This window comes from Hordeum vulgare, chromosome 4H (genome assembly GCF_904849725.1).
Source record: "Hordeum vulgare subsp. vulgare chromosome 4H, MorexV3_pseudomolecules_assembly, whole genome shotgun sequence".
In the NCBI taxonomy this organism is placed as follows: Eukaryota; Viridiplantae; Streptophyta; class Magnoliopsida; order Poales; family Poaceae; genus Hordeum; species Hordeum vulgare.
In genome coordinates, this window is record NC_058521.1 from 142,423,854 (window position 1) to 142,495,942 (window position 72,089).

The following is a 72,089-nucleotide window of genomic DNA, read 5'->3' on the forward strand; positions in this document are numbered from 1 at the left end:
TGCGATCATGCTTTTCATTAAAGGAGCCCTCGTGAATCACTTCATAAATTTCTTCATCACAATTTTCAGATTCACGCATCTCAAGCAAAACTTCATAAAGATAGTCAAGTGCACTCAACTCACTAGCAATTGGTTCAACATAATTGGATCTCTTAAAGAGATTAGCAAGTGGATGAGGATCCATATCAATAGATTTTTAGCAAGCGAAGATGCAAGCATATTGAAGGGACATGGCACACAAGCAAAGGAAAGGCAAACGAAAAAGGCAAATATTTTTGTAATTTTTGTTTTTCAGAAGTGGGGGAGAGGAAAACGAGAGGCAAAAAAAGTAAATGCAAGAGACGAGTTTGCGACAGTTACTTGGATAAGCTTCACTTAGAATAGTCCCCGGCGCCAGAAATTGACACGTTGAAGGGACACTATTCTTGAATTGATATTCCCCGGCAACGGCGCCAGAAATTGGCACGTTGACGGGAGACTATTCTTGACTTGATCCTCCCTGGCAACGGCGCCAGAAATTCTTCTTGCTACCTCTTGAGCTTGCGTTGGTTTTTCCCTTGAAGAGGAAAGGGTGATGCAGCACAGTAGCAGTAAGTATTTCCCTTAGTTTGAGAACCAAGGTATCAATCCAGTAGAAGTATCAAGGCAAGTCTCCAAAGTACCCGTGCAAAAACAGCAAACTTGCACCCAACGCTACAAAGGGGTTGTCAATCCCTTCACGATTGATTGCAAGGTGAGATCTGAAGGCAGAAAGTGCAACAAAGTAAAAGTGTAAGGCTGAAAATATGATGTGAAGTAGACCCGGGGGCCATAGTGTTCACTAGAGGATTCTCTTATGATAGCAAATATTACGGTGGGTGAACGAATTACTGTCGAGCAATTGATAGAACCGCGCAAAGTCATGACGATATCTAAGGCAATGATCATACATATAGGCATAACGTCCGAGACAAGTAGACCGATACTTTCTGCATCTACTACTATTATTCTACACATCGACCGCTATCCAGCATGCACCTAGTGTATTGAGTTCATAACGAACATAGTAACGCCTTAAGCAAGATGACATGATGTAGAGGGATAAATTCATGCAATAGATATAAACCCCATCTTTTTACCCTTGATGGCAACAACACGATACGTGCCTCGCTACCCCTTCTGTCACTGGGTGAGGCCACCGCACGGTATGAACCCAAAACCAAGCACTTCTCCCATTGCAAGAATAATAGATCAAGTTGGCCAAACGAAACCCACAACTCATTACAAGGATATGAAATCATGCATATAAGATATCAGAAGAACTCAAATAAGATTCATAGATAATCTGATCATAAATTCACAATTCATCGGATCTCGACAAACACACCGCAAAAGAGGATTACATCGGATAGATCTCCATGAAGATCATGGAGAACTTTGTATTGAAGATCCAAGAGAGAGAAGAAGCCATCTAGCTACTAGCTATGGACCCGAAGGTCTATGATGAACTACTCACGCATCATCGAAGAGGCAATGGTGTTGATGAAGAAGCCCTCCGTGTCCGAATCCCCCTTCGGCAGGGCACCAGAACGTGCCCCGGATGGGATCTTGCGGAGATAGAAGCTTGCGGCGGTCGAAAAGTATTTTCGTGGCTCCCCTCGGTGTTTTTGGATTTTTCGGGGATTTATAGGCGGAAGAACTAGGGCAGGGGAGCCACAGGGGGGCCACAAGCCTGCTAGGCCCGCCCTAGGGGGGCCACAAGCCTACTAGGCCCGCCCCCTAGGCCGGGCCTGGGTGGCTTGTGACCTCCTCCGAGGTCCCCTGCCTTGGTTCTCAAGTCTCGTGCGTGTCTTCTCTTATGGAAAAAATCATTCCGCATGTTTTATTCCGTTTGGACTCTGTTTAATATTTTCCTCTGAAAAAGGTCAAAAACACGAAAAAATAGGAATTGGCACTTGGCGCTGAGTTAATAGGTTAGTCCCAAAAAAGATATAAAATAGCATATTCATGCATACAAAACATCCAAAGATGACAATATAATAGCATGGAGCCATAAAAAATCATAGATACGTTGGAGACATATCAGGAACCAACATGGATATCCAGACCCCGCTGTTGGTTATTGACCGGAGAGGTGTCTCGGTCATGTTTGCATGTCTCCCGAACCCGTAGGGTCTACACACTTAACGTTCGATGACGCTAGGGTTATAGGGAAATAGTGTACATGGTTACCAAAGGTAGTTTGGAGTCCCGGATGAGATCTCAGACATCACAAGGAGCTCTGGAATGGTCCGGAGGTAAAGATTCATATATAGGAAGTGATGATTTGGACGCCAGAAGTGTTTCGCGCGTCACCGGTAATGTACCGGGACCACCAGAAGGGTTCGGGGGTCCACCGGGAAGGGCATACACCCACAAAAGGGTATTTGGGCCAAGAGGTGGATGGGAACCAGCCCAAAGTGGGTTGGTGCGCCACCACCACCTAGCCCAAGGCTCAAGGGGACAAGGTGGGCCAAAACCCTAGGGCGTGGGGGCTTGCCTTGGGTGGCAAGCCACCTCTAGGGCTACCGCACCCTTGCCCTGGCCGCCGCCCCTTGCCTCCCATCTAAGGGGACAGACGAACCACCTAGGGGAAATCCTAGGGTGGTCGACCCCTCTCCCTCCCTCCTATATATACCCAAGGGTTTTGGGAGGGTTAGACACAACTTCTCCTCCCTAGACGGCGCAGCCCTACCCTTCCTCCTCCTCGCCCTCCACATAGCTTTGCGAAGCCCTATGAGAGTTGCCACGTAGCTCCACCGTCACCATGCCGTCGTGCTGCCGGAGCTCTCCCTCAACCTCTCCTCCCTCCTTGATGGATCAAGGCGTTGGAGACGTCACCGGGCTGCACGTGTGTTGTACGCGGAGGCACCGACGTTCGGTGCATAGATCGGAATCCACCGCGATCTGAATCGCTGCGAGTACGACTCCATCAACCGCGTTCTAGCAATGCTTCCGCTTAGCGATCTTCAAAGGTATGAAGATGCTCTACCCCTTTGCTCGTTGCTGGTTTCTCCATAGATAGATCCTTGCATGGCGTAGGATTTTTTTTGGAATTACTACGATCCCCAACACCATTCACAAAAGATCACCAATGGATATCTAGAAAATCGCCAAAGTTCACATAATGGACATAAACGATGGACAAGTTTAAACTACATTACTAAAAACTTGAAATTAAAGTGGAGACAACGAATCTTCATCACTTCCTTGCGGTCCCTTTGCCCTTCTAGTCGACGATGGAACTGTAGGCATCGATGACTTGTGGTGGATCATCTGAGTCATCGGATGAGGCGAAGTGGTCGCCGTCGTCGTCGGACGAGGAGTCAAAGAGGACGATGAGCCCTTTGAATGATTGAACGACCATGCCTTCTGTCGCTTGAACTTCGCCACTCGAGCCGCCTCCCTCGCCGCCTTTGCCACTTTGCGCACCTTAATGGCAAGCTGAAGAGCCTTGGTGTACTTCCGACGAAGCCACGAGCGTCCGTCTCCGCCGGTCGCTCATCCTCGTCGGGCTTCGCCGGCAACCCGCGACGACGGTGCATGGATTGCTTCGTTGTCCTCCCCTTGCCCGTTGCTTCTCGCGGAGGGAGGCACACGCCTCCAATTCCGACGTGCTTGTCCAGGCCGGCAGGGCGGGCACATGCACCCATCGCCTACCCCTTGCGGGGCAGCGATCGGCGAGGGTAGAGGACAACGTAGGGGCGGTGTGGATTGCTTAGCCCTCGCTGAGTTGCGCACGGGTGGGGAGGGCCAGCTCCAGCGTTCGCCCTGCACCGGCGAGGGAGAGACAAGGCGGCAAATCCGAAACTGTCCTGTGTCCACCTTGGACCTCTTGAGGGCAATGCGAAGAACCAACTCCTCGTCGACATTGAGGTCGGAGTCGGAGCGGCTACCGGCGCTCGGCATGTTCGCCGGAGTCGTTGGAGTGGATCGGAATCGGAGTATGAAAAGAAGGAAAGACGGAACGAGCACAAAGTGAATTGAGCTAGATTTATGGACCGAGGGGTTTTGTGGAGACGGAGTAGGGTCGGGTGGGTTGGACTGACGTGACGGCCACATCCAATATCCATCCTATATTTAAGCTGAATATGAGGGATGCGAGACATTCGAGACGTTTGAGGCCGATTTAAGACGTTGGAATGATTTTTTTATTGATCAGTGATCGGGTCATCCGTCCGGACATTTGAGACGGGTCCGGCTGTATATGCGTTGACCAGTCTCACTGACCTGTGATAAATCTCACCTTTTTCTTTTCACTTTGCTCAGAAAACGTGCACCGTTGGATGGCATCGCCCCTTTACCGTCCTGGCCCAGATCGACCACAGACCCGAGGAGCTCCGAGTATCCGCCCATCCCGGCCACTCTCGTCCGAACCCGACTGTCTACGCCGCCGCCGCCGGAGCTCCTGTCCGCCGCCCGCTAACTCAGCGCAAACTCCAGTATCATTATAAACCCGAGGTAGCAGGCACCAACCACCACCTCGCATCCCGTGCCCCCCCTCCCCCTCGTGGAAACCCCTCGTCCCCGTGCTAGGGTTGCAGCCGTAGCCCTCCGGCGTTTGTTTCCCAGGACACAGGGAAGATGTCGTCGACGCAGAAGAAGAAGAGCAACTATAAGGAGAAGATGGCGCGGCGAAAGTGAGTCCCGCATACCTGTCAATCTGCACCTTTTTGTTTTCGATTTCTTCTAATAGCATGGTTAGTGATGTACTGATGTTTATTTCATGTGGCTTGCGAATTTGAATGACGTTTATCACCTAGTGGACATAACTGGGGCGATGGTTCTGGTACTAATTTGAGGGAAAATTACATAAACATAGTAATCCTGCTCATCAGATTATCGCTGTAAGCATGTTTCATGAGCTGCTGCTGCTGCTGCAGCAGCAGAACCACGATTAAATGGCGATAGTGCTGAACAAATGGAGTCCTGCAAATCCCTGGGACTCAATAGTCTCCCACAACTCTGGGGGGCTGTGGTTAGTGTTCATTACTTAGACCATGGTGGCCATGCTGTCATACTCGCATAATTCAAACATTTTCTTTGTCTTTCCATGTACCAGTTTTTGGAATCTGAAATCATGAAGAAACAGGAAATTTCATGATAAATTAGATACGTGCTCAACTACCTCAAACATATCTTTCTTGCTCACCTAATTCTCATTGATTTCCTCATGAAGAGAGGAGAACAAAAAAGAAGAACCAGAGACACCAAGGTACCGAGATCGTGCGAAGGAGCGTCGTGAAGATCAAAACCCTGACTATGAACCTACAGAGCTTGGTTCGTTTCATGCTGTGGCACCTCCTGGAGCAGATTTGAGGTAATAGACCCCATCATTAACATGTCTCCTGCAAACATCCTGTGCTCAATTTATCATATTGTTCTTCTATATTTAAGTTCTGCAATTGTTTGCATTACAGGCTAGAAGATGCCCAAAAGATTTCAATTGAGAAAAGCAAATACCTTGGAGGTTGGTAACTTGGTATTTATTTATCTTGATAACAAGCATCTTCTGCTGTCTTTTTATGTGTGTTTCCTCTTGCACTCAATAAATGCATGCACATGAGTGCAAGGATATGCATGAGGTGTCTGAGTTGTGATAATTTTGCTTCAGACTTCTAATGTAAATGAGAAGCGATAAAAAATTCCTTATGTCTGTAAACCTGTCACAGCCAGTACAGGCAGCTTTGGCTTGTAGCCTCGCCGCCGGCTAGCCATGGTAGGATGCAGCTGTGTCTAGAATAGCATGCACATAGGAGAGGGGCGCTAGGGGTAGGACAGAATCATGAGATAGATGACTGATTGATAATTCTATTGCTTGCCCTTTTGTTTGACCACGATCCTCTCCTTATAAACTAGTTACAACCATGAGACAGACTTAGACTAAACTCCAGTGCTTTCCTAATTAAACTCTTTTCCTAACGTAATGCAGACCCCAAACATAAAAGCCAAACTACTACCTAATTAATGCCTGCAGAAGCTTGCTGCTATCCTGGACGGACATGCCTCTTAAGTGCAATCCAACCATGACATAACCTGCCATGGTTTTGCAAGTTCTATTTCTGAATGAAGTATGAAGAGCGAAATCTGCATGCGGTGAACAAAAAAAAGAAAAGAAATCTGCATGATGATTGATTGATCTGGTCAATCAGTTATGTGCAGTCATCAAAATTGTGTTATGTGCAGTCATCAAAATTGTGGAACCAGCCTTTATCTGTTTCATTTTAACGTGCAGTCGTCAAGAGGCTAGTTTTGCTTCCCTGAATAGAATTATTTTGACATGTGATTCTCTAAGCATACATGTATTTTCTAGTGAGAAAAAGATCTGATTTGTGAACTTAATCCTCTTTATTCTTTAATTGAAAAGAAAGGTGATTAATTTAGGACATACTTTCGTAGGTAACATGATATGTTGTTTAGGAAATGGTAGTTTAGATATCTGATGCTCAATTTTGTATTTCTTTGGTACTACATTATGATTAATGTGCCATTCCCACTTTATGCTCTTAATAGGTGATCTGGAGCATACTCATTTGGTCAAAGGGTTGGATTTTGCTCTACTAAACAAAGTACGTAGTGAAATTGACAAGAAGCCTGATGCAGAGGATGGGAAGGATGCCAAGGCGAGGTACTTGCAACCACAGTATAATTTTAGCACTACAACACTACTTTAACACTGAATAGGGATTTTATGAAAATTGCTATATTTTAATGCACATTAAGGATCCTGTAAATATGCCAACAAGAGTGCTGTCACTTGCATAACTTTCATTTGAATGAAAAGTGAACTAATAATAACTAAGTTGAATTCAGTACGGAAGAACAAACTGGACAACCTCCTGTAGCTCTTTGTTGGATTTTGACATGATCTTCAGAGAGAAGAGAGGCCAAATACCCTCCTGTTGGGATCTTGGACAAGAGTTTCTTATGATGAATGCAGTTTCCAGTATCTGTTAGAAATGTACATTTTGTCTTGACTTATGAGAGACCAATGCAGTTTCCTATTTCTTGTGTGTGTGTGTGTGTGTGTGAGAGAGAGAGAGAGAGAGGGAGAGGGAGGGGGAGGGGGAGAGGGGGAGGGGGAGGGGGAGAGGGAGAGGGAGAGGGAGGGAGGGAGAGGGGGAGAGGGAGAGGGAGAGGGAGAGGGAGAGAGAGGGAGGGAGGGAGGGAGAGAGAGACCAAACTAAACTTGTCCTATCTCTGCCTCTCTGTTAATGGATAATCTGCTAGCAGAGCTTAAGCTAAACCTAAGAGGGGACCAAGGTAGTGAAACAAACACTCATTTTGGTATGCTAAACATGTACACATTACCAAGGACCTTTCCACGGATAGGATGGGCCAGTACCCTCCTGGCCTATATGAAGCTCCACCAGTGTCTGCTGCGGCTCTTCATAATATTTTACCAACCTAGTTCCTGAACCAGTCACCAGCATCACCTTGTGCCAGAATAAAACAAAATATAGTGTATCCCTGGAATTTTTGAACTGAAAAAGTAGGGCTGAACCCTCTGAAGTATGATGTTATGCCCTTCCTCTATATCTCTTTAGTACGTTGGGAGCATTTTTACATTATTTTTCATTTCCTTTTTCAGGGAAACAAAAGAAGACCGAGCAGTCTCATTCCGCACTGCAATTGCAAAGGTATAATTCATTTTGTTTATCTGTGTAACTTGCACACAATCTATGTAACATAAAATGGATACTGATTGACATTTTCATTGATTGCAGTCTGTCTACCAGTGGACTGTAAAGCAACAACAAAGCATGATAAAGGCGAATGACATGTTTCTTCCTGGCCGGATGGCATTTATTTACAATATGGTATTGTCTTTAAAATTTCTCGTGATGGTGTTTTCGTGTGCTTAATTACGTAATGATGATGATTATACACATCTCACTTGTAGGAATAGTGACCATACCGTGTACACTGTAATCTCTTTCCTGTTTTCCTTTAGAGGAATGATCGCACTTCCTACAGTAGGCTTGATGAGAATTTCTTGTTTATTGAAGTGTTCAGTACTTTAATATAGTTCAGTATACGCAATGTGCGGTTAATCATTTTTCTTGTTCCAACCAGGAGGATGGACTTAACAGTGATATTCCAACGACTCTTCACAGGAGTAAAGCTGATTGCCCTGTCCCAGAGGTACTGGAACAGTAACCATGTCACTGTTTTTGTAACTGTTTTTTTGGCTCAGACAGTCATCTTGTTTCTACAGGAAATGGTCACTGTCAGCGTGGATGGCTCTGTACTTGACAGGATTGCCAAAATCATGTCATACCTTAGACTTGGATCATCAGGGAAGGTCTTGAAGAAGAAGAAAAAGGAGAGGGATACAAAAGGTATGTGCTTCAAAACGGAAGTGATTCTTCTATCATAGTAGAGGATGTTAGAGTGAGACCGAAGAACAGGATTACAGGAATGCTTTCTTTATTAATGCGTGAGAAAACACGCTAGAGTAAAAAAAAATAGATTAAGGAGAAATGTTGGATGAGTGTTTATATTCTCACGGACGTAAAGAAGTCTGGCCTTTGTTTGGCTTTATTAATTTAAAGCGGGGCGCCCATTGTGCCTTTTATCTAAAGAAAACATCGAAAGGTAAGATTAATACTCCCTCCGTCCCAAAATAAGTGTCGCTGATTTAGTACAAGTACAACAAACTTGTACTAAATCAGCGACACTTATTTTTGGGACAGAGGAAGTACTTAAGATGATTTAGTTTTAATTCAATTGTTCTTACAAACTTCTGTGAAGATTTAACTTCTGGTCCTTGTATTATGTATATTAATCTTGGTTTTGTTCAATGCAGATTGATTTCAGTAGTTAAATTAGTATTGGTTATACTTATATGCTATATACCCCTTACTATCTTAGTATTTCCGTCATCACAAACTAATCAATTGGCTTAAATCATTTGTGATATACGATGTTACTATAATTTCTGTACTATTATTTTGTTTTTTATATTACAGGGAAGAATAATTTGGCAGGCGGTGTTTACAACGAGACAGTAAGACCTGCCCAAAGTGATGGTTCTGTTCAGAAATACCACTCAGAAAAAGATATGCTACCACCTCCACCCCCACCCCCACGAAAGAGTAACTTCAGTGAAAAGGAGAAACATTCTGTCCCTGTTGCTAGAGCAGATGACGATGACATATTCATTGGAGATGGAGTTGACTATGCTGTTCCTAACAAGGAAATGAGCCAGAGCCCCATCTCTGAGGATATGGATGAATCCCCACGTATCCATCAGAACCAGTCCAATTTGAATGAACCTGTGTATGGTCCTATTCAACCATCTGAACCTGCTCAAGCTTGGCAACAGCCAATGGTAATTTTATTTTTATGTTCAGCAACATCAGTTGAAGTGAGTATACGTAGTGTTTGAATGATGCAGGTTGATTGTTTAGCGGAAGAGTGAATATTTATTATTATCAGTCTACATTTCGAGTGCTAGAAAACTAGCTGTTATAGTTTAGGAAACAAAAAGTCTGTTTTACTTTTTACTCAGATGCACTGAAGGTTTATCTCTTGTGATGTTAGGATGGTTATGATGCTATTCAAGCCCAAATGGCAGCTGCTGGATACCAAGGCGAGTGGTCAGGCTATCAGTATGCTGAACAGCAGCTGGCTTATCCAGAACAGTACATGCAACAGGGTACTCTGGGATACGATGTATTGGTTGACCCAAATATATCCCAGGATCCAAAGTTGATGACTCAAGCAGACAAGGATAAGGGTCTAGGTTCTGTCTTCAAGCGTGATGATGACAGGCTTAAGCAGCTGAGGGAAAAAGATGCGCGGGAGAAAGACCCAAATTTTATTTCAGATAGTTACTCTGAGTGTTATCCTGGTTATCAGGGTTATAATCAAGAGATAGCAGGGAGTGACGATGAAGATGATTTGTCAAAGATGGATATGGGTGGACGGGTAAGTGAAATTGTTACCCTTGCTTATTTGAATTCCTATCCTTGGTGCCATGGTTGTATGCTCACCATGACAATCCCTGAGCAGGCGAAGGGCCGTCTTCACCGGTGGGACTTTGAGACGGAAGAAGAGTGGGCGAAATACAATGATCAGAAGGAAGCCATGCCAAAGGCGGCATTCCAGTTTGGGGTGAAGATGCAGGATGGCAGGAAGACCAGGAAGCAGAACAAGGATCAGAAGCTCAGCAACGACCTCAACAAGATCAACAAGATCCTGGCGAGGAAAAAGGGTGATAAAGACGGAGAAGGGCATTACGATGACGATCTACCCAGCGGGAAGAAACAGCGAGCTTGATCTAACTGGTCATCCATTGTTTTCCCGTCTGTCTTGTTAGAACCGAGAAACAGCCATGCTTTTGTGAGCTGAAACGATTAGATCTGTCGCTCAGTGCTGTTTTATGTATGCACCTGTATTTTCATTTTTTATGGAAATCAGTCTTGCATGGCATTCGTTGTAGAATATGTAAAGCAGATGGTCCCATCTAGTCAGGTCAGGCAAAAGTACAAGATATGCCATGAGAAGCCATGTAAAAATGTGGGAAACGATTATAATCTGCTGCTCTTGTCTTTGAAAAGGACGTTTCGTTTCAATGGGATGCTTTTGGTTGCTCGCATTAGGTCCGCGTGGGCAGTTTTTGACATGTTTGGTTGTCTAGTCTGTATTCAAGTCTTGGCCCGTACGAATCTTAAAACAGTGCTTAGCTAGGCCTGTTAGGAACGTTCGAATCGGTAGTTTTTAGCGAGTCAGGCTTGAGCGATGTAGGGGAGGGGAACGTTGCGTTGTGCAGCTGCAGGCGGGGGAGATGGCGAGTCTCTGAAAAGTCTCTGAAAAAGTGGCAGGATGAATTTGAGTCACCGCCCGCCGTTTCAATTGCCCTATTATAACCGGCGTGACAAAACTCATGCCACCGTTTCCCCCTTTTCAAGCTTTTCCTCCTGCGCAGATCCACTTTGACGGCGATGTAAGCGACACAACTACTACGGCGACCGGTTGACTGCAGCGGTGGATCGACTACTCTTCTTCGACGTGCGAGGCACCTCCTTCGGGGCTCCTCCGATGGCGTTTGTAAGTTCAATCACCCCTCCCCTCTACTAGTTCTAGCTAGACCTGTCGATGCGGTAGGGTTAGATCTTCTGTTCTGTTTGACTGTGATGTTGTAGTAGCTCATTGTGATGGATTTGAAGCATGCTAGGGGTTGTTAACGGGTCAGCAAGCATTGATAGCTAATGGTCATGGATGGACTGGTAGTATGTTTAGATTTATGGTATGATGGTGTGCAAGTGTTGAACAAGATCATCCATGTGTCCATGATTAGTGTTGTGTTTTATTGTGTTGACTTGTGGTATGCTTTGATGGATTTGGTAGTGTTGTCTTGAACAAGACCATCCATGTGTGCATGTGTTACTGCTAGTTTGATATGCCCATGTTTACTGCTAGTTACTACTGCCCATGTGTAGTGTGTTCTGGTGTTGATGATGCTTATGTTTGTAGGAGATGGGCACACAAGAGTTTAGTCAGGCCATCATGCTATCCGAGAGCTAGTTCCCGGTGTCCTACGCCGAGAAATCCCAGTCTACCATCGACGAGATGCCTCCCGATTCAGACGTTTTCAAGGTGCCGACTATAGTTCCTCCATTTGTGCTGGCTCAGCCCAATGTTGTTGCTCATGCCGCTGCTCAAAAGGCAGTCGCAAAGGAGAGGAAGAATGGCAGGGGAACATTATGAAATGGCAGTCGTTCCTCTCCACTTTCGTGCTTAACAAGATGTGTGAGATCATAGATAATGGAGTGAGGACTCACAAGGGCTTCAAGGAGGTGCACTTGAATGTTGTTCGAGTTTTGTGGACAAGAGGTCACCTCGACCCAGGTCTACAACCACCCAAGGAAGTGGAGAGCGAGGTGGATCACCGCATCCAAGCTCAGAGACCCGAGCGATGCTTCATGGGATGAGGATACCTGCTCGGTCCTTTTGGATTCAGAGCACTACCAAGGCCACATTGTGGTTAGCTCACAACCCATGCCATTCTAACTAACCAACTCTGTAAGCCTATGAACCATTGCCATACTAACTAACCACTCTGCCCTGTTTCTTTCTTAGGCTCACCCAAGGACACATGGTTTCTCAACACACCTATCCAGAACTACCATCAGATGCAACATATCTTCTTCTTCGGCCTGGCAACCGGCAAGCATGCCATGGGCTATGGTTAGTCACTGGGTTTGTCGATGCCCGAGTATTCAGACACCCAGGAGTCAGACACCATCAATGTTGATGCTCCTGAGAAGATGATGAGCATGTTCCTGTGGTTGATAGGAAGAGGAAGCTGGCGGGCTTCATGGAGGAGGAGCTGAGCGTCTTCAACAACATGACTCCGGTAGTGAAGGAGGTGGCCACCACCATCAGGGAGAGCAAGACGGTCGGCGTCGACCCTGAGCTCTACGACGCTGTCATGGAGCAAGATGACTTCAGCTGAGAGGCTCTCATGGTGGATCTTAGCCACCTTCTCGACAGCAAAGCCCAGCGTGTTGGGTTTGTTCCCATGGGAGACGCCCACATTATGCTCTGGCTGAGGACCCGGCTGGGCAAGCACTACTACTAGTGCTGCTTCTACTGGTGGCGACGCCGTACATGATCGTCGACGATAATGGTGACAAGGACGAAGATGCCGATGATGACGTATATTTGTGTAGTTAGGGTTGAAAACAATCCCATGGTCTGTATATTTCAGTGAGGTGGTATATACTAACCCCGCACGGTGATCACGAGTTTGCGATGGTAGGATTACACCCTCTTTTGGATGTGGTGTAGGATGACACCAAAGTAGTGGCAGGTTGAACTTGCTATGCAGTATGATCATGCATGCTTACTAATGCTCTTCTCCTTCATTGCTTGTGTGCTTCATTGCTTGTTCCTGGAGTGCTCCATTGCTTGATGTTTGTCTGTTTCATTGCTTGGTGCTTCAAGTTATTGCTCATTTGCATTGCTAGGGAAAGTGGTATGCGGTGTTCATCGGGAGGGCTCCAAGGGTTTATAGTTCATGGGAAGGTTGCAACCAACAAGTTTCAGGGTACAACGGCAACATCCATAGAGGGTTTAGGACTAGGCAGGTGGCAGAAAATGCTAACTCTAAGTTTGTCCAAGAGCAGGCACGCAACAAGGTTTAGGTTAGCAAGGTGGATCATTAGTTTGGACTGAAGAGCTTCACCATCTTCATCCAGTTCATCGCCATTGCAGTGCTGTGACGTTGGTGTGCTCGGTGTGATCATGTGTAAGGTGTATTAGTAGTGGGTAACCTCAGCAAGTAAGATACAAGGTGAGCACAACTCTATACTCGTATGCAACCAAACGACGTGCACTCATATGACCATATACAGTGCGAGCAACCGAACGCAGTGCGTAGAGGCATCACTATGATGCAGGAAGAGTATATGCATGCAACCAATAAATATACATATATTAGTTTTTTTGTGTGTATATGCTCAACTAGACGCTAGCGAAACAAGTATGTAAAATGCCTAAAAGCAGTGCGAGCAACAAAACGCATGCCTCATTTCTCCTTCCTCCCAGCCGACCCGATTCGGTACTTCTCATTAACTACTCTCTGTGTTCCTAAATATAGGTCTTTTTAGAGATTTTACTAGGGGACTATATACGGAGCGAAACGAGTGAACCTACACTCTAAAATATGTCTATATACATCCGTATTTAATACTCTAGTGGAACCTGTATAAAGACTTATATTTAGGAACGCAGGGAGTATTTGGCTATGCTCCGATGCTTCAGATCATAAACTACGAGTATGGTCTCTGCTCCTTTTAATGATCTGTATTTTAGTTTAAACATGACAAAACTACAAACACAATGCTTTTTTTGTGGGTAGCCAGGTCGGTGGGTGCCCTTTTCTATGAACATGTTGTAACGGCTTATGCTCAGGTTTTTGTTAGTTAACCGAGCAATTCTCTTCGACCTTTTTAATGAGTCGGGCCTAAGGGTCCGTGTTTAAAAACCCCAGATACAATGCTTCAGATCATAGATCCAACAAATTACAAGGTAATTCTTGCAATTACAAATTGCAGCAAAACTTCCCATAATGGTCTCCTTTGTGGTAACCCATCTTTGCTACGCAAAAATACCACCAATGCTTTAGTAAAGCAACTAGTCAAATTGAAGCAGCAACACTATGATTTATGCACCAAACTTAACAACCTTCATAAATTTCAGAAAAGGATGAGGAGTGGTTGTAGGGTAGCGTAGCATAAATTCAAAATCTTTCCTACGCATATTCATATCTTCCTATGGAGAGACCAGCAACGAGAGAGGGGTGAGTGCATCTTCATACCTTTGAAGATCGCTAAGCGGAAGCGTTGCTAGAACACGGTTGATGGAGTCGTACTCGCGGCGATTCAGATCGCGGTGTGATTCCGATCTAGTGCCGAACCACGACACCTCCGCGTTCAACACACGTGCAGCCTGGTGACGTCTCCCGCACCTTGATCCAGCAAGGAGGAGGGAGAGGTTGGGGAAGATCTCCGGCAGCACGACGGCATGGTGTCGATGGAGAGACGAGGTCTCCCGGCAGGGCTTCGCCAAGCACCGTGGGAGAGGAGGAAGGAGGGGGGCAGGGCTCCGCCGAGGGAGAGGGAAAACCGTGTGCAAAACAGCCCCAAAACCCCCACTATATATAGGAGGAGGGGAGGGGGTGCCACCCCTAGGGTTCCCACCATAGGTGGTGCGGCAGCCCACCCAGATGGGAGGTGCGGCGGCCAGGGCAGGAGGAGGGGGTGGCGCACCCCTAGGTGGGCCTTAGGCCCACCAGCGCCTAGGGTTTCTCCCCCTCTCCACCTCCTGCGCCTTGGGCCTCCTTGTGGGAGGCGCACCAGCCCACTTTGGGCTGGTTGCCCTCCCTCTTTTGGCCTCTCCTGGTGGACCCCCGGGACCATTTCCGGTGGTCCCGGTGGTCCCGGTACATTACCTGTGACACCCGAAACATTTCCGGTGTCCAAAACCATCCATCCTATATATCAATCTTTACCTCCGGACCATTCCGGAGCTCCTCGTGACGTCCGGAATCTCATCCGGGACTCGGAACAACTTTCGGTAACCTCGTATAACAATTCCCTATAACCCTAGCGTCATCGAACCTTAAGTGTGTAGACCCTACGGGTTCGGGAGACAGGCAGACATGACCGACACACCTCTCCGGCCAATAACCATCAGCGGGGTCTGGATACCCATGGTGGTTCCCACTTGCTCCACGATGATCTCATCGGATGAACCACGATGTCAAGGATTCAATCAATCCCGTATACAATTCCCTTTGTCTGTCGGTATAGAACTTCCCTGAGATTCGATCGTCGGTATACCTATACCTTGTTCAATCTCGTTACCGGTAAGTCTCTTTACTCGTTCCGTAGCACGTCATCATGTGACTAACTCCTTAGTCACATTGAGCTCATGATGATGTTCTACCGAGTGGGCCCAGAGATACCTCTCCGTCACGCGGAGTGACAAATCCAAATCTCGATTCGTACCAACCTAACAGACACTTTCAGAGGTACCCGTAGTGCATCTTTATAGTCACCCAGTTACGTTGTGACGTTTGATACACCCAAAGCACTCCTACGGTATCCGGGAGTTGCACAATCTCACGGTCGAAGGAAAAGACACTTGACATTAGAAAATCTTTAGCATACGAACAATACGATCTAGTGCTATGTTTAGGATTGGGTCTTGTCCATCACATCATTCTCCCAATGATGTGATCCCGTTATCAATGACATCTAATGCCCAAGACCAGGAAACCATGATCATCTATTGACTAACGAGCTAGCCAACTAGAGGCTTGCTAGGGACACATTGTGATCTATTTATTCACACATGTATTACTGTTTCCTGTTAATACAATTATAGCATGAACAATAGACGATTATCATGAACAGGGAAATATGATAATAACCATTTTATTATTGCCTCTAGGGCATATTTCCTACAGTGGTGAGTGTTGAATGGTACTTGGGCCGGTGATGACCACCTCAAAGTACAGGTCATCAAACCACAAGATTTTCAGTAGAACATAAAAACTCCAACGTCATAATAGATCGCACCAACAAAGGCAACAAAAAAATCAGCACAAACTCATTAGATTCCTACCGTGCAAGCTTTTGCGTTAGTGCTCTTCTTTCTTGTTGCATCGTGGTGGCGTTGGACTGAGGTTTGCTCTCCGGGTGTCGCCATGTCGTCATTCAGGTGAGCACGAGTGACCACATACATGGTGGTGTTCGAGCATGCTTGGCGGTGGCGGTAATCAGTGCCCCCTCCCCCCGGTCCACCAGGACCGACTAGGGACACAGGCGCGGGCGCTTTCTACTGTGGAGGTGCTGATCCAAACTCGGTGGCTGATGTCGGGCTAGGAGTGAAAGGTATTACCTTTCACTCTCACTACTGTGGTTGGGTGCTTGTGACGTGGATGGTCGGCGGTGCCTAGGGGCATGGATGTCGGGGCGGCGGTGCAATGACTAAGATGCAATCCTTTCCTATTTAGGGGGCGATGCCCCAAAATGGAAAGAAGTGCATCTATGCGTTTCGCAAGCAAGATAAACATAGCACATACATAATTTAAGAATGAAAAATAGGGAATCGTTTATGTAGTGCCCCAAGTGTAAAGCTTTCCCTTTTTGTAACCTTCCATGTGGGACCACCTTGACTTTGTCATGAGAGCTATCTATGCATGTATGATTTCATGTGTCACCTTGTGTTCTTCTTTTGCATGCATGCATCCATGTCATACCATCCTTGACATACCTTATGATGCTATGTCTTGATATGATTGCATGTGATCTTGCTAGGTGTGAGTTATGTGATCTTGTGATTTCATGCTTGTGTGGCTTGAGTGGAGTGGTGCATGTGATAGTAAGTACTTAGGTTTCAAACCATCTCCACCCCTCCTCTCTATTTCTCCTATGTCAAGATTCCCCTCTCCCTTCCCTCTTTTAAAAATGCCCATGGTTTAGCAGGTTTTGTGTGGGATATGGAGTGGTGTGTTGGATATTTTTAAAACATGTTTTGAGGGGCATATAATTACAAAACAGACCAACTAAATTCTGTTTTGTAAAATATTTACGTGCTCCTAAACCCTTGTTTCTATTTTTACTAATTAGGGTTAGATTTTACATGTCCAATGCAAGTGCCATTTTTATTTTAGCACTTGTAGTTTATCTTGGACTTTTCTTTTTCTCTCTGTTATTTCTGTTAACATGAAATAGCTTAGGTTGTTTTTTTCTTCCTTATGTGGCGCCTAAGGTGGGCTTTCTCCCCCTGGCGGCCCATTCCTCTCTTTCTCTCGCTGCAACACCTCTTCCTGGCCCGTAACTCCTCGCTCTGGCAGCCCAGCTAGCGGCGCGTCTTCTTCTTCCCCGACGTCACGCTCGTACGATCAACGCTCCACCACTGATCTCCCTTCCCCTTGATCTGGTGGATCCAAGCGTGCCTCCCGAGGTTATTTAAGCGACCGGCCCTCCTCCCCGCAACCCTAGGGCGCCGTTTTTCCCTCCCCTCGCCCCTCGCGCCGTCAAGGCAGTACCCCACATGCCGCCATGAGGGGAGCTCGATGATCTCGTAGCGGCAATAGGAGACGACTTCTCGCCCCGTCAGCAGTGCCAGGAGGACACGGTGGCCGAGGAGGCCGCGTTTCCGCAGCCACCCGTCGACATCCTCGACGCCCTCGACGTCCGCTTCTTCCCCGGCCGGCTACCTCCTCTGCATCGGCTCGCTCCCCCTCCTTCCTCTCCGTTCGTTCCCGTAGGTGAGCCGAGGTGAGCTGCTGTACCTTTTCTTCGCCCCCCCTCTCGGCGTAGCATGCATAGGAGAGGAGTGACCGACGCCCTGCCGGAGTAGACGGTAGACCACGGCGTCCTTGCAGCAGCAGCTCCGGTGCAGTGACATGGCGCCAAGCGGGCACCTTTTCCCGTGCTTAGAGCGAAAACGGAACCCCTGGGTTCCCCGCGTCCCCCGCCGAGGCTTCTTCCTGCCGTAGATGGTCGTGAGAGGCGCTTCCAGCTCCCTCTGGTTCGGTCGCCGGCGGGACGCCTCGTAGCAGCAGAGAGGCCTTCTTCTGTTTTCACAACGAGGATGTGCCAGTCGTCGAGCCGTAGCATAGTGGTAGTGGAACGTGTGCCTGATGAGGAGGGCGTGGGTTTGAGTCCCCCCCTCGGCACTGTCTTTTGTTTGCTTGTTTTTCGGTTCAGAGGGCTTCAGGGAAGCCTTACCCTGCTTATTCCATCTCCTTTGTCAACAACAGTAGCAGCAACGCAGTGGATGTGTGTGGTGTGTTGCACCAGGGGCTCTGGGGTTCGAATCCCACAGAGACCCAATTTTTTCCCTTTTCTTTCTTTCTGATTTGTTATGTTTTCCCTTGCTTTGTTTGCTACTTTATGCCTAGATCAATGGGGAACAAATGCCCTTATATATTTTTACTTCCCTGTTGTTTGATGGAGGAGTGAGAGAGAGCATGTATGTAGGGTTCATGTGTGTTAGGGTAGGTGTGTAGATTTATGTGTGTGTGAGTGTGTGCTTGAGGGTGAGTGTGTGTGCAAGTGTGTGTGTGACCCTACACACATGCTTGTGCAATTGCACAAGCCCTTGAGTTTAAGCTTTGTGTGGAAGTAGGTTTGTGCATGTGTGTGTAAGGTGTTGCACACACATGTGGTGGTGCTAGTGTAGGTGTGCATGTGTGTGCAAGTGGCATATGCATGTGTTAGCATCCTTTTGTTATGCTAGCATGTGTAAGTGGTGTGGTTTCTACTAGATGACATGCATATGGGTATATTTGAGTGTGTGGTGAAAACAGCCCCATTGCAACTTGTGCTCCTCCTCATGTTTATATGAAAGAGGGCATGAGGCGTGTATAAGAGCTATGAGGCTTAGTGAGTAGCATTTGTGTTGTTGATGTGCATGACACAAACATGGGGTTCAAACCCCCATGTCACTTTGTTATTGTGCACATGAACCCAACCTTGTAGTCGTTGTCTTAGTAGGATACCTTATGGAGTTGACATATTCAGTTTTGTTGCAAGTTTGATCTTTGATTCCATGGAATAGGTGGAGCCCAAGGGCATGAGTTTTTGTGTGATAGTAGTAGGGGTTTTGCTCTACACTATAGTGGTGTCAATTATCACTTGGTGTAATGTGTGTGCAAACTATGCCTAGACAAAGTGGGCATGTGGCTGAAAAATTCCAGATTAGTGAACTCTGAAATTTCACTAAGTCTGGGATTCTGGAAACATTTGCGTCTCCTATAGATGAGGATGTGCTGGTCATTCTGTTGAGAACTAGCCTTAGTTCAGTGCTAGGATTTTGAACCTGGTAAGTTTGTGAAGCTCCCTGTAAAATTTCAAATCATTTGGAGTCCAGTAGGTTGTGTTTTGATTGCTGTCAAAAAGCTTCAGAACAGAGACAGAAACTCAGGTGCAGGAATTTTCACTAAGTCCCTGAGATCTGATGGTTTTGGGAAAGTTTGTGGCCTTGTATCTTCTAGAGTTTAATTACTTTTGCTGTGATTATTGCTGGTGCTTGTAGTGTTCTTGGTTGGCTACAGCCAAATATATTATTTGTCATGTTTGAAGACCTGTAGCTATGTTGCATGCAGCTCCCAAAGAGCTAAGATGCAGATTATGGCAGCTTATGTAGTTTTGTCATTTTGGTCAATGTGTGTGCTTAGTTGATGTTGTGGTGTTCTTCCTTGCTCCAATCCATTCATGTTGGGTTGTTATAGGTCTTGGCAACCTGGGAATACCAGATTTGTGCCAATTGTGAGTGTGGTGTTGATACTTCCACGTAGAGCTTCATATCTTGTTCCGTTGATTCCCGTTGATCCGTAGCTCCGTTTGCAATGTTCTTTATATGGTTTTGCACCGTTTTCACGAGACGCATCTGTTCATGTCATTCTCATGCATGTCAAAATAGCTTAGAGTACAGTTCTGTCCAGAAACTTGCAGTAGTTTATTTTGCTTGTGCTAGTGATAGAAATAGTGGTGCATGCTCAATTTTCATCTCATGCATCATGTGATTGTTGCATCTTGTGGTGCTGCTGTTCATTGGCTGTTATTCTTATGTTCGGTAGCACCAGGATCGGAGAACGAATACGTGGAGTCAGGAGAGTACGTGCAGGACGAACCAGAACCATTCCAAGCTGAGGATATCACAGGCAAGATGATATGACCTTGATTCCATCTCTAGACTTGTTATGTTAGTTTCGATTCCATGTCATATTGCTCGCTGCCTACCACTGAAATTAAATTGCCTCTACTTATGCCATGAGCCCAAACGCCACTCTCCTTCCTAGCAAACTTGTGTGGCTAAGTAGGCTTGCTCAGCTACTAATGTTAGCATTGATAGTTGGAGGTGGTTTTGACTCATGTGACAAACATGAGCTTGATATCATTATCTTTAATTCTGTTATTTAATTAATGCACCTATATACTTGGTAAATTATGGGAGGCCTAGCCTTTTGCTGGGTGCTTTGTTCCGTTATTGCCGCCTTAGTTACCGGTTACCGGTGTTTGATTCCATAATGGTCGCTCCTAACACGTTCGAGGTTGTTATGGGGACCCCCTTGATAAATCGCGTAGTGCTAAGGCTTGTCCGGCAGGACCCAACATTGGTGTTAATTTGCTAATCACTTAATAATAAACTGCATAGGGAATAGCTACCCTGAGGATTCTAATCAACAACCCGGGCCAGTGCTCCTCATGAGTGTTGGTCCAAACTAGAGTCGTGTGCGGGGCCAACCCGGGGCAACTCGGGAGATGTCTATCAGGCCACTGTACGCTGTGCTCATCCGGCGTGTCCTGAGACTGAGATACACGGCTCTTATCAGGGTCGTCGACACGTCGGGAGGTCCTACTAGCCTTGCCTTACCTAAGCGGTATATCTTGCGTATAGGAATCCCAGTGAAGCTTTGGGTTCCCCCAGAGTTGAGGTTTTCCGCTAAGGAATCCGACGAGATCACGAGATTCGTGATAGAGGATGCCTTTGCGGCCTGTGTTCGTTTGTGATGGACTAGTTGGAGCACCCCTGCAGGGTTTAATCTTTCGGAAAGCCGTGCCCGCGGTTATGTGGCAACTTGGAATATTTTGTTAACATACGGTATTAGAGAACTTAAACATAAACTAATAAAACTGCCATCTGTGTGCGTAACCGTGACTGTCCCTTCGAAGATCTCTCTTCGGTCGGGAACACGGTGGGGTTATGAATGCCGTAGGTAGGTGTTCAGGATCACTTAGTGATCAAGTAATCCCGACCGCTAGCGTAGACCACCTTCCCTTCTACTTTGCGTAAGTTAGCCACTTACTCAAGCATAGGATGCTGCAGCCTGATACACTTCTCCCTTACCCTCCCAATAACATGACTAGTTCTGGCACCAAGGTCTTAGATTGCTGAGTCCCCGTGGCTCACGGATTCCTACGAAACTCCCAGCAGGTACAGGTACCCCAGAGACAGATGATCCCGATGGCACCCAGCTGGCGTGGTAGTACGACGAGGAGACAGACCGCCTCTACGTGAACTATCCAGAGGACTGAGGCGTGGTCGTGATCATGGGCCTGCAACAGGGTAGCATAGCATTTTCCATGTTTTGTAGTCCGTAACGGAACTACCTTGTTTGTATCTGTGTTGTACTCTGAGTTATTAATAAGAATACAGTTGAATCCCGAATTGTCTACTTGTATTATTATTTGTGCTATGTTGCTTGCTTGCGAAACGCTTAGATGCGCTTCTTTCCTATTCGGGGCCTCGACCCCCAGATCGGAAAGGACCGCATCTTGGTCGTTACAAGTTGGTATCAGAGCTTTACGACCATAGGAGCCTTTGTGTGATCGTACTTGGCCGAGTCGAGTCTAAAAAATGTTTTGAGTCATAGTTATATCGGAGAGTAGGATTCTTTTTTCTCCTCTTCTATGCTCTGGTGAGGTTCCCGTCTTAGGATATCTTTAACTCTACTCCTTTTCTCGCTCAATTTTTTTTAGGATCACGCGGGTATTTGTGAAATCTATATGATTTCGATGTGATGGAATCATGTCCTGGTGCCTCCTATCTGCTCTAAGTATCAGGGGAGTTGAGCTCCAGGGATTATCGCGCACATCGCCATCATTCAGATTTCTGAGTATCTAAGAATGGAGGGTGTTCGTTATTGCTTCAATACGGGTAGTGGTGAGATAACCCCGATGTCCCCAGTACTGGTGTAGATTGTTCGGGGGTATTACCACACTTTGTATCGTAGTGATCACGAGGATCCGTTGTAGATGAAGGTCAGAGATGTTGGTTGTGTGTTGAAGGATGTGATACTGGTGATGGGTTAGTTTAGGAGTTGTGTGAAATACTCCTTGTATCCGTGTACCTGATTGCATGACCAGTTATTTCGGGAATTCATAGGTGGGATATCTAGTAGTATCTTATAGGACTATCTTCTTACAGACGCTTGATTGAGGATTGAGAATTCTCGGTCATATGTTTGTCCCGAGAAATTCTAGCTCACACTTGTTTGCAGTGGTCCTTATCGGAGTTTTGTCGTCTGTTACTTTGAGGATGCACTCTTGCTTTGTTGTTCGAGTGTAATGCTAAATTCTATTCAGATATTCTGTCTTTTGATTCAGCAATATCTTCAATTATTCTGTGGACTAATATGCTGTCCGTCTTCAGGATGGCTCCACCGACTCGTCAGACCCGAGCGCGTGAGGATATGCCGCCTCCACCTCCTCCTCCTCCGCCGCCGCCGCCTCCTCCTGCAGAGGCCTGGCAGGCGATGATGGTAGCTACTAATGCAAACACGCAGATGCTGTTGCAGTTGATCCAGGAGAGAGCCAATCATCAGCAGGGCAATTTCCAGCAGGGTGGCAATCACTTCGCCAGTCTGAGTCAGTTCCTGTCAAACCAGCCTAAGACGTTCACTTCTTGCGACCAGCCGTTTGATGCGGAAGATTGGATCCGTGATATGAACAAGAATTTCGAGTGTAGCAATGTGCGTCCGGAGGACTATGTCAAGTTTGCAACGTTCCAGTTGAAGGGGCAGGCTTCTATTTGGTGGCAGCAGCTTAAGGACTCCAGAGGTGGCAGGGTGATGTCTTGGGACGAGTTTTGTCGTGACTTCAGGTCCCACTACATTCCTTCCAGTTTTGTTGAGGAGATGCGTGAGAAGTTCAGGCGTTTGAAGCAGGGCAGCAATTCTGTGTACAAGTACAATGTCGAGTTCCACGAGGTGGCCCATTACGCGTTGCAGGATGTCCCGGATCAGAAGAGCAAGATCTATCAGTTCAGGGGTGGCTTAAAGGAGGATTTGCAGTTAGCACTTGCTTTGCACGATCCTGAGGAGTTTGACAAGTTCTACAACTTAGCTCTCCGAGCAGAGGCAGCCTTGCTTAGGGTGGAGAACTCCAAGAAGCACTTCAGAGATTCCAGCTCTTCCTCGACTCAGGTGGTTCAGAAGCAACAGAGGTTTTGGGTTTCTCCTCCTCCTCCTCGGCACTCACAGCAGCCGAAGCACTCAGGTGGACGTGGTTCTTCCCACCCACCCAACCCTGGCTTCCAGCAGAGATACCAGCATCAGAAGCAAGGGCCTCCTCAGATTCAGTTCCGGCAGCCAGCAGATGTCACTTGTCACAAATGTGGGCAGAAGGTTCACTATGCCAACAAATGCACTTCTCAGCTCCGTCTGCCACCTCCTCCTCCAGGTAAACCTCCAAGAAACGCTCTTGTCAAGTTCAACCCCAGATCAGCTCGAGTCAACATGGTGAATGCAGCCGAAGCAGACAACTCCTCTAATGTGATCATGGGTAACCTCCTCGTCAATGATTTTCCTGCTAAAGTCTTGTTCGATTCTGGTGCATCACACTGCTTCATGTCCCGTCCTTTCTTTGATAAGCATGAGTTTGTCTGTCAAGATTTGGTTAAGCCTATGTCCATAGTGTCTCCGGGGAAATTGATGAATTACAATTGTCTGGTTCCGGATGTTTCTATCAAGATGGACAGTTATTCTTTTCTGGCCTCTCCGTATGTCTTGGGCAAGTCCGACATTGATTTGATCCTTGGTATGGACTAGTTGGCCATGAACAAGGCATCAATTGATTGTGAAGCTAAAGAAGTGAAACTTACCCACTCTTCAGAGGATGTGATTATATTCGCGGCGCGCGATGACACAATCCGCTTGTTCTCCTTGAATGAAAAGGGTGAGATCAATCCCATTGAGCAAGTTCTAGTAGTCTGCGAATATCAAGACGTGTTTCCTGAAGAGTTCCCAGGCATGCCTCCGCACCATGAAGTTGAGTTCGTCATTGAGCTTGAGCTAGGCACAGAGCCAGTGTGCAAACGGCCGTACAAGCTTTCCGAAAGATTAAACCCTGCAGGGGTGCTCCAACTAGTCCATCACAAAAGTTCACGGGCCGCAAAGTAATCCTCTATCACGAATCTCGTGATCTCGTCGGATTCCTTAGAGGAAAACCTCAACTCTGGGGAGAACCAAAGCTTCACCGGGATTCCTATACGCAATATATATCGCTAAGGTAAGACAAGACTAGCAGGACCTCCCAACGTGTCGACGACCCCGATAAGAGCCGTGTATCTCAGTCTCAGGACACGCCGGATAAGCAAAGCGTACGGTGGCGAGAGAAATCTCCCGAGTTGCCCCGGGATGGCCCAGCACGGTGCTCTAGTTTGGACCAACACTCATGAGGAGCACTGGCCCGGGTTGTTGATTAAATCCTCGGGGTAGCTATTCCCTATGCAAATTATTATTAGGTGATTAGCAAATTAAAACCAATGTTGGGTCGTGCCGGACAAGTCTTAACACTACACGGTTTATCAAGGGGGTCCCCATAACAACCCCGAACGTGTTAGGAGCGAACGGTTATGGAATCAAACACCGGTAGCCGGAAACTAAGGCGACAATAACGGAACAAATCACCCGGCAAAAGTCTAGGCCTTCCATCATTTACCAACTATATAGGTGCATTAAATTAAATAGCAGCTAAAACATAATGATATCAAATACTCATGTTATCACATGAGACAGCTCGCACCTGCAACTACCAAAGCTATCATTAAAAGCTGAGCATGCAACTTAGCCAAACAAAATTAGCTAGGTGGGGAAGGTGTTTGGGTTTCATGGCAATATCAGGAGGCAATTATATCAAGTGGTAGGCAGCGAGCATATATCGAAGGAAACGTGAATCTAAGCATAACAAAGCTAGATACGGTATTAAGGTCACGGTCAACTTGCCTGTAATGTCTTCAGCTTGGAACTGCTCTTGTTCGTCTTGCATGTACTCTCCCGAATCTACGTACTCGCTCTCCGATCCCGGTGCTACCCAAGATAAAAATAACAGCCAATGAACAACAACACAACATGATGCAACAAACACATGATGCATGAGATGAGAATGAAGCATGCATCTCTAATCTAGTCACTTGCATATGCATGAGAAGAGAAGATAAACTTCTGTACAGAACTTCAAACTAAGCTATCTTGACATGCATGAAGATGACACGAAAAGGTGCATCACGAGAAAATGATGCAAAAACATATAAAGAACGTTGAGAACGGAGCTACGGATCAACCGGAAACTACGAAACAAGATATGGAGTCCTACGGATCAATTCCACCACATGCACACTCCAATGGCACACTTCCGGTATTCCCAGGTTACCACATGATCAAACAAACAATTATAGGTGGGTGGTGCAAATAAACTCACACCACCATCAATACTATCACAAGCTTCAAAACAAGAAAACTATGCAATCTGTCCTAAAGAGCATCATAGTAGTTTGTGAGCAACATGCAAAGCACCTACAGCCACCCAAATGTGCCAAACAAGATATGTGGCAAAAGCTATTCAAAATCTCTACAAGCATGAGTAAGAAGATAATACAAAGGAGTTACACACAGAAAGATCTACAAAGTGCTAACCTGGACAAAAATAACAGATTTCAGGGACTTAGTGAAAATCTTAGATTCTCACCAGCTGTTTACGCTCTGAAGCATTTTGACAGCCTCCAAAACAATATCTACAAGAAGCACAAGCACACATACACACACACATGGATACATACACCTACATAAGCACACACCACATACAAAACTTGCCTACCACCCACACATGCACACAAGCAAAATAAAGATGAAAATCTACGGATCTGAGGCATGAACACCTCAACTTGCTGCTCAAGCAAGGTATGAAGTATCTAATATGAAAACAGCAACAAACAACAAAAATAAAATAAAAGGGGGCAGAGGGATTCGAACCCAAGCCCTCCTGTGCACAGCCACACACTACTACCACTACGCTATCACCTGTGGGCTCGACAAAGAGGGGAGAGCTACTAAGGAATGTCTTCCCTGTTCTGCTACTATACCAGAAAACAGAAAACAAAAAGGTGTGCTGTAGGGGCTCAAACCCACGACCTGCACGAAGACAAAACCCATTGCTACCACTCTGCTAGACGTGCAGAAGTTAACAGAGAGGGGGGCTTTGCTCTTTTGAGCAACCCCCTCTGGATCTGCTACAGCTCGACGGTGGCCAGAACAGGGGAGGGTCACCGCCGGCGCTACAATCTAAATTGATCTACGGCTAGTCGCTGGGAGGAAGATGGAATCCCCACGGATCCATTTCACCAGTAAACTCGTCGAGAGATGCCCTACAACTACTCCTCCATGAGCACAGTGGCGCCGACGACAGAGAGAAACTACGGCGGCGCTGGTACGGCCCTACGCGATACCTGCCGACAGGGGAATGGGGAGGAGTCCTACTGCTCACCCACTGGTCGAGGAGGCCGTGTCTGACGGAGAGGAAGAAGGGGTCATCGAGGAAGAAGCCGCTGTGGAGGGAGTCGTCGAAGCAGAAGGGGTCGTCTTCGAAGTAGTGGAAGTAGAGGCGATCGTCGTCGTCTAGCTGCGGGAACGGGCTCCCCTGGGGTCCCGCGTGCTCTTGGATCGCTTGGAGAGGAAGAAGGGGTACGCTGTCGATGGCGACGAGCTCATCAGGGATCGTCCATGGCAGAGGAGGAGCTCGCCTACCTTCTGTCAATCCACGGAGAGGGAGGAGGAAGTGGAAAGGAGGTGGCGGCGGCTTGGAGGAAACCTAGCCAGGGCACACACGCCAAGGAATATATAGGGGGCGAGGGATTCGCCTCGACGTTCGTGAGCCACGGCGTCGGCCTCTTTGTCTCGCTCTCTCTCTGAAAGACTGACGGAAAGGAGCGGGAGGAGGAAGACGGCGTCAACAAGGGAACGGGGAATGGGCTACCCGCGAGAGAAGGCTACTGGGCCAGCGAGGAGGAGTAAGCCCACTCGGTGGCGCGAGGTAAGAAAGAAAAACCACTGGGTTTTTCTATTTAAAAACAAAGCCAGCAAACAAATAAACTCCTAGATAATCTATGGCTCCAAAAATAAAAAGTAAAAATGCCCCTGGTCATAAGGAGACTATGACCTATTTAAATAAAATGAATATAGGAATTTTGGAGCTAAGAAATATTTACAAAACAGAATCATATAATCTGTTTTGTGAATACTTACCCCCCTTAACCATAGTTTTAAAACACCTAAGACCATGCACCACATGCACCAGAAATTACTCTAAATGATAAACATTTTTCAAACAGGGATTGAGCAAGCAAAACTTGAACTAAGAAAATAAGGAGGGCGAGGTTTAGTTGAAACCTAGCTTTTGAATAAAAGGCAAAGTTTGGAAGCCACTCATGTACATCACTTCACACCACTTGCACTCATCACTCCACACACATAAGATCAACATGACAACAACAACATGGATGGCATGAATGATATGGATGCATGATGCAAAGGAATACAAAGCATGAGCACATGAAATAACACATGAAATATATCTCACAAAGCAAAGACATCATGGACCCACACCTGAAGGTTCCAAATATGGCTATGTTACACTTGGGGCATTACAAACTCTCCCACACTACAAAAAGATCTCGTCCCGAGATCTAGGACTGAAAGAACTCTGGGAATTCGGAACGGAGGTGATCCTCGCGTTTCCAAGTGGCCTCTTTATCGGAATGATGTGACCACTCCACCTTGAGAAACTTGATTGACTTGTTGCGGGTCTTGCGCTCAGTCGTCTCGAGAACCGCAACTGGATGCTCACGATAGGATAGGTCGGGTTGATGGTCGATATCTTGAAGATGAACTATGCGCTCGGGAGTCTTGAAGCATCTCCGGAGCTGAGAGACATGGAACACGTCATGCACATTTGCAAAGTTGGAAGGGAGCTTGATGACCCACAAGTATAGGGGATCAATCGTAGTCCTTTCGATAAGTAAGAGTGTCAAACCCAACAAGGAGCAGAAGGCTCTGATAAACAGTTTTCAGCAAGGTAATAACTGCAAGCACTGAAAGTAGCGGTAACAAGTGCTGGTGTAGTGAGGTGAAACGTAGCAAGCGAAAAGTAACAAGTAACAAGTAGTAGCAACGGAGCAGCAAGTGGCCCAATCCCTTTTGTAGCAAGGGACAAGCCTGAACAAAGTCTTATAGGAGGAAAAACGCTCCCGAGGACACATGAGAATTTCTGTCATGCTAGTTTCATCATGTTCATGTGATTCGCGTTCGTTACTTTGATAGTTTGATATGTGGGTGGACCGGCACTTGGGTATGCCCTTACTTGGACAAGCATCCCACTTATGATTAACCCCTCTCGCAAGCATACGCAACTAGGAAAGAAGAATTAAGACAACGTCTAACCATAGCATTAAACTAGTGGATCCAAATCAGCCCCTTACGAAGCAACGCATTGAGTGGGGTTTAAGCTTCTGTCACTCTAGCAACCCATCATCTACTTACTACTCCCCAATGCCTTCCTCTAGGCCCAAATATGGTGAAGTGTTATGTAGTCGATGTTCACATAACACCACGAGAGGAAAAGACAACATACATCATATCAAAATACCGAACGAATACCAAATTCACGTGACTATTATTAGCATGACTTATCCCATGTCCTCAGGAACAAAAGTAACTACTCACAAAGCATAATCATAATCATGATCAGAGGTGTAATGAATAGCATCAAGGATCTGAACATAAACTCTTCCACCAAGTAATCCAACTAGCATCAACTACAAAGAGTAATCAACACTACTAGCAACCTTACAAGTACCAATCGGAGTCGCGAGACGGAGATTGGTTACAAGAGAAGAACTAGGGATTGGAGAGGAGATGGTGCTGATGAAGATGTTGATGGATATGACTCCCCTCCGACGAGAGGAGTGTTGGAGATGACGATGGCGATGATTTCCCCCTCCGGGAGGGAAGTTTCCCCGGCAGGATCGTCCTGCCGGAGCTCTAGATTGGATTTGCTCACGTTCCGCCTCGTGGCGGCGGCGAAACCACGAAAAAGCTCCTCCTTGAATTTTTCTGTAACGAAACACTTCATATAGCAAAAGAGGGGGGCTAGTGGGCCGTCAGGGAGCCCACAAGCCCTGTAGCCGCCACCAGGGGGGTGGCGGCTACCAGGCTTGTGGGGCCCTGGTAGCTCCCCTCTGGTATTTCTTTCGCCCAGTATTTTTTATATATTCCCAAAAAATTCAACGTTGATTTTCAGGGCATTTGGAGTTGTGCAGAATAGAGGACTCAGACTTGCTCCTTTTCCAGTCCAGAATTCCAGCTGCCGGTATTCTCCCTCTTCAAATAAACCTTGCAAAATAAGAGAGAAAAGGCATAAGTATGGTACCACAAGGTAATATAACAACCCATAAAGTGATAAATATCAACATGAAAGCACGATGCAAAATGGACGTATCAACTCCCCCAAGCTTAGACCTCGCTTGTCCTCAAGCGAAAACCAAGTTCCATAAACATGTCTACATGTTTAGGGACGAAGGTGTCGATAAAACATAATACGAACATGAGGGCATCATGATCACACATAGAACAACAATACATCATAAAGTTTTTTATGGGAAAGTAACAATTCCTTCACAAAGCAATGTATGAAGCAAAAACCTTACCGAGAAGTAGCCAACAACAGTCCATTGTCATTGAAGCAATTGCAATTTATCATAATATCAGAAAGAGTCAAATAAGAGCTTGTAAAGCAAACCCACATACTCAATCATCTCTTTTGTTTTCCACAATTGTTACAACTCACGTGATACTCATGGGATCAAAGTTTCAGCTGGACACAGAGGAAGATAGGGGCTTATAGTTTTGCCTCCCAACCATTTACCTCAAGGGTAAAGTCAGCACTAATAAAGCATAAGTACTCATCTCCAAGTTGATATATGAATATAGATCTTTCCCAAGCATGTGACGGTAGCCAAGACAAAGGAAAAATGGGGAATTGGTGAAGATCACCATGACTCTTTCAAGGGCAAAAAGTAAAGGTTCAAGATAGGCCCTTTGCAGAGGGAAGCAGAGGTTGTCATGCGCTTTTGAGGTTTGGATGCGTGTCCTCTTAGTGCGGAGGAATGTCACTTTATATTTCCTCCCGTGATAAAGAACTTTATTATGCAGTTTGTCGCTTTTATGTGTTCCTCATCACAGGTTCGTATAAAGCTTATTTTCCACACACTAATAGATCATACATATTAGAGAGCAATTTTTATTGCTTGCACCGATGACAACTTACTTGAGGGATCTTATTTAATCCATAGGTAGGTATGGTGGACTCTCATGGCAAAACTGGGTTGGAGGTTTATGGATGCACAAGTAGTATCTCTACTTGGTGCGGGAATTTTGGCTAATATGAGGTGGAAGCAATCGTCACATGCTAAGGGATCTCTAATCATATAACATCGTTTGGAACCAAGCAAACACAATTCATTATGTTGTCTTCCTTGTCCAACATCTACTTCTAAGCATGTAATAGTTTGGTGAGTATTCACAATTAGAGAAAGTGTCTAAGATGATATATTTATATGTGAACCTATCCTTCCTTATTACTTCTTATTAATTGCAACAATGACTGAGGTCTATGTTGGTCTATTCTCAACAAGTTTCAATCATCATACTTGTCATATGTGAAGCTATCACTTTCCATAAGACCATCTCATGATCTTTCATGCTATCGTTCTTTTCATGCTCTTGATCACGACACAAAACATAGCCCTTGACTAAGATACTCTTTATTATATAGCTCGCAAGCTTGAATACATCGGGGGAGAGACAAAGCAAAAGACTCAAACTAAACACTAAAGACTTATTCCACTAAGAGAAGAAATAAAAACTAAAAAGGAAAGAACTAAAACAAAGGTAAAAGCAAAAGATATAAAGGTGATACGATAGCAGGGCAACTCCCCCAAGCTTGGCAAAAGCCAAGGGGATTGCCTATACCAATGCTTAGTTGTCTTCCTTTGGTGGTGATGGTGGTGGAGTTGTTGGAGTAGTCTGATCCTCCGTCTTCCAAGGCATAGGTGCTCCATCATGGCAGATGAACGAGTCGCCGGAATCCTCAAATCTGCAGCCAACCATATTGATTTAAATCTATACTCATACTCACAGTTTTGGTTCTGCATGTCATAGATCTGGCCCTGAAGTTGATCAACCCTGTCATAGAGCCTGGAGAGGTGCTTCCCAATGTCAATGGCATCCATCTTGTGATTGCTGGTGAACTCCGTGATCATCTTGTGGTTGGCGTTGAGTCCACGCTCCACCATCCCTTGGCACTTGAAGACTTGTTGCTCCAATGCTTCGAGCCTCGTCTCCACGCTTCCGGTCTTCTTAGGCCCCTCAACATCACGGATGTGCAACATCCCCTCGCTCATCTTGATAGATTGAGGGTGTTTCAGCGCTTCCGTGAGATAGGGATTGATGACCTTCTCGAAGATCTTGTCCTTATGAGCGTTTGGGGAAGTCATGACGATCTAGATATGCAACAGAAACAGGCTCGAAACGAAAACAGAGGAAAACTGCGCGATACGGAAATCAAAACCCTCAGGCGTATATATAATGATTTTTTTGGACCAGAAGGAGTGCTCCGCAAGAAAACGGAGTCCGGGAGGCAAACGAGATGCCCACAAGCCCTGTAGCCGCCGCCAGGGGGTGGCGGCTACCAAGCTTGTGGCCGCCTCGTGCGCTCTCCGGACTGCTTTTTATTTTTCTAATTTTCTAAAAATTCCAAAACGGAGGAAATTTCCTATTGGAAAAGCTTCGGAGTCCAATTACTTACCGAAACACATACCTCTTCGTTTTCAGGGTCTGAAACAGGGTGACAAACATCCCTTATGTACTCCTGTGGAGTTATGATATTGATGATATTGGTCTCAACATTTATGGGAGTACCGGAGATAAAATGCTTGATTCTTTGCCCATTTACCACTCTAGGAAAATTTCCTTCCGTGTTATTGATTTTGATGGCACCGGAAAAATATACTTCCTCGACAACGTAAGGACATTCCCATTTAGAGAGAAGCTTGCCTGCGAAGAATCTTAAGCGAGAATTGTATAGCAGGACATAATCACCTACATTGAACTCTCGTTCCTATATTATTTTATCGTGCCATCTCTTAACCTTTTCCTTGAACAACTTGGCATTCTCATATGCCTGGGCCCTCCATTGATCTAATGAGCTGATATCAAACAACCGCTTCTCACCGGCAAGTTTGAAATCGAAGTTGAGCTCTTTGATTGCCCAATAAGCTTTGTGTTCCAGCTCAAGAGGTAAATAACAGGCCTTACCGTAAACCATTTTATACGACGACATGCCCATGGGATTCTTATAAGCAGTCCTATAAGCCCATAGTGCATCATCAAGTTTGCTAGACCAATTCTTTCGAGATCTATTGACAGTCTTTTGTAAGATCAATTTGATCTCCCTATTACTCAACTCCACTTGACCACTAGACTGAGGATGATAAGGAGATGCAACTCTATGGTTGACATCATACTTAGCAAGAATCTTGCGGAAAACACCATGAATGAAGTGTGAACCGACATCAGTCATCAAATATCTAGGGACTCCAAATCTTGGGAAAATGACATCTTTAAGCATCTTAATAGAGGTGTGGTGATCAACATTTCTAGTGGGGATAGATTCTACCCACATAGTCACATAATCCACAACAACTAAGATGTGAGTGCACCCATTGGAACTCGGGAAGGGTCCCATATAATCAAAGCCCCAGACATCAAACGGTTCAATGACAAGTGAATAGTTCATAGGCATTTCCTGACGCTTACTGATGTTCCCTATTCTTTGGCATTCGTCACAAGACAAGACAAATTTACGGGCATCCTTGAAGAGAGTGGGCCAATAGAAACCTGATTGCAATACCTTATGAGCAGTTCTATCTCCAGCATGGTGTCCTCCGTAGGCTTCGGAATGACACTTCTGCAGGATCTGTCCCTGTTCATGTTCAGGCACACAACGTCTAATAACACCATCTACTCCTTCCTTATAAAGGTGAGGATCATCCCAAAAGTAGTGTCTCAAATCAAAGAAGAATTTCTTCTTTTTCTAGTAGGTGAAACTGGGTGGTATGTATTTGGCTACGATATAATTTGCGTAATCATCATACCACTGTGCACTATGTGAAGTGCGGATGACATTTAATTGCTCATCAGGAAAGCTGTCATCAATAGGTCGTGGGTCATCAAGGACATTCTCTAGCCTGGACAAGTTATCTGCTATAGGGTTATCAGCACCCTTTCGGTGAACAACGTGCAAATGAAATTCCTGTAGCAGGAGAACCCATCTGATTAGCCTAGGCTTAGCGTCCTTCTTCTCCATAATGTACTTAATAGCAGCATGATCAGAGTGAATAGTGACTTTGGAGTCAACATATAAGATCGGAACTTTTCACATGCAAACACGACTGCTAAAAACTCCTTTTCCGTAGTGGCATAGTTTCTTTGGGCACTGTCTAGAGTTTTACTAGCGTAGTGAATAACATTCAACTTCCTGTCAACTCTTTGTCCTAGAACAACACCAACAGCATCATCACTAGCGTCGCACATGATTTCAAAGGGCAAGTTCCAGTCAGGTGGTTGAACAATAGGTGCGGTTATCAAGGCCTTCTTAAGTATTTCGAAAGCTTCCTCACAATCCTCATCAAAAACAAAAGGAACATCCTTCTGCAAGAGGTTGGTAAGAGGCCTAGAAATCTTAGAGAAGTCTTTAATGAACCTTCTATAGAAACCAGCATGACCTAGGAAACTTCGTATACCTCTGATATCTGTGGGGAAAGGCATTTTCTCAATTGCATCAACCTTAGCCTTATCAACTTCAATGCCTCTTTCAAAAATATTGTGTCCTAGGACGATTCCTTCATTAACCATAAAGTGGCACTTCTCCCAATTCAAGACGAGGTTGCTATCTTCGCATCTCTGTAAGACTCGATCAAGGTTGCTGAGGCAATCATCAAAGGAAGACCCGTAAACGGAGAAGTCATCCATGAAGACCTCGACAATCTTTTCACAAAAGTCAGAGAATATAGCCATCATACATCTTTGAAAGGTGGTAGGTGCATTGCATAAGCCAAAAGGCATATGTCTATAAGAAAAGGTACCGAAGGGGCAGGTGAAATTGGTTTTCTCCTGATCAGATTGTGCAACAGGTATTTGAGAGAAACCTGAATAACCGTCTAGAAAGCAGAAGTGTGTGTGTTTGGATAGCCTTTCTAGCATTTGGTCGATAAACGACAAAGGATAATGGTCTTTCCTGGTTGCCTTGTTCAGTTTCCGGAAGTCTATCACCATCCTATAGCCAGTAATAATCCTTTGTGGGATTAATTCATTCGTATCATTAGGAACAACGGTGATACCTCCCTTCATAGGTACGCAATATACTGGACTTACCCAATCACTATGAGCAACAAGATAAATGATTCCTGCTTCCAGAAGCTTTAATATTTCTTTTCTCACGACCTCTTTCATCTTAGGATTTAATCTCCTTTGATGATCAGCAACTGGTTTAGAATCAGGGTCAGTTTTAATCTTGTGCTGACATAGAGTGGGACTAATACCCTTAAGATGATCAAGAGTATATCCAATAGCCACACGGTGCTTCCTCAAAGTTTTTAGTAACTTCTTCTCTTCGTGATTCGAGAAGAGAGCACTAATAATAACAGGATATATCTCCTTCTCATCAAGATAAGCATACTTAAGAGTATCAGGAAACTGTTTAAGCTCGAACACAGGATCACCCTTCGGTGGGGGAGGATCCCCAAGCAGTTCAATAGGCAGATTATTCTTGAGAATAGGATATTGCTCTAAGACAATTTTATCTATCTCATCTCTTTCATCCATATGCATATCATTTTCATGCTCAAGCAGATATTGCTCTAAAGGATCCGTAGGAGGTACGACAATAGAGGAAAGAGCAATGATTTCATCCCTACCATACGACTCTTTTTCATGGGGTTGTCTTCCAAACTTGGAGAAGTTAAATTCATGAGACACACCCTCGAAACTAATAATGACCGTCTGCTTAATGCAATCAATGTGAGCATTGACAGTGTTGAGAAAGGGTCTACCAAATATGATGGGACAAAAGCTATCTTGTGAAGTAGCAAGGACGAGGAAATAAGTAGGATACTTTGTCTTACCACACAGGACTTCTACGTCTCTCACAATTCCCAGAGGGCAGATAGTGTCTCTATTGGCTAGCATAATAGTGACATCAATGGGTTCTAACTCAGCAGGTGTAATCTCATCTTTGATTTCATCATATAGGGAAAGGGGTATTGCACTAACACTAGCACCCATATCACATAAACCATGGTAACAGTGATCTCCTATCTTGACAGAAACAACGGGCAGGCCAACTACAGGTCCGTATTTGTCTTTCGCGTGAGGTTTAGCAATTCTAGCAGAGTCCTCACAGAATTTGATAACATGCCCGTCTATGTCTTCGGCTAATAGATCTTTGATAATAGCAACACTAGGTTCAACTCTAATTTCCTTAGGGGGTGAAAGTGGTCTAATGTAACCCCTACGTATCACAGTTGGAGCTTTAGAATAATCCTTTTTCCTAGCAGGATAAGGTGGTTTCTCAGCGTAGTCACAAGGAACAACAGGATCACTAAAAGCAATGACTTTCTCCTCAACTAGATTGGGTTTAGCTATGTTGACTTCTACAGGGGGATGATATTTAAACCACTTCTCTTGGGAAGATCAACATGAGCAGCAAAAGAGCCACATAGAGAAGCTACTATCTGAGAGTCAAGTCCATACTTAGCGCTAAAATCTCTAGAAGTGTTTGTTTCAACAAAAGATTTAACGCAATCAAACTGGAAATTCATACCCGACTCCTTACCTTCTTCCAGCTCCCAATCTTCAGAGTTACATTTGATTCCTTCCAATAAATTCCACTTGTGGTCAATATCCTTCTTCATAAAAGAACCGGTACAAGAAGTGTCGAGCATGGTACGATCTTCATGAGAAAGCCGGGCATAAAAGTTCTGAGTGATAATTCCTCTCGAGAGCTCATGATTGGGGCATGAATATAACATTGATTTAAGCCTCCCCCAAGCTTGAGCTATGCTTTCCCTGTCACGAGGCCAAAAGTTATAAATATAATTCCGATCACGATGTACTAAATGCATAGGATAGAACTTCTGATGAAATTCCAATTTCAACCGATTGTAGTCCCATGATTCAGTATCATCACATAGCCTATACCATGTCAACACCTTATCCTTCAAAGATAAAGGAAATACTTTCTTCTTTACCTCATCCTCGGGCAAACCTGCAAGCTTAAATAAACCACAAACTTCATCTACATAGATCAGATGCAAGTCTGGATGTGAAGATCCATCTCCTGTGAAAGGATTAGCCAGCAGTTTCTCAAGCATACCCAAAGGAATTTCATAAAAGATATTTTTAGTAGGTACCTCAGGTTGAGGAACAACTCCTCGTGCTTCTGTTCGTGGTGAAGATACCCCAAACAAATTCCTCAAAGGAACAGTTTCCATAGTGACAAGTGACAATAAATTTCAGCACAGTATATAAATGTTTCCTTACCAAATTCCACTTACCAAAGGCGCTTCACTCCCCGACAACGGCGCCAGAAAAGAGTCTTGATGACCCACAAGTATAGGGGATCAATCATAGTCCTTTCGATAAGTAAGAGTGTCGAACCCAACGAGGAGCAGAAGGCTCTGATAAACAGTTTTCAGCAAGGTAATAACTGCAAGCACTGAAAGTAGCGGTAACAAGTGATGGTGTAGTGAGGTGAAACGTAGCAAGCGAAAAGTAACAAGTAACAAGTAGTAGCAACGGTGCAGCAAGTGGCCCAATCCCTTTTGTAGCAAGGGACAAGCCTGGACAAAGTCTTATAGGAGGAAAAACACTCTCAAGGACACACGGGAATTTCTGTCATGCTAGTTTCATCATGTTCATGTGATTCACGTTCATTACTTTGATACTTTGATATGTGGGTGGACCGGTGCTTGGGTACTGCCCTTACTTGGACAAGCATCCCACTTATGATTAACCCCTCTCGCAAGCATCCGCAACTACGAAAGAAGAATTAAGACAACGTCTAACCATAGCATTAAACTAGTGGATCCAAATCAGCCCCTTACGAAGCAACGCATAGACTGGGGTTTAAGCTTATGTCACTCTAGCAACCCATAATCTACTTACTACTCCCCAATGCTTTCCTCTAGGCCCAAATATGGTGAAGTGTTATGTAGTCGACGTTCACATAGCACCACTAGAGGAAAAGACAACATACATCATATCAAAATACCGAACGAATATCAAATTCACATGACTATTATCAACATGACTTATCCCATGTCCTCAGGAACAAAAGTAACTACTCACATAGCATAATCATAATCATGATCAGAGGTGTAATGAATAGCATCAAGGATCTGAACATAAACTCTTCCACCAAGTAATCCAACTAGCATCAACTACAAAGAGTAATCAACACTACTAGCAACCTTACAAGTACCAATCAGAGTCGCGAGACGGAGATTGGTTACAAGAGATGAACTAGGGATTGGAGAGGAGATGGTGCTGGTGAATATGTTGATGGAGATGACTCCCCTCCGACGAGAGGAGTGTTGGTGATGACGATGGCGACGATTTCCCCCTCCGGGAGGGAAGTTTCCCCGGCAGGATCGTCCTGCCGGAGGTCTAGATTGGATCTCCTCAAGCTCCGCCTCGTGGCGGCGGCGAAACCACGAAAAAGCTCCTCCTTGATTTTTTCTGGAACGAAACCCTTCATATAGCAAAAGAGGGGGGCTAGTGGGCTGTCAGGGAGCCCACAAGCCCTGTAGCCGCCACCAGGGGGTGGCGGCTACCAGGCTTGTGGGGCCCTGGTAGCTCCCCTCTGGTACTTCTTTCGCCCAATATTTTTTATATATTCCCAAACAATTCAACGTTGATTTTCAGGGCATTTGAGTTGTGCAGAATAGAGGACTCATACTTGCTCCTTTTCCAGTCCAGAATTCCAGCTGCCGGTATTCTCCCTCTTCAAATAAACCTTGCAAAATAAGAGAGAAAAGGCATAAGTATGGTACCACAAGGTAATATAACAGCCCATAAAGCGATAAATATCAACATTAAAGCATGATGCAGAATGGACGTATCAGAGCTCAAGTTGATACGCAAGATCGCCTCTCTTGCCAACAACTCTGAAAGGACCAATGAAACGAGGAGCAACCTTGCCTTTGATGTCAAAACGCTGTGTGCCCTTCATAGGAGACACCTTGAGATAGACGAAGTCATCGAGCTCATAAGACATGTCATGATGCTTGCTATCATAATAACTCTTCTGATGGGACTGCACTGCTCTGAGATTATCCCAAATGACCCGACACATCTCTTCAGCTTCTTCGATCAAGTCATTCCCAAGAATCTGACGCTCGCCAGTCTCGGACCAGTTGAGTGGGGTACGACACTTCCTGCCATAGAGAATCTCAAACGGAGCTTTGCCTGAACTAGCTTGATAACTGTTGTTATATGAGAACTCAGTGAAAGGTAGGCAGTCTTCCCACTTCATGCCAAAAGAAATGACGCAGGCTCTCAACATATCCTCAAGGACTCGATTGACTCTCTCCACTTGCCCACTAGTCTGAGGATGAAAAGCTGTGCTGAATCATATCTTCGTACCCATCGCAGACTGAAAAGAGTCGCAGAACTTGGAAGTGAAGATACTTCCGCGATCTGAAGAAATCAACATAGGAACACCATGCAAAGACACTATCCTGGAAGTGTACAGCTCTGCAAGCTGAGCTGCCGAGATGGATTCCTTGACTGGAAGAAAATGAGCCACTTTGCTCAACTTGTCGATGACGACGAAGATGTCATCGTTACCCTTCTTGGACTTCAGAAACCCGGTGACGAAATCCATCTCAATATGGTCGAACTTCCACTCGGGAATGGGCAATGGATGCAAAACACCTGCTGGACATTGATGCTGTGCTTTCACCCTTCGACATACATCACATTCATTTATGAACTGAGCAATCTCACGCTTCATGCAAGTCCACCAGAAGGTCTGTATCAAGTCCTGATACATCTTGGAACTTCCTGGATGTATTGAGAGAGAGAGTTATGAGCTTCTTCCGTGATAACCTTTCTGAGATCACCTTTCAGAATGACAAGACGATCCTCAAAGAATAATGTGTCTCTGGCATCAACACTGAAACACTTATATTTGGGAACTCCCTTTGCCAAGCCAATCTTAACTTTCTTCACCATTGCATCAAGAAGTTGTGCTGCTCTGACCTGGTCTTCCAAGGTAGGAGACATCTGAAGATTTGCAAGAAATCCCTGAGGTACTAACCGAAGGTTGAGCTTTCTGAAAGATTCACAAAGGTCAGGCTGGAGAGGCTTCATAATGAGACTATTGCAGTAAGCCTTCCTGCTCAAAGTATCTGCCATGACATTAACTTTGCCTGGAGTGTACTCAACGCTCGGATTAAAATCTTGGAGCATTTCCACCCAACGAGTCTGCCGAAGATTGAGGTTAGGCTGGGTGAAGATGTACTTGAGACTCTTGTGATCGGTGAACACTTCAATCTTTCGTTCCAACAAGAGGTGTCTCCAAGTCATGAGAGCATGTACCACTGCCGCTAACTTAAGATCATGAACAGGATAATTCTTCTTGCTTGGCTTCAACTGCCTCGAGGTATAAGCTACCACTTTCTTGTCTTGCATCAACACAACACCAAGACCTTGAAGAGAGGCGTCGCAGACCACTTGGTAAGGTTTGGAGTCATCAGGAGGAACCAAGACTGGAGTAGAGGTGAGCTTCTCTTTGAGTGTGTCGAAGGCCAACTTACACTCTGGAGACTAGACATACTTCACACCCTTCTGAAGAAGACTTGAGAGAGGCTTAGCAATCTTGGAGAAGTTCTCAACGAATCTTCTGCAATAGCTTGCAAGCCCGAGAAAGCTTCGAAGCTGCTTCACATTTTGCGGAGGCTCCCACTCAACAATGGCCTGCACCTTCGACGGGTCAACTTTGATGCCCTCGGTAGAGATGATGTGCCCAAGGTAGACAACTTCTTTCAACCATAACTCACATTTGGAAAACTTGGCATAGAACTTATGCTCTCTCAGCTTATCAAGCACCCGCGTGAGATGTTCTTCATGCTCTTCCTCAGTTTCCGAAAAGACCAGAATATCATCGAGATACAGCAAGACGAATTCATTCTTGAATGGGGAGAAGATATAGTTCATCATTCGACAGAATGTCGGAGGAGCATTTGCCACACCAAAATACATCACTGTATACTCATACGAGCCAAAGCTTGTCCTGAAAGCAGTCTTTGGAATATCCTCTTCGCGAATGCGAATTTGATGATAGCCCATCCTGAGATCGAGCTTGGAGAAGACCTTAGCCCCTTTCAATTGCTCGAACAACTCATTAATGTTAGGACTTGGATACTTGTTTTTGATTGTCTTCTTGTTCAATGGACGATAATCGACACACAATCGGGCCATGCCATCCTTCTTCTTGACAAACAACACTCCACAGCCCCATGGAGATGAACTTGGTCTGATCAGACCCAGACGCTCCTGCTCATCGAGTTGCCTCTTAAGTTCCTTCAGCTCTTGTTGACCCAATTTGTACGGCCGTTTGCACACAGGCTCAGTACCCAGTTCAAGCTCGATAACGAACTCGACTTCTCGGTGCGGAGGCATTCTGGGCAGCTCTTCCATAAAAACATCTTTATACTCGCAGACCACTGGGACTTGCGAAATTGGAGAAATCTCACCCTTCTCATTCAAGGAAAATAGACGGATTGTGTCATCGCGCGCCACGAAGATAATCACGTCCTCCGAAGAGTGAGTTAGCTTCACTTCTTTAGCTTCACAATCAATAGATGCCTTGTTCATAGCCAACCAGTCCATACCAAGGATCAAATCAATGTCGAAGTTACCTAAGACATACGGAGAAGCCAGAAAAGCATAATCGCCCATCTTGACACAGACATCAGGAACTACAGAATTTGACCTCATCTGCGCACCCGGAGGAACAACACCCAAAGGTCTATCCAAAATTGTCGAGGGGAAATCATGCTTGATGAAAAATGACTTTGACATAAAGCAATGCGAAGCACCAGAATCAAACAAGACTTTAGCAGGAAAATCATTGACTGAAAGATTACCCATAATCACATCTGAGGAGTTGTTTGCTTCAGCTGCATTCACCATATTGACTCTAGCAGACCTGGGGTTGAACTTCACTATAGCATTGCTTGGAGGTTTGCCTGGAGGAGGAGGCGGAAGACGCAGCTGAGAAGTGCACTTGTTGGCATAGTGACCCTTCTGCCCACAGTTGTGACAAGTAACATCTGCCGGCTGACAGTACTGTGTCTGAGGAGTCCCTTGCTTCTGCTGCTGGAATCTCTGCTGGAAAGCTGGGTTGGGTGGGTGGGAAGAACCACGACCACCTGATTGCTTGAACTGCTGCATGTGCCGAGGAGGAGGAGGAGACACCCAATATTTCTGTTGCTTCTGAACCACCTGAGTTGAGGAAGACGAGCTGGAATCTCTGAAGCGCTTCTTCGAATTCTCCACCCTGAGCAAAGCTACCTCAGCCCTGAGAGCCAAGTTGTAGAACTTATCGAACTCCTCAGGATCGTGCAAAGCAAGGGCTAGCTGCAAATCATCTTTCAAACCACCTCTAAACTGATAAATCTTGCTCTTCTGATTTGGAATGTCCTCCAAGGCATATCGGGCTAGCTCGTGGAACTCGACGTTGTACTTGTACACGGAGTTACCACCTTGCTTCAAGCGTCTGAACTTCTTACGCATCTCCCCCACAAAGCTAGAAGAAATATAGTGGGAGTTGAAGTCTCTGCAGAACTCATCCCAAGTGATCACTCTGGCACCCCTGGAATCCTTCAACTGCAGCCACCAGATTGATGCTTGCCCCTTGAGCTGGAATGTTGCAAACTTGACGAAATCCTCTAGACGAACATTACTACACTCAAAGTGCTTGTTCATGTCGCGAATCCAATCCTCAGCATCAAACGGCTGATCACACGACGTGAAGGTCTTCAGCTGATTTGACATGAACTGGCTCAGATTAGCAAACTGATTGCCACCTTGGTTGAAGTTGCCTTGCTGCTGATTAGTCCTCTCTTCCAACAACTGGATCAGCAACTGAGAGTTTGCATTAGTACCAGCCATCACCGCTTGCCAAGCCTGTGCAGGAGGAGGCGGCGGCGGCGGAGGTGGTGGAGGGGGTGGTGGCGGCATCTCAGCACCCTCACGACCTGGATTCTGACGAGTTGGTGGAGCCATCCTGAAGACGGACAACACATTAGCCCACAAAATAAAATTGAAGGTAAGGCTGAATCAAAAGGCAGGAATATCTGAACAGGAATATTAGCAATTGCACTCGAACAAAATAGTAAGAATGCTTCCTCAAAGTGACTGTCGACAAAATTGTGATTAAGACCACTTGCAAACAAGTATGAGCTAGAACTGCTCGGGTAGACGTATGATCAAGATTTCATCCGATATCTTCGTGGATAAGATCGCACGGGCTCGAATTTACAGTAGCCATCGTGTGCAAGGTAGTGGACACGACTTACGAAGCATCCCCGAGTCATAGCAAGCTACAAGGACTCTATAAGACACAACGAGAACCGCTGTAAGACGACCGTGAACAAACGTACCCACTGAATGTCGAATCCCAACCTCACATCATGTATCTGTAGGAAGATTGTCCTATAAGTCACTACTTGATATCCCACCTATGAATTCCCGAAATATCTGGTCATGCAATCTGGTACACGGATACAAGGAGTAATATTCACACAACTCATATACTAACCCGTCCAATGTATCACATCCGTCAACACATAACCAGAATCTTGGACCTTCATCTACTAGAGACCCTCGTGATCACAACGATACAAAGTATGGCAGTACTCCCGAACAATCTGCACCAGTACTGGGGATATCGGGGTTATCTCGCCACTACTAGTATTGAAGCAATTACGAACATCCTTCGTTCCGAGATACTCAGAAATCTGAATGATGGCGATGTGCACAAGAATCCCCTGGACCTCAACTCCCCGGAAGAAATCAAGGCAGACAGGAGGCACCAAGACAGAACTCCGTCACAACGATATCATATAGATTTCAAAATACCCGCATGATCCTAAATTTTTTTTGAGTGAGAAGAGGAGTAGAATTAAGATGTCCTAAGTCGAGAACCTCACCATATCATGGAAGAGGAGAAAAAGGAAACCTACTCTCTGGTATAACTAAGACTCAAAACATTTTACTAGACTCGACTCAGCCAAGTACGATCACACAAAGGCTCCTATGGTCGTAAGGCTCTGAGTACCAACTTGCAAAGACTAAGATGCGGTCCTTTCCTATTTAGGGGGCGATGCCCCAAAATGGAAAGAAGCGTATCTATGCGTTTCGCAAGCAAGATAAACATAGCACATACATAATTTAAGAATGACAAATAGGGAATCGTTTGCCATCTCACATAGATAATATCAGAGTTTACATCCACACATTTATTCAGACAAGGTAGTTCCGCTACGGACTACATAACATAAGAAAAAGGCTATGCTATCCCGCATTCTTGCCCACGATCACGACCATGGCTTCAGTCTTCTGGATAGTTCACGTACAGGCGGTCGTTCTCCTCATCGTACTACCACGCCAGCTGCGTGCCATCTGAATCACCTGCATCAGGCGTACCTGTACCTGTTGGGGTGTTGAAGTAATCTGTGAGCCACGGGGACTCAGCAATTTATGACCTTGGTACCGAAACTAGTCAAGTCATTAGGTGAGGAAGGTTCAATGTTTAGGTTGCAACATCCTAAGCATTTATGGTGTCTAACATACGGAGAACAAAGTTATAGAGGTGGTGGTCTACGCGAGCGGTCGAAGACTAGATGATCACTAAGTGATCCTGCTCACTTACCTACGTCAAACATAACCCCACCGTGTTCCCGATCGAAGAGAGGTCTTCAAAGGGGACAGTCACGGTTACGCACATGGTTGGAAGTTTTATTAGAGTTAGTTCAAGTTATCTATAACCGGGTGTTAACAAATAATCCATGTTGCCACATAACCGTGGGCACGTCTTTCCAAAAGATTAAACCCTGCACGGGTGCTCCAACTAGTCCATCACAAACGGTCACGGGCGGCAAAGTAATCCTCTATCAAGAATCTCGTGATCTCATTGGATTCCTTAGAGGAAAACCTCAACTCTGGGGAGAACCAAAGCTTCACCAGGATTCCTATACGCAAGATATATCGCTAAGGTAAGACTAGACTAGCAGGACCTCCCGACGTGTCGACGACCCCGATAAGAGCCGCGTATCTCAGTCTCAGGACACGCCGGATAAGCGAAGCGTACGGTGGCCAGAGAAATCTTCCGAGTTGCCCCGGGATGGCCCCGCACGGTGCTCTAGTTTGGACCAACACTCATGAGGAGCACTGGCCCGGGTTGTTGATTAAATCCTCGGGGTAGCTATTCCCTATGCAAATTATTATTAGGTGATTAGCATATTAAAACCAATGTTGGGTCCTGCCGGACAAGTCTTAACACTACACGATTTATCAAGGGGGGGTCCCCATAACAACCCCGAATGTGTTAGGAGCGAACGGTTATGGAATCAAACACCGGTAGCCGGAAACTAAGGCGGCAATAACAGAACAAATCACCCGACAAAAGGCTAGGCCTTCCATCATTTACCAAGTATATTGGTGCATTAAATTAAATATCAGTTAAAACACAATGATATCAAATACTCATGTTATCACATGAGACAGCTGGCACCTGCAACTACCAAAGCTTTCATTAAAAGCTGAGCATGCCTACTTAGCCAAACAACATTAGCTAGGAGGGGAAGGTGTTTGGGTTTCATGGCAATATCAGGAGGCAATTATATCAAGTGGTAGGCAGCGAGCATATATCGAAGGAAATGTGAATCCAAGCATAACAAAGCTAGATACGGTATCAAGGTCACGGTCATCTTGCCTGTGATGTCTTCAGCTTGGAACTGCTCTTGTTCGCCCTGCACGTACTCTCCTGAAGCCACGTACTCGCTCTCCGATCTCGGTGCTACCCAAGATAAAAATAACAGCCAATGAACAACAACACAACATGATGCAACAAACACATGATGCATGAGATGAGAATGAAGCATGCATATCTAATCTAGTCACTTGCATATGCATGAGAAGAGAAGATAAACTTCTGGACAGAACTTCACACTAAGCTATCTTGACATGCATGAAGATGACATGAACAGGTGCATCACGAGAAAACGATGCAAAAACATATAAAGAACGTTGAGAACGGAGGTACGGATCAACCAGAAACTACGAAACAAGATATGGAGTCCTACGGATCAATTCCACCACATGCACACTCCAATGGCACACTTCTGGTATTCCCAGGTTGCCACATTATCAAACAAACAATTATAGGTGGGGTGGTGCAAAGAAACTCACCACACCACTAACAATACTATCACAAGCTTCAAAACAACAAAACTATGCAATTTGTCCTAAACAACATCATAGCAGTTTGTGAGCAACATGCAAAGCACCTACAGCCACCCAAATGTGCCAAACAAGATATGTGGCAAAAGCTATTCAAAATCTCTACAAGCATGAGCAAGAAGATAATACAAAGGGGTTACACATGGAAAGATCTACAGGTGCTAACCTGGACAAAAATAACAGATTTCAGGGACACAGTGAAAATTCAGATTCTCACCAGCTGTTTATGCTCTGAAGCATTTTGACAGCCTCCAAAACAATATCTACAGGAAGTGAAAGTACATGAATTTTAACAAGGAGCTAGACAAACACAAAAGCTCCAACTCTCTAGTTGATTGCAAGGGCTTATTCCCAACACATGAGCTTTTGCAACCACAACAACAAGGGAAGAGAATAACAACAGTTTCTCAGACTTAGTGAAAATCACAGATTTTCACCAAGCTGACAATTTCAGCCACATGCCTACTTTGCCAAGGCACAACTTGCACATACAAACTCCTAAGCATAAAACAAAACTACCATGTTGTAGAGGGGTTCACCCACTACTGCCATATCAAGGATTCATCCCCATGGGCTCATCACACCACATGGCACCAAGCTCTAAACATAGCATCAAGACTGAAAAACGACATCCCCGGAAAGTGTTCCAAAGTGAAATATGATTCCACCAATGGAATCGTGGGAAGATTCTACCCCAAAAACATGTATAATACCTAGGTACTTGCATACAACATGTATGCACAAAGTTGAAAGGAAAAACAACATAGAATCATAAAGTGTCAAATAGTGCCATATCACATGTGGTACTCTCTATTCTTCACCTACACATGCACTTGCTCACACCCACACTCCAATGGTGAACATGAGGGTTGGACCTCATGTATGTGTGCCATAGCACATCACCATACACACTCACAAATGCTTGCATCACAAGGCTCTTGCACACACACCTACACATGCTTATGAGATCATACTCACAAGTCCACCCACACAAACATATACACACACACATGGGTGTGCTTGCAACCACAACAACACACTACTCCTACACATGAACTAGTGCACATATGCACAAGCACACATACACACACACATGGATACATACACCTACATAAGCACACACCACATACAAAACTTGCCTACCACCCACACATGCACACAAGCAAAATAAAGATGAAAATCTACTGATGTGAGGCATGAACACCTCAACTTGCTGCTCAAGCAAGGTATGAAGTATCTAATCTGAAAACAACAACAAACAACAACAAAAATAAAAGGGGCAGAGGGATTCGAACCCAAGCCCTCCTGTGCACAGCCACACACTACTACCACTACGCTATCACCTCTGGGCTCGACAGAGAGGGGTGAGCTACCAAGGAGTGTCTTCCCTGTTCTGCTACTATACCAGAAAACAGAAAACAAAAAGGTGCACTAGGGGGGCTCGAACCCACGACCTGCGCGAAGACAAAACCCACTGCTACCACTCTGCTAGACGTGCGGAAGTTAATAGAGAGGGGGGCTTTGCTCTTTTGAGCAACCCCCTCTGGATTTGCTATAGCTTGACGGTGGCCAGAACAGGGGAGGGTCACCGCCGACGCTACGATCTAAATTGATCTATGGTTAGTAGCTGGGAGGAAGAGTGAATCCCCACGGATCCATTTCATCACTAAACTCATCGAGAGATGCCCTACAGCTACTGGTCCACGAGCACGGCGGCGCCGGCGACAGAGAGAAACTACGGCGGCGCTGCTACGGCCCTACGCGAGACCTGCCGACACGGGAACGGGGAGGAGTCCTAATTCTCACCCACTGGTCGAGGAGGCCGCGTCTGATGGAGAGGAAGAAGGGGCTGTCGAGGAAGAAGCTGCTGCGGAGGGAGTCGTCGGAGCAGAAGGGGTCGTCGTCGAAGTAGTGGAAGCAGATGCGATTGTCGTCGTCCTGCTGCGGGAACGGGCTCCCCTGGGGTCCCGCGTGCGCTTGGATCGCTTGGAGAGGAAGCAGGGGTACGTTGTCGACGACGGCGAGCTCATCAGGGATCGGCCATGGCGGAGGAGGAGCTCACCTACATTCTGTCGATCCAAGAAGAGGGAGGAGGAAGAGGAAAGGAGCTGGTGGCGGCTTGGAGGAAACCTTGCCAGGGCATGCACGCCAAGGAATATATAGGGGGTGAAGGAGTCGCCTCGACGTCCGTGAGCCACGGCGTCGGCCTCTCTGTCTCGCTCTCTCTGAAAGACTGACAGAAAGGAGTGGGAGGAGGAAGACGGCGTCAACAGGGGAACGGGGAATGGGCTACGCGCGAGAGAAGGCTACCGGGCCAGCGAGGAGGAGTGATTGGGGTCATAGTCCTAGGGTAGGGTCATAGGCCTGCCCTGTAGATCCAACCCAAGGACTACCCCTCATAAGGGACAAGGCCCTTAGTCAGTTCTGACTGAACTAAGGAGTTCCCTTCATCCAGTCGGTAACAGATCCTCGACCATCCAGTCGGGGATTAGCATTTGGAGTTTATCAAACTAACCGACTGGATTCCACTCTGTGCATCGTAACCCCCCTGGAGGGAAACGGTCATACGTTTCCATGTGCCTTTATTAGCATTTAAGACGTACATTACCTGTAACGTAGGCATTTATTCGCCACTACTCCACCCCTATGCACCGAACCATTGTGGAGGGCAGCGCACTCTATATAAGCCACCCTCCCCCACTGGTGCAGGGGTTAGCAAATCATTGTATTCCATATTCCACTCGACAACAAGCTCCCAGAGCACTGAGACGTAGGGCTATTACCTCCACCGCAGAGGGGCCTGAACTCATACAACCTCGCCGTAGCTAAGGCTCTGCCCATCCTTTCGTACCCTACACATCTACTGTCAGACTTATACCCACGACAAGGAGTAAGCCCACTCGGTGGCGCCGGGTAAGAAAGAAAAACCAGTGGGTTTTTTCTATTTAAAAACAAAGCCAACAAACAAATAAACTCCTAGGTAATCTATGGCTCCAAAAATAAAAAATAAAAATGCCCCTCGTCATAAGGAGACTATGACTATTTAAATAAAATGAGAAGAGGAATTTTGGAGCTAAGAAATATTTACAAAAGAGAATCATATAATCTATTTTGTGAATACTTACCCCCCTTAAGCATAGTTTTAAAACACCTAAAAACAAGCACCACATGCACCAAAAAATACACTAAATGATAAACATTTTTCAAACAGGGATTGAGCAAGCAAAACTTGAACTAAGAAAATAAGGAGGGAGAGGTTTAGTTGAAACCTAGCTTTTGAATAAAAGGCAAAGTTTGGAAGCCACTCATGTACATTAACGACCAAACCTCGAAGGATTTGAGTCTTTGTGCTTTACTGTGCTAGTCCCTGGATCGACTCGCTAGCACACACAATATAGATGAATACTAGAATAGCAAGTGCATCATTTATTATAACGTATGATCCAGAATTTATAAAATATAACAATCTGCATAGCACTTAGCTAGCTTTATTCTATCAAACAGCGGAAAAGTAGGACAATAATAACGATGAGTCCCATCATAGCCCACTGGCGATGTTGAGTGAAGACTCGCGACCCTAACAGTACCTTACTCCTCGTCTGAATATCCTGCAACATGATACGTTGCATCCATATAGGTCAATACTTTGAATGTATTGGCAACTTACACAGGAAAAATAATATAATAGACCTACATGTATATGCATAGTATAACAAGAGAAAGGCTGATGGTTATTTTGCAAAAAGCTTATTTTATCCTCATAGCTACCTAATAGTCAAGTTTAAGTTTGTTTGCTACAATAACTCACATATGGTTGAATTGGCATCTCCAACTCCAACCTATTACCATCATTAAGTTTCCCACCAAGTTTTATTAAGTCTGTCATCTGTCAAGATCATCCAACAACTGTAATGGCCTAGCTGCTCAAAATTGTCCATAACCGGGGACACGGCTAATCATGATTAGTTTATACACTCTGCAGAGGTTAGTACGTTGTACCCACTGGACTCAACCCGAAGATTGAGACGAAGTCTTTCAGAAGCAGTCACCTAGTCCCACAGGAGGCCCATCCCACCTATCATAGCTACATCAGCTGGCACATCCGGGTAAGGTTTCCACAACTGATCAACTAAGCCAGAGCCCATAATAGCCAGTGGTCGCACAAGGAAGCTACTAGTCACTAAGTCTGTTTGATCTTTTCGAACCTGGGCGGCATCCACTTACATTCAGAGGGTTGATACCATGATGTTCTTGAAACCACCCAGCAATACCATATCCACCCAGAGGTGAATTAAATCCTTAATTACTACTCAAATTTATTTTGTAGTAATCCTCACATAATCTCAATGAATACAGGAACCAATCCCCGTCTACATAGCATAGCAAAACTACAAATACCACGATCTTCAATGACGAGGGATATAGCTCAATAGCATAGCAATAATAATAATATTCCTATACATGCATAATTTTCATAGGGTGATATAATACTACATGCATAGAAAAATAATAGGTAAAGGATGATCAACATGTAACTTGCCTTCATCCTGGTTCAGAAGGTCACACTCGTGACAATAGTTTGCGTCGCACTCCGCACAATCTACACGTTGCAAACAATCACACCAATCAATCACCACAATCACATAACACCAAATAAAACCAACGGCAATAAAACAACTTGTTTAAAACCAAATTTAAAATAGCATGGCAGCATGTATAAAAGCATCTACATGCTGATACGATGACAATGCAAAAAGAATCAACTAAATCGGATGAACGGTTTGCAAAATATGGTCTCCGGTAGGTTTAAATCAAATCTGATTTAACTAAAAATTTAATTTTTGTAAAACTGAAAACTATTAATGCCATCATATTCTACTAATCAATACGAGATCACAGGAAAAAGAATTTCCTGAATCGAAGTTACGAGTAAAAAGATAAACACGTTCCAAAATTATACCGAGAATCTGACAAAGCTAAAAACAGGTCAAAAATAGGTTAAATTTCGTCCTGTAGCTGTTCATCAGGGTTTGATGAATCGGATCGTGCGCGCGTTCTCACCAAGAACAGCGGGGAAAAACGGAACCGTCTCGGTGTGGCTCCTCCGATGATGCTTCTCCAGTGGCGGTCGGACGAACTCCGACGACGTGCGCAAATTCCGGTGAACGGCTTCGCGAACTCCGGTGAAGATGAACGTCTCCGGCGTGCTGTGCGGTGGCTGTTGCAGCTCTCGGCGAGATGAGGGTGACAGGGGGGAATTCCGGACAGGGGAAATCGGCCCTGGGGCTATCTCTCTCTCGCAAGAAGAGGAGCCCTGGCGAAGATGGGTTCGGTCTTCCTGGCGTTGGGGAAGGAGATCACGGTGGGAGTCTGGCTCGGTGAAGGCTGTGGCCACCTGGCGCTGGGGCGGCCAGTGCTGGGGCTGGTCCCTGGCGATCTGGAACCTGGGGCTCGGTCCTGGGGCACGAGCAGTGGCTCGCTCAGTTGGTGCGCTGGGGAACTGGACGCGAGGCACAATGCCCTCGACTGCTGGGAGTCCCGTGGCTCGATGGCCTGGGGCTCGCTAGCGCTGGGGCTGGGGCACGAGGCCTCCCAGGCTGGGCTGGGCCAGCTGGCTTGGCCTGGCCGGTGCACTTCTTTTTTTCTTCAAAAAAACAAAGCAGCACAAAAAGGTAAATAATAAATTATATATATATATTCTAGTTGAATAACTACCAGAAAATATATATATATACAAAAAAAAGAAAATAATATACCTCTAATATATACTATATATATAATATATCTATAGGAACCCTAGTTCCACCTAATGCAATAATTTTTAAAATAGCTTTTATGCAATAGGACGAACAACGAGCTTTTAAAAACTCAACTAAAAATAATTTCAGAGATTATAAAATTTGCAAAACCAAATCGGTGACTCCAAATAATATTCGAAACATTATGCACTTTTATATGACAGGTGAGAAGTCATATTATCTCCACTCCAATACATTGCCCGAAGTTACATAATGAATAAAATTTTCAAAAGAGCAAATAATGCATAGGAAAATATGAGATGCATATGAATGATCTATTAACATCCGAATTTAAGAAAATTGGGATGTTACATACATCACTTCACACCACTTGCACTCATCACTCCACACACATAAGATCAACATGACAACAACAACATGGATGGCATGAATGATATGGATGCATGACGCAAAGGAATACAAAGCATGAGCACATGAAATAACACATGAAATATATCTCACAAAGCAATGACATCATGGACCCACACCTGAAGGTTCCAAATATGGTAATGTTACACTTGGGGCATTACAGGCGGACCTGGGTGACGAGCCTCACGGCTAGATTTCCGACAAGATCCATGGTGGCGGTGGTGACTCCATCTTTTGGTCGTGTGGGTGACTAGGGATGTAGTGGCTGGAGGTTTAGGCATGCTCTGGTAGTGCCCAGATCTGGGGTGGGCAAGCTTGGACCTCGTTGAGCTGGTGGTCGAGGCTCCTCTTGGTGGTGCAGGCGAGTGTCCGAGTGAAAGCTCCGCGCTTCTGGCGCCGGCGACAGTAAGGCATGTGGGTGCCGCTTACATCTTGAAGACGACGTCGTGGATCTCGTACCTGTGCTAAGGCTCTCAGTGAAAACCTTTGTCTATTCTCACGCTCGGCAACGGTAACCCATCACGCCGTCACCCTCTCGGAGCCGCCGTCTTTGAGCTCAGTGGCCTTTGTTTGGGTATCAGCAAGGTGTTAGACTTGTTCTGGGCTCATATTTTATGTTTGATCTATTTTGTAAGGGGCCCTCTCCATCATATTGTATCGTTCGACCATGTATTTTGGTTCATTGCTTTATTTATAAAGCGGGGGTGGAAGCCTGTTTCGAGAGAACTCATTAGATTCATATGAATGAATATGTTAGAACATATATACTATATACTAAAGCGGCATCTATCTTTTTTTTTTCTGGTTTTTCTGATTTTTTTTGGCATCTATTGTACATTTACACGACAATGTCAACATCAGTAAATAGTAACAATGAACAGGACTATACATAAACAGTAACTACACGCAAACAGTAGCTGTTATCGCATTCGTCCAAGGAAAAATACACCAAACTTGAGGAAAAAACTATATCATCTTTGGTGCCATCCTTTTTAATATCTCAGAAAAGAATTGGTCATTCTATTTCTCTTCAGATCCATTTTTATGGACTGATATCCCACAAATTTATTTCCCTTCAATGGTTCAAAGAAAATCTTATTTTTAGATAACAGTAACCCGAATAAACCAAAACAACAAATCAAAATAAACAAAAAAAGAAATAATGTAGGTATTGCCTTTTCGCTTTTATTTTCCATTCGTGCCAAACATAATGTACATGATGCCTATATATAGTAATGATATTGCGATGACAAGTTGTTTTAATGTCATTTTTAGCCTCTTTTTGTACAAATTCTTAATTAAAATGTATATGCATAAGTATATTGTTGAAATTTTCTCAAATACCATGACATATTTATCAGTTTTAAGTGTGACATCTGAAAGCTCCCTCCCATGACGATTCTACACTTTTTCCACTAAATAATTCTTTTAAAGTTCATGGTACATCATCTCGCATTGTCTAAAATTTTATGTTAATTTATCATTTGGCTATTTTGTAATTGCAGTACCACAACATAGAGATTACAATTTAATGGGATGCCCTATGAAAATTTCTAAAGAGTCAATAAAAGATAATTTTGTCATATTTTTTCCTACGTACATTCGAGGAAAGAGTAATATTCACCAACCCAATGCAAAATGTATCTCGCTTAGTGAGCATATTCTAGGGATAAAGACAGAGCAAAACTCAATTATGTATACAATTGGCCTAATCAAAATAATGTGCTGTAAATCTTCTTCTCACATAAACTACTTAATTATATTTTACTTCGAAGTTGACAAACCAATAATCTTATTATAATAAATTTAGTTAAAAGCCTTATCACCTGATTCTCATTTATTCGATCAGGAATATCTTGTAAGTAAGAATTAAGTGTCAATAAGAAAAAACGTTTCCTACTAAATGGGGTTAATTTCCATAGCTTTGCAAGAGAACAGTGGGGCGAAACATAAGAGAGTAAAGCTGATCCATAATATAAATAGAAACAAAGAGTTACTACAATTTTACTCAAAGGTTTCATGGAATATAGATGAAGATGCAACACAGAAGGTATCATTGTCACTCAGTAATCCAATGTGTGAAACCCTTTAACCATTATCTTCAGGATTAACTGTTGAATGAACCTCTTAAGTAGTTTATGAAAAATTACCCATTTCTTGCTTCTTTTGATATCACCCCTCGACATATACTAATAAACGGAAATTATACTAACAATAAATTAATTGCTAAAAAGGATGTACTACATGTTTAATTGAAAGAAACTACTCAACGATCTACATAAAACTATTTACCAAAAAAATGTCACTCAATCAACCTCTTCGCATCATTTTTTATTCTTTTTTTTAACTAAATGAACAACAAAAATTCAGACGGGCTCTCTTACGGGCGCAGCGTGACGCCGCGCTTTTTTTGGCGCTAGTAAACATAAAATCCACAAGGTTGGACGCACCATATCTGTAGACACAAATTCTCTGGCTCCGTGGTGCCGTCTAATAAGATTTTGCAATAACAAGAAAAGAACCAAGGTACCTTTTATTTTCACTGGCATCACACCCTCCGTTATCAGTGCATTGCCGACGAAACAAGGTCTCACTAATAAAATCTATGAATACGTCTAAAAGATGCAAGGTCTGCTCACCTTGCAACACGAGAGTTGTTGGCCAGAGACGAGAAGACCGATGAAATCCGGGCGGCTGACCCCGTAGAACACTATACATTTTTTGAGAGAGAAATCAACCGCCTCTCATATGGTCTCGCTTTTTTTTTAATAGAGACAATTGTAATTTATTCATACTCATAATAAATATCGTGGATACACTGTTTCAGATATAAGATTCAAAAAAATACGTAGTGACTCCCATAACTAAGAACTACAATGAAATCTCTTGAAACATCTCATAGACTGCTTGGATCAGATCAGTTTGATCTTCGTGATAGTGGGGAGTGGGAGATGGTGAATTACCTTCTCCTTGGCTCGAGGAGCTCGCCCCAGTGGCCATGGCAGAGGGGCGACGGTGGTGACGGTAGAGAGCGGTGAGGTGGCGGCGGTGCTTCGCGTGAGCACTACGCTAACCCGAAATAGCCCCCAGCGAGAGTGAACACGTATCCTGACATGGATTTTCTATCATCTCCGTCTCCTGCAAAATCTGCGTCTGAATACCCTCTTACCTCTAGGGAATCAGATCTTCTCTATGTTAGCATGATGTCCTTTGTGCCTTGCGCATAATACAATGCTTTCTTTACCATCTTCCAGTGCTCTATGCCTGGATTCTCTTGATATCTACCGAGTACCCCGGTGATAAAAGCCAAGTCAGGACGAGTGCATACTTGTGCATACTGTAAACTTCTAACAGCCGAAGTATATGACACTGCTTTCATTTGATCGAGCTCGTACTGGTTCTTGGGACATTGGAATTTCCCAGAACTGTCGCCCTTGACTATATGAGTAGTTGTAGCCTTACTCGCATGCATATTATACCTTTTTGAGAACCTTCTCTAAATATGCTTTCTGTGATAGTCCCAAGACTCCATTTTTCCTATCTCGGTGAATTTCAATGCCCAAAACATATGAAGCATCACCAAGATCTTTCATATCAAAGTTTGAGGATAAAAACTTCTTTGTTTCTTGTAGTAGACTAACACCATTGCTAGCAAGCAAGATATCATCCACATACAAGATTAGGAAAATGTATTTCCCATTTTTAAACTTTGCATAAACGCAATTATCCTCAACATTTTCTTTAAATCCAAAACTTTTAATTGTATCATTAAACTTTAGATACCACTGTCTAGAGGCTTGCCTTAGTCCGTAAATGGATTTCTTCAAGCGGCATCCCATATCTTCCTTGCCTTCCATGATAAAACCCTTGGGTTGTTTCATGTAGACATTTTCCTCTAAATCTCCGTTTAGAAATGCCGTCTTTACATCCATTTGATGCAACTCTAAATCAAAATGTGCAACTAATGCCATTATGATTCTGAAGGAATCCTTACATGAGACTGGGGAAAAAGTATCATTGTAATCTATCCCTTCTCTTTGTGTAAATCACTTTGCCACAAGTTGTGCTTTATACTTTTCTATATTCCCATTAAAGTCATACTTAGTTTTGTAGATCCATTTACAGCCTACTATTTTGGTTCCTTTAGGAATAATTTCTAAGTCCCAAACATCATTGGAACTCATCAAGTTCATCTCGTCTTTTATTGCCTCCAGCCGCTTCGATGAGTGAGTCCTTCTCATAGCTTCTTCATATGAAGTGGGGTCATTTTCCATGTGAACCAATTTTGTGTTATAAACTTTATAATCAGTAGAAATAGCTGATCTTCTAGCTCTGTTAGACCTTTTAAGTGCCTCATTCTCTGGCACATTCTGTGCCTCGACTTCTGGCATATCTTCTAAAGATGGTTGTTGCACCTCCCTTTCATGTTCAACAACAGGTTCAGTCGGATCCTGAAGGACAGGTTCCGGGTATTCTACCATATTTGTCATGGTTGGAGCCACAACAGGTAGAGAGAAAAATGCCTCTTGAATCATCGGATTAGGTGCATGCACCCTCTTCTCTTCAAGATCAATTTTCCTAGATACCATGCTCCCCCTCATCATTTTGTCCTCTAAGAAGACCGCATGTCTTGTTTCTACAAACTTTGTGTATCTTTCTGGATAGTAGAAACAAAAACCCTTCGATCTATCAGGATAGCCAATGAAGTGGCAACTTACTGTTTTGGGATTTAACTTTGCAACATTTGGATTAAACATTTTGGCCTCAGCTGGGCAACCCCACACCCTCAAGTGTTGCAGAGATAGCACTGTTCCTGTCCACAACTCGTACGGTGTTTTGGGCACCGATTTGCTTGGTACTCTATTGAGAATGTGAATGGCGGTTTTAAGCGCCTCCATCCACAATCCCAATGGCAAGTTGGAGTAACTCATCATGCTGCGCACCATATCCATAAGTGTACGGTTACGCCTTTCAGCTACTCCATTTTGCTGAGGCTCGCCCGACATTGATTACTGGACGACTATGCTAGTATCCTGTAAGAACTTTGCAAAAGGTCGAGGGACTTGGCCATATGGAGTGTGCTGACCGTAATACTCCCCCAACGGTCAGATCTCACTATCTTTATACTTTTGTCAAGCTGATTTTGAACTTCAGTTTTGAATATCTTAAATTTATCCAATGCTTCATTTCTTTCTTTGATTGGATAAATATAACCAAATTGGGAGTAATCATTTGTGAATGTTATGAACGAGTCATAGCCATCCACACTTTTCACAGGAAATGGTCCACAAATGTTAGTGTGAATGATTTCTAGTGTTCCCGTGCTTCGGTTTGCACCCATTTTGATTTGTTTTACATACTTTCCTTTAATGCAATCAATGCATTGTTCTATGTCTGAGAACTCAAGTGGAGGAAGAATTTCACTTTTAGTTAGTCTTTCTATTCCCCCTTCGAAATATGGCCCAAGCGACAGTTCCATAATTTCGATGAGTCGTGACTTCTCTTTCTTTTCTTGTGTTCTTTGTTCGACGTGGAAACGTGTTCATTCACATTACGCACATAATGCACTTTTTCAAGTGATAATAAATAAAGCTCATTGTGAAGTAAAGCATCACCCACATAAGCATTATTATACCATATGACACACTTGCCATGTCCAAAATAACATTCATAGTGGTCCTTATCCAAACATTAAACACTAATCAAATTTCTATGACATGAAGGAACATATAAAACATCGCTAAGTAAAAGCTTGAATCCGTCAGCTAACTCCAGGGAGATGTCACCGACAGCTTCAACTTCTGCTTGAACTCCATTTGCGACTTCAATGCTTCTTTCACTTCTTCGCGTAGTCCTCGTCGAATGGAATCCATGTAATGAATTTGCAACATGAACAGTTGTACCTGACTCAATCCACCAAGTAGATTTCGAAAACTGTGTATACATGGATTCATTTACAAAGGAAACAGTGTTGTTACCTCTCTTTGCCATTATTGACTTTAACCAATCGGGGCAATCTTTCTCGTCATGCCCACTCTTCTTATAGTGGAGACAAGTGTCTTTGTCCACTAGAAAAGACTTCTGTTGATGCTGATATTGCATGGGAGCTTTTCCATATGGCTTTGAAGGGGACCCATTGCTATTGTGATTATAGTTCCTTTTCTTATCCTTCACATAGTTGAGAGAACCACCATGTGAGGTTTTGAGGCTTTCCTCTTCTTGAACACACATGGCTATTGTCTTTTCAATGTCCCATTTTTCACGCGACATGTTGTACTTGACAATAAAAGTCTCGAACTCTTTTGACAGCGAAGCCATAACCAAATGAACAAGGAGCGCAGGTTTGAGCTCCAAGTCCAAATCCATGGGTTTGAGCTTAGTTTCCATGTTGCCCATCCTCATGATGTGCTCTCTTATGCCATGTCCACCGCCTGTGTACTTTTCTGTCACTAGTTGTTTTAGCAACTGAGTGGCATAAATCTTTGAAGAACCAGTGAACTGGCTCTTTATCTTTTCGAGGAACTTCGGTGCGAAAGCACACTCTGGAATTGAGCCCGCAATAGCGTTCTCAATCGTGTTCTTTATAAAGGCCATACACTTTTTGTTGGCGGTGTGCCACTTTTGGTTGTCGAGCGTGTATGACATCTCCAATGGAGCATATCCCTCCTCTTTTTATGCCATGCATTATCATCATCAGTTGTCTCTCTCACTGGCTCTGTAGGTCTGACCGGCTGTGGAGTGTCCACAACCCAGTCCACCTCAGCACAGACAAAGGTCATATCGACTTTGTTTCTCCATTCAGAGTAGTTGTCACCTCTGAGGGTCGGAATCTCCTTGATGCAGCTCATCAAGTAAACCCTCCCGAAAAACCACAATGAAATGAGATCATGGCAATATTTGCATGCATTAATCCAACGTTGGTCAAAATTAAATATACAACCGTTTATGCAATTTAAATCTATATGACCGTTGGGCAAAATTAGAAATAAATGCACCTTTTACAACAATAATAAATCATGATTATGTTAATAACAACGTTGGTAATAAAAATAACAGAATCATATTTATTTCAATAATCACTTTAATATGCTCTTAAAATTTAATTATCATTAAAATTTTATTTTCTCTTAAAGAGCACTATTATTTATTTGCAGCCGAAAAACATGAATAAAAATTCATGAACTTTTATACTATTTCTTTTCACAGTCATTTCTTTTACTTTTCTATTTTCTAAACAGATTTTTCGTTGGAAATTTGAATGGAAAAAGAAATAATAAAGTAGTTTAAAAAATTGCCCAAAACTGGACAAAAAATAAATGAAAAATGCGGCCACGACTGTCTAGGCCAAAACTGGCCCACGCACCCACGCCCGAGCCCACTCCCGCGTGGCTCCCAGCATGGGGCATCAGCTGACTGTGCAGGCCCACTTCAGCGTGGCCTAGTGGCACAAATGGCCCATCTAGATCGAGCTACCCTCGTTGGCTTGTAAGCCATCAGATCAGATCCGACGCCTGTGCATCCTTTTCAGTTAGTCAAAACCGGCTAGCGCTGTTGTGTGTGTGGGGGGGACCCTAATCATTCTCCCCCGTGCTGCTCTCTCTCTCACGCGCAGCTGTCTAGCGCCACTGCTTTCTCGCGCAGCACAGCGGCGAGCTACCGCGCCGCGTGAGCCCGCCTTCGCTTCCCCCTGTCGCTCCTGCTCTCCCTCTCTTTCCCCCATCCACCACCGCCTGTTCCTGGATAGACGCGAGTTGGGCCATCCTCTGTTCCCCCTCTAGCCCGCGGCTGGCACCCTCAACGGCGGCACCATCCCTTTCCCCTTTGCCGGCACCCGCGAGCACCTCCAAAGTGAACGCGCCGCTGTCAAACGGTACTGTGGTGGTGCCCTTTACCCCTGTGGGAAGGTGGTGTTCTTCTTCCCCGCACCTCAGCTTCGCGATGTGTGTGGGGACCGAGAGGAACTAGTGCGGCCTTGCGGCGGCGCACTTTGCCGATGGCCCGAGGCCCTTCTCCGGTGAGCTTTCTCTTTTTTTTCCCTGTTCTAGGGTTCTTCGTGGGGAGGGGATTTCTTTTCTTTTTTGTTTCTACTACCGAAAATCAACACCGAATGGCTCTGACACCATTGATAGACTACTTGGATCGGATCGGTTTGCTCTTCGTGATAGTAGGGAGTGGGAGATGGTGAATTACCTTCTCCTTGGCTCGAGGAGCTCGCCCCACTGGCCATGGCAGAGGGGCGACGGTGGTGACGGCAGAGAGCGATGAGGTGGCGGCGATGCTTCCCGTGAGCACTGCGCTAACCCTAGATCGGTAGGGAATATTGGTAGGGTGACTGGCGACACGGAGAACCTCGTACTGCGAGCCCCGGCCCCCACCTCTTTATATATAGTGTAGGTCACAGGAGCCCACCAACCATGGTTTGGTTGGGCGCCCTCAATCAGGGCGCGATGCAAGGGGTCCGATGGGCCCACACGGGAAAAATATCATCCTAACAACATCTTCTCGAAGGTATCAATCAATGCAAGAGAGAATACTTCCAAGACTTCGATGAGGAGACTGCAATGAGATAATTAGAATGAAGCAACACTATTGTCACTCCTTCACATGCACGAACTTGATTATCAATAAAGGTTTCTTTTTTTCGAGAGTACGCAAATTGTGTACCTTAGCTTTATAGAAGAGAGAAGTTAGTTACAAGACATACGCGCGGGGGGTGTTATTATAGAGGCAGCTAACACCCCAAACTCCACTCCACACTAACTATGGAAACCACTGCGTAGTGTAATGGACTCCTCTACCACCTGCCCTAGCCCAAAGACTAATTTATCTCATGATCTTGTTGTGCGTGCCACATTCATTTTCTGTATCCGAGCATGAGAAGACCCTCCCATTTCTTTGCTTCCATAAGTGCCAACATATGAGGATAATGAATGAATCGAATCCTTTGCAGTGTGATTTTGGAATGCTCTTTCTTGTAGACGACCACCACTCCTCAAGGCGATCCTACAGTGTTGGTAAGAGCGAGATATCGAACCCAACCTTTCGAAAGCACATGAACCAGACTTGGTGGGCAAACACACACTGCAACAGAATGTGATCCACCGTGTCCTCCTCTTGGTCGCAAAGGAAGGAGGACGAGCAGTGGTCTTGGAGACCATGTCGAAATCTCCTATCCGAAGTCCATAGTCTATATTGCAGTGCCAGCCTTATGAAGATCTTGCAAGTCAGCGGCACCCAACAACTCTAGATCGCCGAGGAACACTGAAATCGAATTTCTCGTTTGCAAAGCATTTTGTATGTCGAGTTGGCGGAGTAGGTCCCTCTGGAGTCCCACTGCCAAATCGGCTTATACTCACTTTTTGGTACCAGGTTCACGCTTAAGATCAACTCCCAAAGATGGATGAACTGCACCAAGCCGTACGTGCTCATTTCTCCAACAATATTAAAGGTCGAGGCATGAAGGTGTAGGGCCTCCTTTGCCATCCTCGTGTTGACCACTTGGGTTGTGACCATGGAAACAACCAGTGGGGTGCTACCTCTTGAGCTTGCGTTGGTTTTTTCCCTTGAAGAGGAAAGGGTGATGCAGCACAGTAGCAGTAAGTATTTCCCTCAGTTTGAGAACCAAGGTATCAATCCAGTAGGAGTATCAAGGACGAAGCACCAATGTACCTGCGCAAAAACAGCAAACTTGAACCCAACGCGACAAAGGGTTGTCAATCCCTTCAAGATTGATTGCAAGATGAGATCTGAAGGCGGAAAGTGCAGCAAAGTAAAAGTGTAAGGCTGAATATATGATGTGAAATAGACCCGGGGACCATAGTGTTCACTAGAGGCTTCTCTCAAGATAGCAAATATTACGGTGGGTGAACGAATTACTATCGAGCAATTGATAGAACCACGCAAAGTCATGATGATATCTAAGGCAATGATCATACATATAGGCATCACGTCCGAGACAAGTAGACCGATACTTTCTGCATCTACTACTATTACTCCACACATAGACCGCTATCCAGCATGCATCTAGTGTATTGAGTTCATGACAAACAAAGTAACACCTTAAGCAAGATGACATGAAGTAGAGGGATAAATTCATGCAATAGATATAACCCCCATCTTTTTACCCTTGATGGCAACAACATGATGCGTGCCTCGCTACCCCTTCTGTCACTGGGTGAGGTCACCTCACGGTATGAACCGAAAACCAAGCACTTCTCCCATTGGAAGAATCATAGATCAAGTTGGCCAAACAAAACCCACAACTCGAAGAGAATTACAAGGATATGAAATCATGCATATAAGAGATCGGAAGAAACTCAAATAAGATTCATAGATAATCTGATCATAAATCCACAATTCATCGGATCTCGACAAACACACCGCAAAAGAAGATTACATCGGATAGATCTCCATGAAGATCATGGAGAACTTTGTATTGAAGATCCAAGAGAGAGAAGAAGCCATCTAGCTACTAGCTATGGACCCGAAGGTCTATGATGAACTACTCACGCATTATCGTAGAGGCAATGGTGTTGATGAAGAAGCCTTCCGTGTTCGAATCCCCCTCCGGCAGGGCACCAGAACGTGCCCCAGATGTGATCTTGCGGAGACAGAAGCTTGCGGCGGCGGAAAAGTATTTTCGTGGATCTCTCCCGTGGTTTTGGATTTTTCGGGGATTTATAGGCGGAAGAAATAGGGCACACGAGCCACAGGGGGCCACAAGCCTGCTAGGCGCGGGCCCCGTGGCCGCGCCTAGGGGGCTTGTGGCCTCCCCTGATGGCCTCTGCCTTGGTTCTAACGCTCCCTGCGTATCTTCTGTTCCGGAAAAAAATCTTTTCGGAGGTTTTATTCCGTTTGGACTCCGTTTAATATTCTCCTCTGAAAAGGGTCAAAAACATGGAAAAAACAGGAAGTGACACTTCGCACTGAGTTAATAAGTTAGTCCCAAAAGAGATATAAAAGGCATACAAAACATCCAAACTTTGACAAGATAATAGCATGGAACCATAAAAAATTATAGATACATTGGAGACGTATCAAGCATCCCCAATCTTAACTCATGCTCGTCCTCGAGTAGGGAAGTGATAAAGACTGAATTTTTGCTGTGGAATCCTACCTAGCATATTTGTCCTTTGTGGCTTCTTTCATGTGACATGATTGTTCAGATCCCTAAGATTCAAAACAATAGTTTTCTATTGACATGAAAACAATAATACTTCAAGCAAACTAGCAAGGTAATCATGAACTTTTGAAATAACAAGGCCAAAGAAAATTATCCCTACAAAATCATATAGTCTGGCTATGCTCCATCATCCCCACACAACTAATTTAAATCATGCACAACCCCGGTATTGGCCAAGTATTTGTTTTTGCACTCTTACTTTCTCAAACCTTTTTCAACTCTCACGCAATACATGAGCGCGAGCCATGGATATAGCACAATAGGTGGAATAGAGTGTGGTGGAGGTTGTGAGACAAAAAGGAGGAGATGGTCACATCGACTCGGCGTATCAAAGGGCTATGGAGATGCCCATCAATAGATATCAATGTGAAAGAATAGGTATTACCATGCAATGGATGCACTTAGAGCTATAAGTATGTGAAAGATCAAAAGGAGAACTAGTGGGTGTGCATCCAACTTGCTTGCTCATGAAGACCTAGGGCAATTTTGAGGAAGCCCATCATTGGAATATACAAGCCAAGTTATATAATGAAGATTCCCACTAGCATATGGTGGTGACAAAACAAGAGACTCTCAATCATGAAGAACATGGTGCTATCAAGAAGCACAAGTGTGGAAAAGATAGTAGCATTGTCCCTTCTCTCGTTTTCTCACTTTTTTTGTTTGGGCTCTTTGGCCTCTTTCCATTTTTTTGTGGGAAACTTTGGCCTCTTTCCCCTTTTTTTATTTCCTCATATGGGACAATTCTCTAATAATGATGATCATCACACTTTTATCTACTCACAGCTCAATGCTTAGAACAATGATGACTCCATAGGAAATGCCTCCGGCAGTGTATCGGGATGTGCAACGATCTAGCTTGGCGTATGACGTTGAAAACATCTCGCTAGCTATCTTACGATCATGCAATGGAAATATGAAAGTGACAGCACATGTCATGAGACGAAACGGTGGGAGTTGCATGGCAATATATCTCGGAATGGCTATGAAAATGCCATAATAGATAGGTATGGTGGCTGTTTTGAGGAAGGCATATGGTGGTTTTGTGTACCGGTGAGAATTGCGCGGCACTAGAGAGGCTAGAAATGGTGGAAGGTGAAAGTGCATCTATACCATGGACTCACATTAGTCATGAAGAACTCACGTACTTATTGCGAAAGTTTTTATTAGTAATCGAAACAAAGTGCTAAACGCATACTCCTAGGGGAAGGGTTGGTAGGTGTTAACCATCGCGCGATCCCGACCGCAACACAAAGGATGACAATCAATAGATCAATTATGCTCTGACTTCCTAACATAGCAGTTCACCATACATGCATGTTACGGGAATCACTAACTTCAACACAAGTATCTCTAGATTCACAACACCCTACTAACATAACTCTTAATATTACCAAATCCACATCTCAAAACTAATTGAGAGGAATCAGACTTCTCTTTCTAATCAATGCACATGAATATGGAAGTTTTATTGTATCCTCTTTGGGTGCCTATCACCTTTGGGACTACTTTCATAGCACAAGCCAACTACCAAGTTACTCAGAGAGAGCACTCTCAAAAATATATAAGTGAAGATTGAGAGTTCTTATTTCTCCAACATATGACACCGCCGTGCTCTAAAAGATCTAAGTGAAGCACATAGAGCAAAGTTATCTAGCTCAAAAGATATAGGTGAAGCACATGTGAGCTAAATTGCCTAACTCAAAAGATATAAGCGAAGCTCAGCAAGTATTCTAGCAAATTCACGATGAGTGCATGTGTCTCTCAAAATGTGTGCAGCAAGGATGATTGTGACACAACAAAAAGAAAAGACTCCTACGATACAAGATGCTCCAAGCAAAACACATATCATGTGGTGAATAAAACTATAGCTCCAAGTAATGTTACCGATGGATTGAAGACGAAAGAGGGGATGCCTTCCCGGGGCATCCCCAAGCTTAGGCTTTTTGGTGTCCTTGAATTTGTCTTGGGATGCCTTGGGCATCCCCAAGCTTGAGCTCTTTCCACTCTTTATCTCATCGTCCATGAGAACATCACCCAAAACTTGAAAACTTCACAACACAAAACTTAAACTGAAACTCGTGATATCATTAGCACAAGAAAACAAACTACCACCTCTTGAGGTACTATAGCAAACTTGATTTCTATTTATATGGGTGTTAGATTACTGTATTCTCACTTTTCCATGGCTAGTACCCCCCGATACTATCCATAGTTTCATCAAAATAAGCAATCAACACAACAAAAACAGAATCTGTCAAAAACAGACCAGTCTGTAGCAATCTGTATACTTCCTATACTTCTGGTATCTCAAAAATTCTGAAGAATTACGAGAGTTTTGGAAATTGGCATATAAACCAGAAACAAAAAGAATCAACTCAAAAGCTCTTTCTGGATAAAAATGAAAAATAATTTCGTATGCGAAAAGTTTTTGTCTTTTTCCAGCAGGATCAAACAACCATCACCAAACTAGTCATCAAGGTTTTACTTGGCTCAAACACAAAAAGAAACACAAAAAACACAATCATAAAAGAATTATGATGGTGTGGACGCAACAAAATAGAAAGCAAAAAAGCAAAGATAAATTCATTGGGTTGCCTCCCAAGAAGCGATGTTGTTTAACGCCCTTAGCTAGGCATAAGGTGATATAATCACGTATCGTCGTCTTTGGTGCTCAAACCATAAGTAGCCCTCATCATGGATTCATAAGGCAATCTTATTTTCTTTCTAGGAAAATGTTCCATGACCTTCTTTAAAGGAAATTGAAATCTAATATTCCCTTCCTTCATATCGATGACAGCACCAATAGTCCTTAGGAAAGGTCTACCAAGAATGATAGGGCATGTAGGATTGCAATCAATATCAAGCACAATGAAATCCATGGGTACATAGTTCCTATTTGCAATAATAAGAACATCATTGATCCTTCCCATGGGTTTCTTAACATTAGAATCCTCAAGATGCAAATTAAGAGAGCACTCATCAATCTCATTAAAGCCTAGAACATCACATAAAGACTTTGGAATCGCGGAAACACTAGCACCCAAATCACACAAAGCATTGCATTCATAGTTTTTGATCTTGATTTTGATAGTAGGTTCCCACTCATCATGAAGTTTTCTAGGAATAGAAACTTCCAATTCAAGTTTCTCTTCAAGAGATTTCATCATAGCATCGACGATATGATCGGTAAAGGCCTTGTTTTGGCTATAAGCGTGTGGAGAGTTTAGCATGGATTGCATCAAGGAAATGCATTCAATCAAGGAACAACTATCATAATTGAATTCCTTGAAATTCAAAGTAGTAGTTTCATTACTACTCAAAGTTTTGATATCTTCTACTCCACTTTCAATGCTTTTAGCATCAAGATAGATAGACTCTGAATCATTGGGGCGTTTTTCAACCCAGGTGGATTCATATCCAGCCCCATCATCAGGTGGTTTGACACTAGAAAACTAGGATTCAATGGGAGTCACACCAAGCACTTTAAGAACTTCGTGATTCTCATCACGAGAACACGCCTTTTTAAGCCATTCATGTCTAGCACGAATTTGGGCGGTTCTTCTACTCTCATTCATGGAAACACTGATAGCTTTCAAAGTTTCATCCATGTTAATTTTGGGAGGAGCACATCTAGCTTTTAAAGCATCAATATCAAGAGACATTCTATCAACGCTCCTAGCCAAATCATCAATTTTGAGTAGTTTTTCCTCTATGGACGCATTGAAAATCTTTTGCGAGTTGATAAACTCTTTGATATTACTCTCTAGATGAGAGGGTAATTTATTGTAATTTCCATGAGCATTGTTGTAGGAGTTGCCAAAGTTATTAGAGGGATTACTTGGAAAAGGCCTAGGAATATAGTTTCCTCTAAAAGCATTGTTGTGGCCAAAATTATTCCTGCCAAGAAAATTAACGTCCAAGCTTTCATTGCTACTCTCAATCATGGAAGACAAGGGCATATCATTTGGATCTAAAGGAGCACCTTTACTAGCAAACAATTTCATTAACTCGTCCATCTTAGCACTCAATGAGTTAATTTCTTCTATAGCGTGTACCTTCTTACTAATAGGTGACCTTTCAGTGTGCCACTGAGAATAGTTTATCATGATATTGTCTAGGAATTTTGTGGCTTCTCCTAATGTGATTTCCATGAACGTTCCACCGGAGGCGGAGTCCAAGATATTTCTAGAAGCAAAATTCTAACCAGCGTAGAAGATTTGTATAATCATCCAAAGACTCAAGCCATGAGCGGGACAATTTATAATCATCAATTTCATTCTCTCCCAAGATTGTGCAACATGTTCATGATCAAGTTGCTTAAAATTCATGATATCATTACGGAGAGAGATAATCTTAGCCGGTGGAAAATACTTGGATATATAAGCATCTTTGCACTTGTTCCAAGAATCAATACTATTTTTGGGAAAATATGAAAACCAATGTTTTGCTCAATCTCACAATGAGAACGGAAATTGCTTCAATTTAATGACATCATTGTCCACATCTTTCTTCTTTTGCATATTGCAAAGCTCAATGAAGGTATTAAGATGGGATGCGGCATCTTCACTAGGAAGGCCGGAGAATTGCTCTTTCATAACAAGATTCAGCAAAGCAGCATTGATTTCATATGATTCCACACAAGTGGCGGGAGCAATCGAAGTACTAATAAAATCATTATTATTAGTACTCGAGAAGTCACAAAGTTTGGTGTTTTCAGTCATGGTGACTTCAGCAAGCAGACAAGCACACAAGCGAATAGAAAGCAAGCGAAAGAAAAGGGCGAACGAAAAAGGCAAATTTTTTTGTAAATTTTTCTTTTTCAGAAGTGGGGGAGAGGAAAACGAGAGGCAACAAAGTAAATACAAGAGATGAGTTTGCGACACTTACTTGGATAAGCTTCACTTGATGCTCCCCGGCAACGGCGCCAGAAATTCTTCTTGCTACCTCTTGAGTTTGCGTTGGTTTTTTCCCTTGAAGAGGAAAGGGTGATGCAGCACACTAGCAGTAAGTATTTTCCTCAGTTTGAGAACCAAGGTATCAATCCAGTAGGAGTATCAGGGATGAAGCACCAATGTACCTGCGCAAAAACAGGAAACTTGCACCCAACGCTACAAAGGGGTTGTCGATCCCTTCAAGATTGATTGCAAGGTGAGATCTGAAGGCGGAAAGTGCAGCAAAGTAAAAGTGTAAGGCTGAAAATATGATGTGAAGTAGACCCGGGGGCCATAGTGTTCACTAGAGGCTTCTCTCAAGATAGCAAATATTACGGTGGGTGAATGAATTACTGTCGAGCAATTGATAAAACCGCCTAAAGTCATGACGGTGTCTAAGGCAATGATCATACATATAGGCATCACGTCCGAGACAAGTAGACCGATACTTTCTACATCTACTACTATTACTCCATGATACGTCTCCGTCGTATCTACTTTTCCGAACTCTTTTACCCTTGTTTTGGACTCTAACTTGCATCATTTGAATGGAACTAACCCGGACTAACGCTGTTTTCAGCAGAATTGCCATGGTGTTGTTTTTGTGCAGAAATAAAAGTTCTCGGAATGTCCTGAAAATTTACGGAGAATTTTTCTCGAATAAAATAAAAATACTTGCGCAAAGATCCACCGGAGGGGGTGTGCTAGTGGGCCACAAGCCCGTGGGCCGCGGCCACCCCCCTAGGCCGCGCCGTGAGGGCTTGTGGTGCCCACGTGGCACCACCGCCCCCAAACTCAGCTCTATTTATTCCTTCTCGCCCGGAAAAAAATCAGAGAGAAGGATTCATCGCATTTTACGATACGGAGGTGCCGTCACCTCCTGTTCTTCATCTGGAGGGCAGATCTGGAGTCCGTCCCGGGCTCCAGAGATGGGAAATCATCGCCATCATCATCATCAACCTTCCTCCATCGACAATTCCATGATGCTCTTCACCGTTCGTGAGTAATCTCATCATAGGCTTGCTGGACGGTGATGAGTTGGATGAGATCTCTCATGTAATCGAGTTAGTTTTGATGGGGATTGATCCCTAGTATCCACTATGTTCTAGATTGATGTTGCTACTACTTTGCCATGCTTAATGCTTGCCACTAGGGCCCGAGTTCCATGATTTGAGATCTGAACCTATTATGTTGTCGCCAATATATGTGTGTTTTAGATCCTATCTTGCAAGTTGTAGTCATCTACTATGTGTTATGACCCGGCAACCCTCGAGTGACAATAGCTGGAACCACTCCCGGAGATGACCATAGTATGAGGAGTTCATGTATTCACCACGTGTTAAAGCGTTGGTCCGGTTCTTTATTAAAAGGAGAACCTTAATATCCCGTAGTGTCCATTAGGACCCTGCTACCACGGGAGGGATGGACAATAGATGTCATGCAAGTTCTTTTCCCTAAGCATGTATGACTACATACGGAATACATGCCTACATTAGATTGACGAACGGGAGCTAGTTACTTATCTCTCCGTGTTATAGCTGTTACATGATGAATCACATCCATTACACTCATCCATCACCGATCCACTGCCTATGAGTCTTTTACTACTGGTCCTTGCTATGTTACTTTGTCCACGCTTGTCCCTTGCTACAAAAGGGATTGGGCCACTTTGCTACTACTATTGCTACTGTTGTTACTCTGCTGCTACTGTTATTCCTTGCTACTTTGGTGTTACTTGTTGCAAGTATTTTTTGACACCGTTGCCGGGTAAGAATAGTTCCCCGTCCACGTGCAACTTATTGGCGCCATTGATACAACAGTTAGGAATTGACTGCCGTCAACAGATCTGTTTCTAACACTGTTGTTGTCATACTACTTTGCTATTGATACTTTGTTTGCAGACACTAATCTTTCAGGTGTGGTTGAATCTGACAAACTCAGCTGCTAATACTTGAGAATATTCTTTCGCTTCCCCTTGTGGCGAATCAACAAATTTGGGTTGAATACTCTACCCTCGAAAACTGTTGCGATCCCCTACACTTGTGGGTTATCAAGACCTTTTTCTGGCGCCGTTGCCGGGGAGGCACAACTATATTCTCTAAGTCACTTGGGATTGACGTCTGCTGGTCACTATGAGGAATCCGAAAGGTCCAAGAACTGAAATCTTGCCTTCCACTATGAGGACAGGTAAGGAACTGCCATCTAGCTCTGCACTTGATTCACCTTCAGTTTTGAGTAAGTTTGCGACATAGCCTCCTACTAGAAATCTTGATATGTCACCTGTGCTTGATGATGCTACTTCTACTTCCCATGATGCTTATGATGATGCTATGCTTTATACTATGCCCGATGATGCTATGCTTGATACTATGCCTGATGATGCTATGCTTGATACTATGCCTGATGATGCTATGCTCGATACTGCTTTGCCACTAGGTGCATTCCTTGATGCACAAATTGCTAGAGTTGCTGCTAGACGTGATGATACTTCTGAAACTATTGAAGTAGAACGTGCTACTATGCCTGAATTGCCTGTTATGCCTGATACGCGCTATGTTATGGAGGGAGAGATAGCTGAGGATTTTCTTGCGTGTAAGGATAGCTATGATGTTGAGAAATTACTGGTCAAGTGGAAAGAAAAGTCGTTGAACGCTAGGATGAAATACGACCCAAAGTTTGCTACTTCGCCTATCTTTGTGACCGATAAGGATTATGAATTCTCTGTCGACCCTGAGTTAATCACTCTTGTCGAATCTGATCCTTTTCACGGTTATGAGTCTGAAATGGTTGTAGCCCATCTTACCAAACTGCACGATATAGCCACCCTATTCACTAGTGAGGAAAAGATCCGCCACTACTATATCCTCAAGCTGTTTCCTTTCTCGTTAAAGGATGATGCTAAGACCTGGTTCACTTCTCTTGCTCCTGGTTGTGTGCGTAGCCCCCAGGATATGGTCTACTACTTCTCTGAAAAATATTTCCCTGCCCATAAGAAGCAAGCTGCCTTGCAGGAAATATACAACTTTGCTCAAGCTGAGGAAGAGAGTCTCCCACAAGCTTGGGGGAGGCTCATCCAGCTACTGAATGCTTTACCTGATCACCCTCTTGAGAAGAATGAAATACTTGATATCTTCTATAATGGACTTACCAATGCTTCCACAGACCACCTAGATAGTTGTGCTGGTTGTGTTTTTAGGGAATGAACCGTAGAACAAGCTGAGATTCTACTGAATAACATCTTGTGCAATGAGAATGCTTGGACTATTCCCGAACCACCTCCTAAGCCAACTCCGAAGAAAAGAGGTATTCTATTCCTCACTCCTGAAGATATGCAAGAAGCCAAGAAATCTATGCGAGAGAAAGGCATTAAATCTGAAGATGTCAAAAATCTACGACCTATCGAAGAGATCCACGGTCTCGATAACCCGATACATGTAGTAGAAGTAAATCCTCTGCATAGGTTTGATGAGAGTGATATTCCTTTTGATAAACCTGCTAGCTTATGCACGGATGAATTTGATAACTTTGTTGCCAAACAACAGAGTTTCAATGACTATGTTAGCAGACAATTGGAACAGAATGCTCGTATGCTTAGTCATTTAAGTGCTTGTGTGGACAGAAATGTCAATGATCTTAAGCTTCTGAGTAAACATGCCTCTATGGTTACTACTCAAGTAGAACAAGTACTTAAAGCTTAGAATGACTTGCTTAAAGCTCAGGATGACTTGCTTAACGAGTTGAATGACCCATGAACCTTTGTATCCTGAGGGTGACCCGAATAGAATTGAACAAGATTCTCAAGGAGTTAGCACTGATGCACATGGTCATCCTAGAAAGAA

General features: G+C 44.4%; 1 protein-coding gene across 1 annotated transcript; it reads left to right on the forward strand.

The window, feature by feature from the left end:
* The first annotated feature begins 4,343 nt into the window (after window positions 1-4,343).
* On the forward strand, window positions 4,344-10,582 carry LOC123448177 (suppressor of mec-8 and unc-52 protein homolog 2). Its single transcript, XM_045124986.1, has 11 exons — window positions 4,344-4,658; window positions 5,198-5,338; window positions 5,439-5,488; window positions 6,532-6,646; window positions 7,610-7,658; window positions 7,746-7,838; window positions 8,095-8,163; window positions 8,237-8,360; window positions 8,991-9,352; window positions 9,565-9,951; window positions 10,036-10,582. The coding sequence occupies exons 1-11, from the start codon at window positions 4,603-4,605 to the stop codon at window positions 10,300-10,302; spliced, it is 1,713 nt and encodes a 570-aa protein (XP_044980921.1). The 5' UTR covers window positions 4,344-4,602; the 3' UTR covers window positions 10,303-10,582.
* Window positions 10,583-72,089: the final 61,507 nt, after the last annotated feature.

Bases quoted from the DNA above. Each gene is read 5' to 3' on its own strand.
- LOC123448177 (XM_045124986.1), top strand. From the start codon at position 4,603: ATGTCGTCGACGCAGAAGAAGAAGAGCAACTATAAGGAGAAGATGGCG. The intron at 5,489-6,531 runs GTTGGTAACTTG...TGCTCTTAATAG, and splicing joins GAAAAGCAAATACCTTGGAG to GTGATCTGGAGCATACTCAT. The intron at 7,839-8,094 runs GTATTGTCTTTA...TGTTCCAACCAG, and splicing joins TGGCATTTATTTACAATATG to GAGGATGGACTTAACAGTGA.